This window comes from Telopea speciosissima, chromosome 6 (genome assembly GCF_018873765.1).
Source record: "Telopea speciosissima isolate NSW1024214 ecotype Mountain lineage chromosome 6, Tspe_v1, whole genome shotgun sequence".
In the NCBI taxonomy this organism is placed as follows: domain Eukaryota; kingdom Viridiplantae; phylum Streptophyta; class Magnoliopsida; order Proteales; family Proteaceae; genus Telopea; species Telopea speciosissima.
In genome coordinates this window covers 35,150,360-35,211,307 of record NC_057921.1, presented here as the reverse complement: position 1 = coordinate 35,211,307, position 60,948 = coordinate 35,150,360, and the positions used below count along the sequence as shown (strand labels likewise).

Genomic DNA, 60,948 nt, shown 5'->3' with positions numbered 1-60,948 from the left:
ACACATGGCACATAGAACTAGAAGATATATGCCTAGAAAAAAATAAGATGTTTAATAGCTAATGAATTAAAACAATATTTCCAAAAAAAAAAAATTTAAGTTTAGGTAATAGTTTAATCTTCCATAAGGAATTTCAAAAGGGATGTCGAGTTGAACTAGAACTTGAAGAATCAGTTTGTCTTTGATGATGTAAAACTAAAAAATAGATAGATTTAATACAGAATAATCCAGTTAAAGATGCAGCCCAAAACCAAGAATCAACCTTTGGGATAGTTCGTAGAGGAGTGTTTAATATAGCTGAAGCCTCAATGATAGGGAAAATGCTCTTAACCAGACTATCCTTCCAACAATTACTCCCAGTCATCCGAATAGACCTTTGTAGAGGTTCCATCCCCAATTCTCCTGCAAATACCCTTCAACAATAGATCATTACCTTTCACTAAACTATACCAAACCCAAGAGCCAGATTTTTTTTCAAAGGCGCCTCAAGAAAACTAGAGTTTGGAAGGTATTTCCCTTATAAGACCCTAACCCAAAGAGCCTCCAGATCTCTTAAATACGCCAACACTTCCGGGCAATCAAAGCAATATTGAAACATCGAAAATCATGAAACCCAAGATCACCATCGTTTTTTACTTTGACATAAATGAGACCATCTTGTCCAAAAAACTCCTTTACATTCACTATCTTTTCACCAAAAGCATTGAACTGCCTTAGTCAAACTATGGCAAATGGATATAGAAAGAGCAAAAATAGGCATGGCATTGGAGGGCAAACTAGAAACTACAACTTTAATCAACACCTCTTTACCAGCCGGAGATAAAAGGTTGTTTTTCCAACTGGTTAATTTGTTATGAACTCGTTCCACAATGGAAGAAAAAGGCATTTTCCTAGATCTACCAAATTCGGAAGGCAATTCTAAGTACTTGCCTTGAGTATATACTTTTTGAACTCCTAGAAGACTAGAGATGGCTGAATAGCAGTCTAGAGAAGTGAGGGGATTGAAGTTAACACTAGATTTTCTCAAATTTAATTCTTGCCCAGAGATTGAACAGCAATCTTGAATGGACTTAGCAATCTCATGACATTCTCTTATATTCACCAAAGAGAAAATGAAACAAACATCTGCAAGGAACAAATGAGACACTCTAGGCCCACATTTACTAGTTTTTACACCTGAAATGAAGCGAGAATGCTCAACATGGATAAGTCTACAAAAAAAGGCTTCTTGACAAAGAATGAACAAATAAGGGCTAAGGGGACATCCTTACCGAAGACCCTAATGGGGTCTCACAGTACCAATAACACCACCATTAAATTTCACATGATATTCAATAGTGGAAACATGTTGCATGACCCAATTAATCCAAATATCATTTAAGCCTTATTTGAACTAAGAGTCTTTTAAGAAAACTCCATTCTACTATATCATATGCTTTGCTAAGGTCCAACTTAAGAGCCATATAGCCCTTTTTTACTTTTATTATAGCGCATTTGGTGTAAGACCTCATGCGACACATATATATTATCAAAGATAGCATGGGTAGGAACAAATGCACTCTGATAAGAGCTAATGAGACTTAAGTAAAGGTTTACGGCTATTTACCATGCACTTAGAAATAATTTTGTAGATAACAATGTTTAATTTTATACATATGTATTCGTTATATGTGAGGCCTATAATTCGTACGAGTGAATTGTTGTTTGAGCTAGATGTTATTGTTATGTTCTCAATTCATCAAGACTAAGGATTCTGGCAGTAGATTATGATTTATGAGCTCTATTGGAGTCGATCATAACATGAGCACCAACTTCTACTTCAGGCATATGATTTTTATATAAAGTTGTCATCTTGGACATGATCTTAAACCTTAAAAAAAATAAAAGGCTTAAAGTTGGATCATGTGTAATCAATCTGGGATCACATGAATCTATTGTCTTCCCATGATCAATAGGAAATCAAACCTTCCCTAAAATGGTTAAATTTGAACCCTAAGAGACAGGGGAGTCTGTTATGGTTGGGAATCTAATTTGATAGATCCATATGAGTTCTATCTAAGTGCAACTTTGACCGAACTTTTAAACAGACCAAACAAAGCATTATCATTTGCGGAGTATTTCCAACTAAACTATTTTAGGCAACAATCACCGCCTCTTGATCGAGTCGATTCTTTAATAGACACTGAATAACATGGGGAAAAAAAGCTTTCCTTTTAGGCTCATCTATGAATTGTGGTGTAATCAGGTACATAAAATGGCTCCTCATCGATTCTTGGTTCACATTGCAATTAGCATATTATTTAGTTTTTAGATTCTTAACATTCTTTTTTTTTATAAAAAGATTCTTAACATTCAAATCTAGAAAAATAACTCACGTAGTTCTTGTTGCTTTAAGACAGTATAATGGATGACTATTGAGAGTGATGATACTTATCTATTAAAAGGAAAGTGCTTTTCCTCCATAATATTAAATGAACTGAATCAAGTCTCTTGCATATATTGTAAACCATATAAAACCAAATTGAACCAGATTATCATACTAAACCCTACAATCATGTGTTTGTTGATATGTGTGAAATTACTTACTATTTGTTTCTTTATTGAGTTGTATGAAAAGGGTTCAATGGTCCCATATTTAACATGGTGGGACTATATCTTCAAAAGATTGTAATTTTATTTCCAACTTTAGTTGTTTAGTAGGTTATTGTTACTTAAATTGAATTTGAACCGATGTATGGTTGGGAAGGAATAGGTGACCTTTCTTTTTTGGCTTCATGCCAGATGAGATGATAATTAGTGGGTTAGGGGAGGTGTGTGTGTGTGTGTTCTTTATCACTATCACTATAGGGGTGTGGGCTGGTTGTGCTGCCTTTTCAATCAATCTCTGGCCGCTCAATGCCTCTATTGGTATGAGTTGTAAGGAGTCAGGGTCTCGAGTCGAGCTAGGGTGATCTGTCTTTTCAGTTAAGTCATTACCTAAGATGGCTCCTCTTATTCTACGATAATCTAATTTCATTACCATAAATCTGCTCGGACCCAGTTGATTCTTGAGCCATTCATTCTCCCCTTTTGGTTGGCATTTGCCAGCCACTAGAGCAAGTGAAAGAACCTACAATGAATAAACTTAAAGGACGGAAGATTTTAAATTGTACACCTGTGTTTTGTACATCTAGCCTTACCCATCCCCCTTGGTAGCACTTTGACTGTAAATATTTCCTCTCCCTGTTTGCAATAACCTGCTACTTCATTTGGAACGAGAGGAGTAGATGTTGGTTTAATCAAACTTCTCCAAAACCTTTGACAGTAACATATAATATTAATAAATGGATTCAAGACCTTCAGCTCTTTTCATCACCTATGACCGATGCCACCCCTAGCCCATCCCCTGTTCACCTCAGTAATTTAGACCTCACCCGTTTACTCCCGCATGACTCACTTACTATTATTTGTGATGGTAGTTTTCGAGCAAAAACTAAAGAAGCAGGTTGGGCTGCCATATTGTTCCGCAATAACTCATTCATTAGTGCATATTCTAATTTTGGTTCTATAGGAACAGCATAAGAAGCAGAAGCCCAAGGGCTGCTACTTGGGCTGCAGCACGTAAGGGAGTCCCTAGACGTACCTATCAACATCTGGACTGATTGCAAGGAACTAGTTCACTGGCTGCAACCTCCTACAAGACAATGGCCATGGGAGATATACACCATTCTATGGGATAGTACACATATTTTGGAAGACCTTCGTACCTTTTTGATTTAAAAAAAAGACAGATTTGTTGTGTATCTAGCACATAAGCTAGCAAATCAAGCAAGATGTACTAAAACTGCTGTCTGTATTTCAAATTTTAACTTAATCTAATTAGTTTTCTTTCCATAAAAATAAAGAACAAAAGAGAAGGGCAAGATATCTCTATTTGATCGTATAGTCTAAATACATGAGTTTGGGCCAATGGGTGAGCACACCTGGATATCTACCCAAGGGGTAGAGGCGTCCATCATCTCACGGTGCCCTGTGAGAGAGGGCGTAGGAAACACCACCTAAAACAAATTCGAAACTAAAGGAAAAAACCCTCGCCCCTTCCTATTCGAACAATCGAACTCTAGCCGACACCCGACGGTGAGATAACCCCTGCCTCTTCCTAGTCTACGTCTCCGTTCACAGTTGCCGGCGAGATACCCCCTCCCCCTTCCCCTTCCTATTCTGTACTCTGTAGCTTCCGTAGTGGTTGCAAGCCGTATTCCTCACTCCTCAACGATCAACTAATCAACTATACGTTCTGCAGTGGTGAGATCCGTATTCCTCTGTTCCTCTTCTTCTTCGTCTCCGGTAGCCGACGCCCGACGGTGAGATACCCCCTGCTCTATTCATCTTCTTCATTGCGATTCCCCTGCCCCTTCCTTTTCAGTGGGTTTTTTTTTTCTCTGTTTGCTGTAGTTCTTTTAACTCTTCTCATATTCAGTGGATGTTTTATATCATCCAGCACGAACTGTGGCTATTCATTCTTCAGCCCTGCCTTTTGTTGTTTAGTTTCTTAATATGAATTTGAATTATTTATTGTAATAATTTATGTAAAAGCTTTGTCTTTTGATTCTGGAATACATCTTCCAATACTTCCAGAATCAAATAAAGTATTAAGCAAGATCATTTTTCAAGATTCCATTCTTGCACCCAACTTGATGATATACCTCGACCTCCTCAGCACTATAACCATGAAGAAGATGACTGCCATTCTGTAAAATAAGAGAGAGATAAAGCAAAGCTTAGCAATAGAAAACAGGTTCTCACTTTTAAGCGAATACATCCATAGTTGACCATCCTGACCAATCTGAACGCATATGCAGTTTGTTGAATACATCCATAGCTACATCCATTTGCTGTCATTTCTTGAAAACCAGAAATAAATTTGCAATTGAACATGTTACATCGATCACAAATAGGGGATATTATATTGTGTTTATTTTAGGTTTGAGGTTTCTTTTTGATAAAATCATTGTCTATATGCTATCATTGTCAATAATCTCCAGCAGTGTTGCTTCAAGTGTACCGAATAATCTCCGTGTAAAGCATTAATAGGAGATTATTGCTCATTGAAGTCCTGATACCGTCATCTACCTGGGTTTTAGGCACAATCTGTTTTATGATTTTCATGCTCTGTATCTGGTACGAGGTTTCATAGGAAGTATTCAGTTTATATTTCGTTCTTACATTAAAGATGTAGAGATCGTCCCCTGTTTGAATGGTTTTCTTCTCTTCTGCTTCCATATCTATATTTTTGGTTAATTTTTGGGGTTTATTTCTATTGATTATTTGGGGTGTTTAGAGGGATGGGGTTCATTAGCAGTTATCTTCTTCTGTTCATCTACTTCGAGCCCAATGATGTCAAGGTGATTACTGTTCATTCTCAGTGGGTCTCTCTATATGCAATTTCTAATAGTATTTGATGATGCAGTTGATGAGGGTCTGTTTTCTTTGATCCAATATTGTTGTTGTTGTTATGCGTCTGAGGAAACAAGCTTGGGATGAAATCCAAGTCCCACAAGCCATCCCAGAAGGTATCCTCTCCGATGGTGTCACCTTTACAGGTTCCCTCTTGAAACATGACAGGCAAGCATTGTTCCACATCCAAGGCTGGGCGAAAGAAAACGATCTCTTGCTTATTTTGTTTCTGACTCTGAGACAATCTATAATCACCTTCGGTGAGTTGAGATAGAATCCCCCTCTCAATGCAATCACCAAATTAGACTTAAACAAGAGTGAAGATTGATGGCATTCATATGTTTCAAATATACTATGGAAAACTGTGTTTATTGAGGTTTTAAACTACTGTTGTTCTTGACAGCAAATGATATTTTTGCTTTTGGTTTAAATTTAGTGTGAGATGGTATTGACATTGTTGTCCTTAATATTGGTGTGCCATACATGATCATGGTGGGAATCACATGTTAAATTTATGTAAGTTAGTCAATTAATGTTATTTCTGTAATAACTGATTATTTTGGCAAAAAATGTTCCAGAACAGGTTTTACCAAACGGCTCAGCAGATGTTTTTCTGTTCTGAAAACATTTTTTGGACAAGTTTACCAAACACTATTTAGAGGCCAAAAACGCGTTTTCAGAACAGGAACGGAAAAAAATGGTGAAGGTAAAAAACGACGTTTCTGGAACAGAAGCGTTACCTAACGCAGCCCTAGTCGATGAAGATTTCCCTCTGTTCTCCAAGAACTTCGCCACAAAGCCCTCTAAGAAACCTTCATTAAACTCCGAAAACCCTCAACTCCACCCCAAAACACTAGAAAAATCAACAGATCCCGAATCCAATTCGAGCAGTTTCTCTGATCTCGGCCTCTCAGAATGGGCGATTCAGACTTGTAAAGAGCTTGGTATTAAGAGGCCAACTCCAGTTCAACAACAGTGTATTCCTCGAATTCTTGCTGGAAATGATGTTCTTGGGATAGCTCAAACTGGTAGTGGAAAGACAGCTGCTTTTGCGCTGCCGATTCTGCATCGTCTTGCTGAGAATCCATTTGGTGTGTTTGCGTTGGTGATAACACCGACTAGAGAGCTGGCTTACCAGTTGGCAGAGCAGTTCAGGGCGCTTGGGTCTTCCTTGCATCTACGTTGTGCTGTTATTGTTGGTGGTATGGATATGATTAACCAGGCGCAGACGCTGATGCGACGACCTCATGTCGTGATTGCTACCCCGGGAAGGGTAAAGGTTCTACTTGAGAATAATCCGGACATTCCTTCAGTGTTTTCCAAGACTAAGGTATATAGTAATGGAGATTTCATGCATTTTTATGGTTATTTTCTTATGTAAATTTCATTCCTTTGACTTGCTTTTTAACCCTTTTTTTTTCGTGGGCCTGACATTATCTTTTGGTTTCTGGGATATGGACTCTGAAAATATGAAATGGGTGTTCTATGTCTATCATAAATTGAGGGTATTTTGTAAAGATGAATTAAGCTGCACCTGCAATTAAAAAAAGGCTTCGCAGGTTGCAATGATCAACTTCTATAATGAGGAGAGAAAGATTTCCTTGTGTTTCAACTAAAGAAAGCATAAATTGCTTTGCATTTAAATTAAGGAAAGTTTAAATATGATTGTTGACAAATTGACATCGAATGCCTGCTAACTTGGTTATTAGTATTAATTAGGTTATAGTGAAGAGTGAAGACCTCTTTATCCGAATTACAATGGGAACTTTCTTTGGATGCTGATGTTTCTGGGACGATTTCTAGAGAAAATTGATGAGAGAAAACAGATGGGAGAACCAGAGTTCACAGTGGTCCCAGCTCCCCACACCCCATTGTTTTCTTTCACCATTCCTCTGCAGTCACTGGAGAGGATCCTGGGTCAAAGTCTTTTTGGATTTTTTTTATGGGCCATATCATGCTTTAACAAACACTGGAGTCATTTTCATAGTTTATTATATTATACTTCAAGATTTAATGATATTGACTACAAATGCAGTGCAAATTATTGTCCTTCCATTAGGTATAAGTAATAACTTCTGCCTTCTCATATTTTATGAAACCCCTGGCAATACCGCAATAGCTTATGTAATTGTCCTCGATGTAGAGACAATTGCAAATCCTGGCATCAATGTTCTCTGTTCAAATGTACTGCAGAAGAATGCCCTTTCATTAGGTAGAATTTATGAATTTGGGGTTCTGATATCTCGTAATTTATAAAAATGATTGGGAATACAATGGAAGAAGGTGATAGATTATGAAAAGTGATGTTGATTTTCTTGAGTAAAGACAATTGAAGTTCTGGTTGCTTATGGTTCTGTCTAGTCCTGACTTTACAAGTTATTTAACAACAGTGGAACATCAATAATGTAGCGTTGAGCCATCAACCAAAAAAAGTAAAAAGGTTATAAATTAGAATATAACTAGTCCAACTGCTTCTGTTGTTACATTTTGATTTTTGACTTCCCATTGTTTGCATACATATTAATGTTGTTTCTTTCTCTCTCAGTTTCTTGTTTTGGACGAGGCAGATAGGGTATTGGATGTTGGTTTTGAAGAGGAATTGAGAGTTGTATTTCAGTGCTTGCCCAAAGAGCGACAAACTCTTCTGTTTTCTGCAACGATGACGGACAATCTTCAAACATTACTTGAGCTTTCTGCAAATAAAGCCTACTTTTATGAGGCATATGAGGGCTTTAAGACAGTTGAATCCCTCAAACAACAGTATTTTTTAGTTCCCAAGAATGTGAAGGATGTTTATCTCCTATACATTTTGTCAAAAATGGATGAGATGGGAATTCGTTCTGCCATCATCTTTGTTTCTACCTGCAGGTATGATTTCTTACAAAGAATAACCTATGAATTGATTTTCTGATAGATTTTTGGCCATTCATATATATTTATATTAGTGTCTGTTATGATGCTTCACTTGCGTTTGTGATATGATCAGCTGGTTATGGATCTTTTCCGTAACATTTGCCCATACCTATTTCCTTTGTAGATACTAATGACGGCTTATTAATTATGAACCTGTCATCTTGTGTTCACGACATTGGTGACATCGTCATTGTTTATAAGTAACCAATTATGTGATAGATGCTTTATGTATTGACTTCAAATTTCATCTGTATAATGTGGAACCAGGAGTTGTCACCTATTGAGTCTATTATTGGAAGAACTTGATCAGACCGTTTCAGCATTGCATTCATTCAAGTCACAGTCTTTGAGGTTAGCTGCACTACATAAATTCAAATCTGGTCAGGTTCCTATTTTGCTGGCAACAGATGTAGCCAGTCGTGGCTTGGACATTCCAACAGTCGATCTTGTTATCAACTATGATATTCCGAGGTTATTTTCATTGACATCTTCAAATAATGGGAATGTATTTGTAGTTTTTATGTATTTATTTATATTGAGGAACTCAATTTTCTGCTTTCCACAGGTATCCTAGAGACTATGTTCATCGGGTTGGCCGTACTGCTAGAGCTGGCAGAGGAGGACTAGCTGTGAGCTTTGTTACAGAGGTTAGTACTACAAAATCGCATTGATCAGATATTAAATCTGTAAGTATAAAAGAGAAGATCAAAGTAGGACACATCATTTTGGTTGAGAACTTTACAATTCACACATAAAGCTAATCCATGCAGGGGATCAATAGATCCTACATTTAGCCTGTGGATAATGGACCCTTGCCCCAAATCATAACCACAATAAGAGGAAAATGTGAACTGTCTAGGAATAGGATCAGATTAGAGGAAGTCAAACCAGACTTGAAATTCAGCAGAAAATATTTGATGCAGGTGCACTGCCTTGGACCGACCCAAACCCATTTGGGTATCCATGTGAAGATGAACCGGGTGCATGGGATTTTTTAGGTCCAGTAGGATATTTAATTTCTTGGGGATTTTTTATTAGTTGAGATTTTATCTTGTAGTCTTTTATTTTAATGGGCTACGTAGTGGTATAGTCCTTGCCCTACTTTAGTTTTAATAGGTTAATTTATAGTAGAGTTAATTTAGGAATTTATTTTTTCAGTTTTAGATTATTATTAGGAGTCTTTTATTTTATTTTTAAATACTCTTGTAATCTGTCTTTTATTTTTCAGATTGATTGAATTGTTTGTTACCGTATGGTATGAATGAATCAGGTTGTGTGACCTCTCTCCTTTATTCTTCTCCTTCTGTCTCTCATCCTTTCTTCTTTCTTTACTGTTTTTCGTTTTCTCAGTGGTGTGATTCTGTTTCTCCGAAAAGGGTTCACTGGAACTCCATCTCTTTAACCTGTGTCAGTTTAGACTTTAGAAATCAGGGAACGTTCTATTGCTTGAGTTAGCTTCTAGGTATTTGAGGGTATGGGAATCTGCCAGTAGAGAGAACCAACTCAAGTTGCAGAGTTGATCTGTTTTCATCATCATAGTCAGTTTCAGGAGCTGGTCTTTCGATTGATGCTTGATTGATGTCGCTCCTTTGGCTCGTATAGTGAGGGATTGCGAACCTGATTGTAGTTCTTTCGTGTTGTTTGGAGCCCTCGCTGACCGGCTGGATTGATCGCAAGGATTTCTGATGCAGATTCGTCACCGAAATGGGCTTATTTCTTTAGAAATAAGTCTAGGGTTGGGTTATATGTATGTTGGGCCTTTGATCCCATGGGTTTTCTATATAATAGGTCACTTTTATGGGCCTAAAAGAGGGGTACATAGGTTGCATACGGGATTAGCCCAATATTTAGTCTATTTTTATGTTTTTAATTGAACCGGTTTAAATTGGTTGCATCCAATTGGTTCAATTGGTCTAATTTAAGTGAAGTGGTCCTATTGGCTAAGAGGTTCTTATATCCTATTGGTTAGTAGGGAATCTTCGTTTAAGTTGTTTTTAAGTCATTAGGACTCTATTTTGAGTCTATTTTAGTTTCCTAGTCAGTTTAAGTTACCTAATAGGTTAGGAATTGGGTTAGGGCTTTCCTTTTTAGAGTAAAAGTCTATTTTTGAGTCTTTTATATGAGGTTGCAAGGGGGCAAAGCTTTGAACACGAATTTGATTAATGAAAAGCTTTTTGTTTGCTGCCATAGTTGCTGCCCTGCTCTGTTGAGTGTTGCTCTATTGAGTGTGCATCCTTGTGGTTCTATCAAGGTGGAAAAGAGACTGGTGGAATCCGGTTGACTCTTTACGCCGTGACGGCTGGGAGGATCTTCTTCAATTTGAAGGTGGTTCTATCCTTCACATTTGTTCAAGCTGCTGCCAGTGGAATCTCCAGTAAGTTTGACACCCAATTTCTTTTTCTAACCCTCTAATCCTTTCCCCCAATTGATCCCCTTTATTTTTTGTTTGAATCCCATAAACCCTAACTCCATTAAACCCTAGATCTTGCTGTCCAGTTTTACAGAATTTTCAAAACACTTAAAACTCTATAATACCTACATTATTAGAGTCCTATAAACCTGCCTAGCCATACCCCCTAAGCCCCCTTTCCATTATCCTAACCTAAGCCCTAGATTTGACCTAAAATTGCAATTCTGTCCTACTGAAACTGCAGAACCAGCAGCCCCTTTGTTTCTTGTTATTGGTCCTGGTTTAATTGGCTTCTAGTAGGGCTTTACCCTATCTAGAACTACATTAATTTCCTTACTGCTGGATTATGGTTCCTTCTTTGGCTGGGGAGCGTGAGGTTGAAGAAGACTGAATTCCTTTGTTTTTTTGTTTCTTGATTTCTTATCTATTAAACCCATTTTCCTTAGTTTCCAACATTACCCTTTTCTTTTACTTTTATTCCCACTATCTATTAATTTTCATTTTGTTCCAAGTTTACTCTTTACCCATCAAATGTGCTATCCCACTTCCTGGTTTCTTTTCTTTATTAATAGATTTCCATTATTTACAGTTCTGCCACTCCTTTACAACTTCAGATTAATTAAAAGTTTATGGCAGAAATCTTAGATCTTGGAATCTAACTGTAATGAACGTCTAAACTTGATGAAACAATTCAGAGCTGAGAAAGTAAACATTACATACTCTCAGAACAAGAGAAGATCAGAATTTGCTGCAAACTAAGTTTCAAATTTGGGTTTATATAGCTGCAGCAATTCAGCAAAGAGTCAAGGATAGAACAGCAAGATGAAGCTATGAAGTTAATTTTAGATCGGTTAACTGGTCTCATAGATGTCTGAATTGATTCTATGGCAGCAGCAGAAACCTGTAACAGTGATAAAGAGCAAAGAAGGAGAGAATAACTTACCATCTCAAAAAGGGAGAAAAAAGGGAGAGACTAACAGAGAGGTTGGAGAGAAAGTAAAGAAGAAATATTGAGAGATCTCCATTAGAAATGTCCAGCCACCGCTGTATAATTGTGGGAAGAGTGGCACCACTTAAAAAAACAATACTTATTCCATTCAATTCAGCAATCATGGAGTACAATCTGATATATGTATGAAGACTCAAACATTCTAACTAAATTCAAACTTCATCTAACATAAAACATATTCTAACTTGGCAACTAATTGGAGACCCATACAGTTTCTGAAAACAACTCTATAAAGACCTTAAAAAAACCCATGACTAGCTGAATATAAGAATTAACAACAAACAAGTACTTAATCCAATGAGTGCTTTTTGTCATTTTATAAATACTCCTCCACCACCTTTGTTCCCTTTCCTCTTGTGATCCTCACATCTGTGAGAAATAAAATCAGTAAAACACAGAAAGGGTAAGAATTTTCTGGTGAAACAATGCACACCCCCCCTCCCCTGATGCAGATTCATCACCAAATAGGGCTTGTTTCATTGGGAATAAGTCTAGGGTTGGGTTACATACATGTTGGGCCTTTGATCCCATGGGTTTCTAATGTAATAGGCCACTTTTATGGGCCTAAAATATGGGTAAATAGGTTGCATACGGGATTAGCTCCCATACTTAGTTTTATTTCTATACTTAGCCTTTTATTTGGTGTTTTAAATTGAACCGGTTCAACCAATGGTTCAATTTAAGTGATTTTATTAGTTTTTCTTTTAATTGTTTAGTTAGGCTGGGTTAGGACTCTATTTTGAGTCTATTTCATTTTCCTAGTCAGTTTAAGTTAGCTAATAGGTTAAGGATTGAGTTAGGCATTTCCTTTTTAGTGCCTAAGTTTATTTTTGAGTCTTCTATATAAGTTTGTAAGGGAGGCCAGGATTGAATTCGAATTTTGATTAAGAAAAACTCCGGCTTTATGCTTGCTGCCTTTGTTGCTGCTATTCTCTCCTATGAGATCCAGTCTTGTGAGTCATATCAAGACCCCCCCTTGTGAGTCATATCAAGGATTGAAGGACTGGAATCCCCAGTGACTCCTTGCATCTTGAAGATCGGGAGGTTTCTTGTAGTTTCAAGCTGCTGCCATTGTTCTCTGCAATCCAGTGAGTTTGAAGTTGCAATTTTTATTTTAACCTTCTTCTTCTAATCCTCGAACCCTAGACTACCTATACTGTTCAGCATTTCCCTCCATTAAACTTACTCCGATTCCCCCCCATCCATTAAACCTAGCCCTCCATTATACCTACAACTTCCACCTTCGAATCATAGCTTAGTTTCTAAGCAACCATCATCCCACCATCAGATCTGTCCCAAACTTTCGGCAGACACCTCTCCCTCTCTCTCCTACACTCGATCCAACTTTGAACCCAATCTGACCATCTAAACCCTAATTCCCCTCATCTCCCACAAAACCCAAAAACCCTAAAAACATTCTAAATTCTGTCCATACCTATTTAACCATCAGAACACCTCTAAATTCTGATCGAACCATTCCCCCACTGCCAGCTACACTCGACCAGAAACCCAGCCTCAAAACCCCACTCTAAACCCTAGTTTACAGCCTAGAACCTAAACCCAAAACCCAAACCCTAACCCTAAAACTGCAGAACTTCTAAACCTATCCAAACCCTACTTTCTTTATACCATAATAATCCCCTACACCTGCATACTAAAACCATATGTAAATCATACCTGAATTCTTAGACCTAACCCTAGTTTTACTCTAAACAGCCCCAAATCTGCCTAATTAGCAAACAGTTTCAGAACTCTGATGTTACCTGGCTTATTAGGCCTTGCCTATATAGGACTACATTACCCCCCCGCCTGGGGAGATCCTTCCAAAGAAGGAAAAAAAAGTTATAACCATGGCTGGCAGTTGTTTGGCCCATAAGCTGCACAAAGTTAACACTGTGGTGCCTGTCAAAGAAGAAAAGGAAAGCGACAACCATTACTGCCACTGATGCCTATGAGCTGCAAAAGCTGTGGTCCAGTGGTACAATTGCAATTTCAAGGAAACAGCCTCCACACTAAAAGTGCGAGTAAGCTGCGTACATATGCCCCTCCCCAAACCCTGCAGTAGGGAGAGCCACGTGCACTGGGTATGCCCTTTTTGTATAATTACAATTTCAAGGAAACAGCCTCCCCACAAAAAGTGCGGGTAAGCTGCGCACATATGGCCCTCCACAGACCCTGCAGTAGGGGGAGCCACGTGCACTGGGTACGCCCTTTTTGTATAATTACAATTTCAATACAAGTGGTGTGCAAAGTTAAAAAGAATTATTAAACTTTATGCTTTGAATTGTACCAATGTCTACCAATGTCTCAGATGGTTTCCTGGAGAAAATGGCATCTGAGGTCATGAATTTCAATGAAAAAGAATGTTGGGATCATGATATAGGTGGTTATAGTGGTGGTAGAGGACTCCCACCGAGACAGGCATCAGTACAGGTTATGGAACTCTGCATACCCAACTTTTCACCATTCCTGCTCATTAGCTTGAGAAGTGACACAGGAGTGTTAATAGTAAGGATGTAAACGGATAGTCAAAAATTCGAATTCGATTCGCATCCGTATTCGTATTTGAAAAATCAATATCCAAAAAGTATTCGTATCCGTCCGGAAACTAATCGGTTACGGATACGTATATCCCAATCTCTGACCGAATATTATCCGATTCGTTTAACATCCGAAATGTATATGCGCATCTCATTATAAAATAAAGTAAATATTAATTCATAAGTTATAATACCAATGATTTTTTTTGAAAATCAAAACAACCCGGGGGGTAAGTTGTAATATGCAATACTTACATAGTGTTAAACTTTTAATGGACGCACTAAGGTAAATTTTTTATTTTATTGCAACACACTAAGGTAATTTAAAATTTAGAAAAGCCTAGTGGAATGGAGATAGTGGAGGACAGCACTAGGGTTTGTATTTAATTCGTTTGTTTTGGTCTTTGTTATTCAATATTCTCTATTCAGTACTCTTTGCCTCTTTGGTGTTCCTTCTTTTCTCCGTCGCATATTTGAGATAAACACAGGTTAGGATTGACAATCGAGAGGGAGAAGGAAAGGAGGAAGAGGGAGCAAGAGAGGAATCTCTCGCAGGCCGGGAATGAGGTTTCAGATTTATACTCTTTCTCTTTCTCTCTCTCTCTCTCTCTCTCTCTCTCGTGTGTTGTCGGTGACGACCACCAGAGTTCACCAGAAACAAAAAGGAGCCGGCCAGCAGAGACATCCAGCGGCTACATCCCCTTCTCTCTCTCTCTCTTGTGTTGTCGGAGACAACCAACAGAGTTTACCGGAAAAAAGGAGCCGGCCAGCAGAGATGCTGCGGCTGCATCTGCTTTTTTCAATTTCTCTGCAACTGCATTTTTCGAAGCGGATATTCGAATATTTCAAATATCCGTTACAGAAACGAATTTGAATTCGGAAATTATATTTACTTCTCCGGCGGATACGGATAGTGGCATATCCGTCCCAAATTCAATCTGTTTACATCTCTAGGTAAGAGGCATGGGTTTGAAATGGGAATAGTGGTTAATTGTGATTTACTTAATGTCAAGTTGTCAACACTATATTTCAATCAATCTCACAATAATGTCAGTTCATTTTGATATGTTTTGCATGTGGGAGTGCTTTATGTAATTTATTTTACATATTCTGAACAGAGTACTTTATTAGAAATGTTCATACATGGACTCATTTAATCATTTTACTGACTTCACCTACCTCAACTCATGAATTATGCAGAACGATATAGATCTTGTTCATGAGATAGAGGCTGTCATTGGAAAAGAAATGGAGGCTACCCAATACAAGGACACTGAGGTTCTTGCTGAAATCACTAAGGTAAGAGGTTCACTGTATTGTCGCTAAATATTTATTGTATAATTTTTACATGATTGTGATGAATTTTTTAGTAACCAAGTTGTCAAGGCAGTGCCCACATGGTGAATGGGTGTTAGGCAAGGTTGAACTGTGTGTCCAACTAGACTTTCAGGTTGCTTGGGAACCAGACACTCCTATTTTTGGGTATAGACAAAAACCGCCTACTGAGCTGTATTGAATTGAACTCTTAGAGACAGTATTAGGGTTCACTTGATATGAAGATTAGTCATTCTCCTTTTTTTGGCTAGGTAAAAACCACCTACTGAGCTGTATTGAATTCAACTCTTACAGACAGAATTATCCACTTGAAATGATTATTGAGGACATCTAGTTTATTTTCTTGCACATATAATGATGCAATCCCAGGGGTTGGAAACCCAATATGGGTTCGCTATGGGCCCGCCCAAGTGTTAGATAACCCAAATCACAATCACTAGTGGCAAAATAGTAAATAGTTTGAAGATTTATAAGAACAGTGCCAGAATTGTAAATAGGCAGAATCTTAATAGTGTATTCGGGTAGGCAAAAGTGAAAAGATAAAGAAGGGACTTTAACTAATGAGAAGGGACAGACTTGGACAAACCAAATTAGAAGGATAAGAGAGAAGAAGGAATAAAAGGTAGGGGTGTTAGAGGAAATGAATTAAAAAAAAAGGGATTTTAAAGCAACCCACGATGAGGGTTATCTTCAACCTTCAGACGCAACTATGGAAGGAGCTATGGAAAGGCTGAATCGATGAGCATTGTTTCCCCTCTGCATCTTAAGCTATCCCAGCATTTTAGGAGGTGATTCGCAACTAGGAGATCTTCCAGACGCAACTCACAGGAATCTCAAACACTGGCTGAAGAAATTATGCCAATCGAGAAACTCAATACCTGGCGGAAAACCGAGGTTTCAGGTGAGTCTGACTCCTTTGTTGGAGCTCTGTTGGTTCTGAAACTTCTGGTCAGCCCCACGCCTTCTGGATTCAAAGTAATGCCCAGTTGAAACAACAACCAATGAATCAAAGAAAACTTCTGCAACTCAGGCTTGACGGTGAACAGAGAACAAATCCTTGCTTTGATATGACCCTCACAACAGGGGGTTGATTTGGGTGAAGAAACCCTTGGATCTGGATAGCCTACGAGAGAAAGTCTTCGATTAGGATCTCAGGTCAGATCCAAAGAGTAGCAGAGAGAGTCGGTCACGTCCTTCTCAGCTTGGTAATGTCAATGGTAACACGATCAGCAACTGGGTAGATAAGGAAGAAGAAGAAGAAGAAGTAAATTAGAGGAGGGAAGAAAGGCACACACGGCTCATGGCTGCCATCGATTGAAACCAAATAAACTTTCATTCAAAACTCTCAAATCCCAATCGTTGGGTACATCCAAGTATTTAAGGGGAAAATCAAATCCTAAACCTACCTTGAAACTGAAATAGAGTTCGACTCTATATGAGACTTAAACTGAAACAAACTCTACCTCTAACCATACTTGTGATTCTTATCAATAATAAAATAATAAAAAAAATTACAATTTTTAATTCAAACGATAAATCGTAAGTCCTACGTATAACTGCATGACTGCATCAACTCTCCCGGTCTTAAAAGAACTCGACGCGCAAACCCAAGATGCCTCTGTGATTATTTCAACGTTGAGGTGGCACATATCTTGAGGTAGACAATCAAATTGCCATTCCATGAATAGGGAGGAGAGAGTGGTCCATAACTGAAGGAGGAGAAAACTGTTGTCGTCGTGACATATCCTTCAATGAATGAGGCAGCATTAAAAACATACGTCCTCCTTGCTTTAGTTTGATGGTGTTCTTTGCACCATTGTAGAGAATACTAGCATGTCGTTGCCAAGTCGCCCTAAAAGAATGTCGCAGTGCGCCAATGAGGTGACTAAGCAAGGCACATGGTACTGTAATGGCCCAAATTGTAGGTCCAAAACGTCACACATGAATTTTCTTGAAGAGTTGCTTATGTGGAAGGTTATGTGCTTGAACAAAATCAGCAGAGATGAAATTGGCTTTTGCCCCGGTGTCAACAACTGCATGAACATTTGTAAAACCAGTACCGTATAGAAGAATACCCTTTTGTTTGAAGAGAGGAACTTTATCAACTGGTCCATTTGAGAATGATGTAAGGTTAACAGTGTGAGCTTCAACTTCATCATCATAATCATTAGGATCATTATCATCGAAAGGTAAGGGTTTAAATTTTCACCATCGTCATCATCCTTCTCTATTGGTTGTTTCTTTGCTGCATTTATGGGGCGAGACTTATTGGGACATTTATTGCCATAATGACCCTGTTCGCCACAATTACAGCATACAATGTTCTTCAACCAATCATTGCCTCTGTTAAATTCCGTCTTCTTTTCTTCCACTCTACGGGGTTTGGGCTTCTTTTCTTCATTCCGTGGTGGAGGCCTATAAACTGAAGGAGTCTTGAGCATATTCTTTAGATAACTATACTTTTCTTCAGCTGTCTTGGCATAAGCTGCTGTCAAATCAATGGACCTGAAATCAGTGTTAGCCAACTCTATTTGAATCACAGTATTTAACCCGTTGTTGGTTTGTCTCTTGAAGTCGGCACCTTGAAGATAATTTGTGGAACTCTAGTGTGTAGGAATCCACATCCTTACTGCCTTGTTGAAAATTGAGCAATTTGTGAAACAATACCTTCTCATAATTAGGAGGATCGGACCATGACCTTCCAATTAGTAATGGGTCCAAGTCGTTTGATAAGCCTCGAGGTAATACATCATCCCACCATGAACATGCATACCCAATAAACTTGGTGAGGATAAGTTCACACTTTTTCTCGTCTGGAAAGGATTTATAAGCAAAGATCCTTTCAACCTTGGTAAGCCAATCAAGAAATTCTTCTAGCCCGTTTTCACCACTGAACTCTAGAACCTCAACTTTGATGCCATAGTCCCTATAAGAAATTACCGGGTGATGTCCTGGGGTATAACTGAATCAGATTGATTCCTTTGAGGTGTACCTTCGATCCGTAAGCTATGAACCTGAGGCAGTGGTGTAGACGTTCCTGCTTCAACTTGTTTGTCGGTTTTCTTCATAAAAGCAAGAATCTCTTCCATAAATTTGTCAAGTTTAGCCTCATTCCTCTCAAACATGGCCTCAAGCTTGGCCTCACTTTTTTGTTGATTCTCAACCAATGCCCGTTGATTCTCAGCTAGCTCACGATATAACTTTTGCAACTCATTCTTGGTGATGTGACCTCCTGTCACGGTTAGTAACTGCCAGAAACATGGCTTTGATACCAATTTTATACAATCCTAGGGCTTGGAAACCCTATATGGGTTCGCTATGGGCCCGTCCAAGTATTAGATAACCCAAATCACAATCACTAGTGGCAAAATAGTAAATAGTTTGAAGATTTATATGAACAGTGGCAGAATTGTAATAGTGTATTTGGGTAGGCAAAAGTGAAAAGATAAAAAAGGGATTTTAATAGAGGAAATGAATTAAAAAAAGGGATTTTAATGCAACCCACGATGAGGGTCACCTTAACCTTCAGACGCAACCATGGAAGGAGCTACAGACAGGCCTGATTCGATGAGCAGTGTTTCCTTTCTGCATCTTAAGCTATCCCAGCGATTTAGGAGGTGATTCACAACTAGGAGATCTTCCAGACGCAACTCACAGGAACCTCAAACACTGGCTGAAGAAATTCTGCCCAATCGAGAAACTCAATACCGGGTGGAAAACCCAGATTTCAGGTGAGTCTGACTCCTTTGTTGGAGCTCTGTTGGTTCTGAAACTTCTGGTCAGCCCCATGCCTTCTGAATTCAAAGTAATGCCCAGTTGAAACAACAACCAATGAATCGAAGAAAACTTCTGCAACTCAGGCTTGACGGTGAACAGAGAACAAATCCTTGCTTTGATATGACCCTCACAACAGGAGGTGATTTGGGTGAAGAAACCCTTGGATCAGGATAGCCTACAAGGGATTAGGATCTCAGGTCAGAACCAAAGAGTAGCAGAGAGAGTTGGTCACGTCCTTCTCAGTCTGGTAATGTCAATGGTAACACGAGCAGTAACTTGGTAGATACGGAAGAAGAAGAAGTAAATCAGAGGAGGGAAGAAAGGCACGCACAACTCATGGTAGCCATCAGTTTAAACCAAATAAAGTTTCATTGAAAATTCTCCAATCCCAATCCCTGGGTACAACCAAGTATTTAAAGGGAAAATCAAATCCTAAACCCACCTTGAAACTGAAATAGAGTTCGACTCTATATGGGACTCAAACTGAAACAAACACTACCTCTAAGGCTCTAAGTCTACGTGCGACTCTTATCAATAATAAAATAATAAAAAGAAAATTACAATTTTTAATTCAAAAGATAAATCCTAAATCCTACGTATAACTGCATCATATAGTGCTTCAATATATTATGTACTCAAATGGCACAATGTTGACAACTTGACTTCTTATGTGAGCATGGTGGAATATTTTTTGGATGGATTTAATGTTAAAAAATAGACAACATATGATTAAGATTTTAGAATCCAGATTTGCATATATTTTGTGAATGTGAGTTATAATTTGTGAGTTTACTTGTGGCTTTATATGTTGGTTAAATTTTACTGTCTGTATGACTTCAACCCACATCATGTGGTACACAAGCCACATACTAACCTACTGAGCTAAGATGATCAAATGGCCACACTTTTTTCCCCCTCTTCCTGAGTACAGACTGTCTTTGTGTCTCATGTCATATTTTGATATGAACTTAGATACAGTAGCAATCATGAAGAATTGGGCCAAAATGTGGGCTATCCAGTTTCTGGGCAATGTGGTGACGCCAGGCAAACAGAAGATCTTTCATCTAACCAATTTGACTACCTTTGCTTGCTGCAAATTTATAGATTAGGGGTGGACTGTGGACATGGCCTGGCCATAGTCTTAATATTCAAACCCCCCTCCACGTAAGTATAGGCTTAACATATGTTGATCATGGGCATGTGACCTGGCCCATTGTGAATCATTAATCAGCTGAATTTCTAATGGAGTGATCTGGTTTTCTGTGCTCTCAGTAGTTTCCATGTGCAACTTTTTTTCTGAGCTAACAACACTCCTTCAAATACGACTGAGTTATTCTTATAAAAAAAAGCTGAGTTATCTTGCCTTGCAAATGAAGGCTTTTCACTCATAGTTGTCAAGGTGTCTCCTAGGCATCACCTAGGTGCTACCTAGCATGGAACAAGGTCTCTCCGAGATCTCCGAGATATCTCATTTTTTTGAAGGTCCGAGACGAGACAGAGGACGAGGTAAGGAAACAGCATTGACTTGAGATCGCAATATTATCTCAGTATAATCTCAGTATTTTACATTAATTGTATGCTTCCCACCGAAACTTGGCTTCAAGTTCTAAAAAAAAATGCACCAAGTCGCTGAGATCTCGGCCCAACCCAATTTTTTGCCTGGCTGAATCCAGGTCCGAAACCGAAACCTTGAACCATGATGCCTAGGCTCCAAAATGGCTTTTGAGGTACTATGCAACTGGTCGTCAAGTTGTCCAGGGCACCCAGGTCCCAAAATCCATGGAAAAAGGGGAGAAGAGGGGGGGGGGGGGGGGAAGGAAGAATATGACGAAATCTTTGGGAGAGAATGATAACTTGTGTCAATGTGACACAAGCCAGCTTTATTTATAATAGAGAATAGAAAGATCTAGAACGGGAACAATTACAATATTATCCCTAGGACAATTCTACCCTTGAATCCCGTATTACAATACTCCTCCTCAAGTTGGTGCATGGATGTCACACATGCCCAACTTGGATATAATAGACTGGAAAACTTTACTACTGAGACCTTTGGTAAAAACATTTGCCAATTGATCTGCAGATTTAACAAAGGGTATACAAATAAGTCCTTGGTCAATTTTCTCCTTGATAAAATGCTGGTCGATCGTGCTGTACCGGATTATGGGCAATGCTAATGGCTGACTTGCTATCACAATACAACATCATAGGGAGCTGTGGAGGAACACCAAGATCTTGTAGAAGGCTTTTCAGCCAAAGCAACTCACAAATACCATGTGCCATGGCTCGAAACTCAGCTTCTGCACTTGATATTGCAACCACAGTCTGCTTCTTGTCCCACCATGTCACAAGACTACCTCTAACAAAGGTGTAGTAGCTAGTAGTGGACCTTCGATTGTCCGGTGAACCAGCCCAATCAGCATCAGTGAAAGCTTCTACTTTCATATGGCCATGTGGAGGGAAAAGAACTCCTTTGCCGGGGGCTGATTTCAAATATCGCAGAATACAATATGCTGCCTCTAAGTGCATGGTACGTGGGTTGTGCATGTACTGGCTCACCAGATTCACCGCATGTGCTATATCAGGCCGAGTATGAGAAAGATAAATCAGCCGACCAACTAGTCGTTATTACTATCCCTTATCAACTGGATCTCCAGCACTGTTCTTTAAGTAAGAATTAGCCTCAATAGGGACATCACTTGGACAGCTCCCAAGCATCTAGTTTTTGACAAAAGGTCTAAAGTATATTTTCTTTGGGACAGAAAAATACCTTGACTTGAACGAGCCACCTCTATGTCCAAGAAATATCGAAGCTGACCCAAATCCTTAATTTCAAACTCCTTACCCAAGTATTTTTTAAGGTTGGAGATTTCTGTAGAATTACTTCATGTCATAGCTATATCATCAACGTACACAATGAGAACAGTGATCTGCGGGCCAGATCGTTTGATGAAAAGGGTATGATTTGCATTGCTCTATGTATAACCCACAAATATCATTGCCTTGTGGAAGCGGCCAAACCATGCTCTGGGGGACTGCTTTAACCTGTTTAATGCCCGCTTCAGCTTGCATATCTTTCCGTGAGTCTCTTTGCTAGCAAAACCATGAGGAATCTCCATGTGAACTTCCTCCTCAAGCTCACCATGAAGGAAAACATTTTTTACATCAAGCTGTTGTAGTTCCCAACCCTGATTGACTGCACAAGACAAGATTACCCAAATGGTGTTCATCTTTGCAACATGTGCAAAGGTCTCTTGATAATTTATGCCGTAGGTTTGAGTGAAGCTCTCAGCCACTAATCTGGCCTTATATCTGTCCACAGTGCCATCGGCCTTCTGTTTTACGGTAAAAACCCATTTGTAGCCCACAAGTTTCTTTCCCTGAGGAAGAGTTACAAGTTCCCAAGAATCATTCTTACCAAGTGCCTGCATTTCTTCTAGCATAGCTTCTTTCCAGCGAGAGTGTATCATAGCTTCCTGCTAACTCTTGAGGAATGGAAACAGAAGACAAGGAAAACGCAAAGGCACGATAGTAAGGGGAAAGAGAATCATAAGATATATATTTGGAAATGGGATGTTGAGTGCACGTCTTGGTTCCTTTTCGGACAACAATGGGTAATTCAAGTGAAGGATCAAGTAAGGGAAGAACATTACTAGACTTAGTAGGAGGGCTTGGATCCGAGGGCTGCAATTAAGGTGGTAGTGGTGTTATCTTGCTGTTTGGGAAAGTGACTCCAAACAAACGTCTTTAAAGTTTTGCTACCTCTATTCTCCCCCTGGATAGAAGGATCAACACCTAGTAGACTCCCAACAGGAGGATCAGCATCAGCTGAAGGAGTCCAGGAATCATCAACTGAGTTGTCAAAAGGAAAAATCAGCACATCTTTACTAGTACTAGACTCCCCCTGAAGAGGTGTTGACCGCGAGTAATAGGCCTTGTTCTCCTGAAAGACCACATCCATTGTGACCAGCAGGCGGCGAGACGGAGGATGATAACATTTGTAACCCTTATGAGTGGGCGAATAGCCAAGAAAAATTCAATGAAGCCTATGGGGATCAAATTTCTCTTTTTGATGGTGATTGATGGTGGCGAAACATACACAGCCACACACTTTAGGTGGGACAATGAAAGTAGTATTGCCTTGAAGAGCCTCTAAAGGAGAGGGACCACCCAAAACACGAGATGGCATTCGATTGAGTGTATAGGCGGTTGTGAAAATGGCATCACTCCAGTACTGTGAGGGTACATTCATTCAAACATCATTGACTGAGCCACTTCCAACAGATGATAGTTTTTCCTTTCGGCAAACCCCATTCTGGGCAGGCGTGTCAACACAGCTTGTTTGATGAATGATACATTGATCTATCAAATAAGACTGAAATGTACCATCCTTGTACTCCGTGCCATTATCACTTCGAAGAAAGGCATCAAACTCATTCCTGATCATACTATGAAAAGTTCTACAGCAAGAGAACACTTCACTCTTGGAATGAAGCAGGTAGACCCATGTAGTACGAGTATTACAACCAATAAAAGTAACGAACCAGCGGTAACCCGTCACAGACACATCGGGCAGGACCCAAAACATTAGTGTATTAAAATAAAAGCTTAGTACTAATATTTTCGGAAGGTAAATAAACACTTCTGGTTTGCTTGGCAAAAACACAAGCATCACAAAAGAAATTATTCGGATTACATTGTTTAAATTTAGGGTGTCAATTTGGGACCGGAATCGGGAACCATCCCAATACCGTCCCGTTAAAACCCAGTACTGGACCGTCCCATTAGTAAATGGGACGGTACTGGTATTTGATTTTGGTACCGAATGATAAATGGGACAGGACGGTTCTGGGATGGGATTCCCAACGGTACCAGTACCGAAATACCAATTAGGTACCGGATGGTACCGAAACTACTAGTACCGTTTAAAAAGAAAGAGTATATAAGATCTTTTTTTTAAAAAAAAGAAAAAAGAAAGGGTATAAGAATTACGACTCATTAGGGTTTCACTAATTGCCTTTTGAATATGTAGAGGAACAACAGGTCAACAGTCGTAGCTTGAAGTCTCTCCTCACAGAACCTACTGCAGTGCTACTCCCTCCTCCCTCCTCCCTCCTCCCTCGACCAACTACATCTACCAGGTTCTTCCTTTTTGCATTTCATACTTCGTACCATACTACCATGTGACATGTGTGATAAATAGAGTTTTGTTTGGGAAAATCAAATAGGAAATTTGTAGGACGTCTCTAGCTTTAAAAAAATGAGAAGCTTATTACATATGATCTTAGGGAGTTTGAAGAAGTAAAACTATGATTTCATAATTTAAGTTGTTTTATAAAAGCAGTAGATAACTTAAATTTCATGATAGTGAAAAAATTCCACAACACTAATAAACCCGCCTTGTTAGAAACAATTAAACTTCTTCTCCCTTTTTCTATAGTGCCTAGAACCGTTTAAGAACCGGTACCGTCCCGTCCTGCTAATAATTGGGACTGGGATCTAGGTTTGGTCCCGTTAACTAAATGGGACGGTACTGGGATTGGCACTTTTAGTACCGGTATCGGTACCGTCCTGTCCCAAATACCGGGAACCGTCCCAATTGACACCCTTAGTTTAAATAAACTGGGAAAGAACTAGGGGTGTAAATGAATAGCCGAAATCCGTTTCCGTATCCGTTTAGCACTATCCCAATCTGTCCGAAAGCTAAACGGATGCGGATATGGATAGGCTATAGCTATTCGAAAAGCTATATTTACATGTAAACGGATAAAATATCCGATCCGTATCCATGTTCGTATCCGTTTAGCACTATCCGAATCCGTCCGATAGCTAGTTAGATGCGGATGCAGATCTAGCACTATCCGAGCCGAATCTGATCCGTTTACAGCCCTAGAAAGAACTGAGCTAAAGTTCTAAGAGGGGGATGTCTCAAACGCCTATGCCACTGAGATAATTCCAATAGGGCTTTTGAAGCAGAATCCAATTGATGCACTTGAGAAGAATGTGTAGAAGCAGGAACCAAACTAGGAGAGTCATCAAGCAAGTACAAACCACCACTAAGTCTACCATAGTAAGGCTGCTAATAGAGAGGAGATTGGTGGTAAGTTTAGTGACATGAAGAACTGAGGCTAGAGTAATTGTGGAGGAGCATTGAACAGACCCCTTTCCAGAGACGGTGGAAAGGGAACCATCAACAATCCGCACACGTTCGTTACCTGAGCAGGGAGAATACTTGAAAAAATTACTAGACAGTCCATTCACGTGATCAGTAGCTCCTGAATCAATAATCAAAGGAACAAGGTCTACAGATGCACTATGACCAGCAAAAGCAATACCTGAGTGGACAAAATTAGAGGAAGAAGAAGCTGAAGATGAAGATGGGACAGAGCTGGCAGCAATATATGACGTGGCTGGTGTAAGCTCAAGCTTGGTCATAAGACGCCTAAAAATGGTAAGCTCATCCTCAGAGAGTGAGGTACCGATGGGTGCAACAGGAGTTGCTTTGGTATGGTTAGCCTGTGATAAATCAGAAGAGCCACGGCCTCGACCACCTCCACCTGGACCATGGCCTCGACCATTAGCCGGTCAGCCATGTAATTTCTAGCAATAATCCTTCGTGTGACGCTCCTTCCCACAGTACTCTCATTTAACTAGTTCCCGATCAGAAGAGGAATGATCACTAGAATGAGAACACCACCTTTGGGCTGAGGACCAGCCCTTGTGAATAATGCAGACGTTTCTTGAGTAATGGGCTGCAGCATTGTAGCAGGCCTGCTTTCTTCCAACTGAACAAGGGAATACAATTGCTCTAGAGTAGGGAATGGGTCGCGACCAAGCACCTCAGCGCAAACCTGGTCATATTCAATATTGAGACTAGCCAAACAATCATAAACACGCAACATGTCTTCGCGCTTCTTGAAATTGGAAGCATCAGTGGTGTAAGTGGCCTGGAAGGTCTCATAAAAATCCAGCTCTTGCCGGAGACTGCACAGTTCAAAGTAGTAATGTGAAAGGGAAAGCTCCTTCTGCTTAATCTCATGAACCCATTTTCGTAACTCATATACTTGGGCAGCATTCCCAACCTGGGAGTATGTCTCCTTGGCGGCCTTCCAAAATTTTTCAGCAGAATCAAACGAGTAGCCACGAGCAATATTGGGTTGCATTGAATTGATAAAAAAGGACATTACCAGAGAGTTGTCAGAACTCCACTTCTTCAACAACGGACCAACATCAAAGGGTTTCGCAACTTCACTCTTGAGATATCCAGTATACCCACGGGAGTCGATTGAAAGGAATCACAAACGCAACCACATGAGATAATTATTCCCATCAAGCTTTATGGGACTCATCGGGAAGGAGGGAAAAATATTTTGGGTACCCTAACCCATTCCCTTAGTTCCGGTTGAAGTAACACTGCCGTCTGACATTGTGAAGAAGGAGACCACACCTTGATCAAAGAAAATCACCAAAAGGACAGGCGCAACTCATCGAATATAACGAACACACGCTACGGTAGCAAATGTTGATTAAAAGAACATCCAACAATCATGTCAAGGGCTGGATTAATTCATAGAGGAACCATCAACAGCAAGGGGGCCCTCGGTTGAGAGAAAACAACCATCGAGGGCTGTTTTAATGGAGGCCCTTGAGAGAGACCACCACGTGCTTCCGCCATGGGCATCGTGCTGCAAGTCTGCAACTTCTCCTTTTCCAGTGGTTTTGTGAGTTTCATTCGTTAAAATTAAAGCTGAAAAAAGATATTTTTAAATTTATACCTTGCTTCTCATAAATAATGAAAATTTCATTTTACATGTAAGCCCCCTCAAAATTACATCTTAAAAGGAAAGAAATTCTATATTTTACATCTAAACCCCTTTTGTATATTCACACCTTAGACTTTCCTTAAATGCATTGTTATTTTAAGAATGAAAGGCAATGTGATTCACTGCAGAAAATTATTTTGTTTCAAGAGCAGATGCTCTCTGATCTGTTTTCATTAGCTGCTCATTTTAGCATTAGTTTACTTGCAACAGGAACTGAGAACAGAAATTCCTCTTTCCTTCATGAAGTCTGTACATGTTACACACATCTGTTGGGGCAGTAGCAGGACTATCAATTGTTGGGTCTTGCTTTAGGTCAAAGAGCTCACACAGTTTTCTGGTCCTAATTATCTGATCTCAAAATTATTGCATTATCCAGAAAAAGCTTAGGAGCATCTGAGCTGTCAGCTTTTGGCATGAGAAATTATTCTAGGTTGGATCCATCATCCATTGACTGCCGGATAGCAGCACTTTGCATGCATTTCCTATTTACAACCATGTGGGTTGCATTGCTTTTCTGTACAACTACTAGTGCCTTTTTTTTTACTTTCCCAAAGCTTGTAAAGATGTAGTTTGAGTAAAATAAAAAGGCGTCAGGTGTATATTGCATTATATTGCAGTATGTAGTTCAAAAACCCATCTTACCTACTAACAACTAACCATTGACTTGTCTGTTGGATAAGTAGTTGAAGGACCTTTTCATTATTATGACTTCAATATTTTAATTTAATCATTGCATGTCAAGTCACCAGGAAAAATTGCGATGTAAGGAACCAAAGCTGAAGTTGTTTCTGCATGGAGGGATTAGAGAGGTTGGTGTGATCATGTTGAAGGGGTTCCAACTTAGCTGATAGCTAAAAGGAAGATTGCAGATAAATAGAAACTTTTGGTATCTCAGATGTATTAAGCCCAAAATAAATAGAAAGCTGCTCTACTGCCTAGAGTATGTGTGAAGAGCTTGAATATAAACCTGCACCTTCAATTTTACTTACTCATTTCCTTGACATTTGATATTATTAGTATCCATGGAGCTTTAGACTAAAGTGTTAAATTCAATTTTTGGTGATGCTAAACCTACTATTATTACCCATCTGATTATGGATACATGCTGCTGATAATTAATATGCCAGTGAGTTAGTTGCTTCTTGTTAATTTTGTTCTCAAGTGACACTAGCTGCAAATACCAAAGATAATAATATTATTGATTAACATATTCTTGATGAATTTTACAGGTGTACAAGGCCAGGCGTGTCGCAACAATGAAGATGATGGATGACGGCTTTGAAGAAAAAGCAAAAGAGAGGAAAGCCCAGAAGCTGAAAACATTAGCAGAGAAAGGTTTATTGAAGAAACGTAACAAGAAAAGGAAAAGGCAAAGATCTGCTAAGGAGTAAGAAGTTGAAATTGGTATACGGAAGCAAGGGACTATATTACATTTCCAGAGATTTAATCTTTAGTGGGGTAAGTTACTTTGTGGCAGCTGCCAGTTTCAACTTTCAAGTCAATTGGACTTCGCGAAATATCAGGTGTCTTTTTTTTTTTTGGTGATCAGTCTTTGAAATTTAATCAAAAAGCTTATTTCTTTGAAAAATTTTAGACCAATAAATATACAAAGGGACCTGCGTTCTGTTAATTTCTCTGGTCATAGTTCGGTTAATCCATCTCTGATCTTTTCATCTTTGGGTCCTACCCTGATCGAGGATCATGCTTTGTTAATGGTTGATGGAGATTTTAATCGGAGTGCTGGTGAAGCTGGGTGGGCCTCTCTTTTTCTGTCTCATAATCGATTTGCCTTTATGGGTATAAATTTTGGTGGTGCAGGAGGCAGGTTGGAGGCTAATGCCGGGGGACTTCTCCAAGGCCTTGAAGGAGTAAGGTTATCCATGGAGATGAAATCAGACTCCAGGGAGCTGGTGCTGTTTTTCTCAGAGGAGGCAACCAAGCAAATGGCCGTGGGACTTTTTTCATATTTTGTTTAATATTAATTGCTTATTAAAATGTTTTAAGTTGGTTATTAGGAAGGAACTTTCAGATGATTGTATATGTTTTGTTAATACTATGGCTATGAAGGTCAGAGAAGATAGAATTAGGGTTTTTGCTGTTTTGATTATGTAAGGGATACTATCTCAAGTTTGTTTTCTTCCATAGAAATTAATATATCTATACGAAAGGAAGATTCCAATACATGATGAGCCATCTGGTGCTTACTAATTTGGACTAATATCAAATCCAATGGCAAGAATGATGAAATCGATCTTCCATGTGACAGAGATAGTTGCAAAACAAGGAAACGGTTACCAGTAGTGTAGTGCCTACATCAGCACGGGTCAATAAGAGTGCACACATGGGCATCAACATAGATGTGATTTTTGATTTCATGAAACGTTTGGGGGGGGGGGGGGGGAGGGGGGAGGAAGCAGAGATACTTTCGTGTGCTACTGTGTCTAGGTGTTGGAGCCACATGACCAACTAGCTTTTTTTTCTTTCATTTTTTTAAATGTCACAATGTATTTATTTAGGCACGTGGATAGATATGTCTATTATGATCATTTGATAGAGAAGATATGATCTAGATTAGCCATGTGTCAAATTTAATCAAATATCTTCTTTTGTATTGACATACATCTTATATATGTTCATACATGTGTATTCTCTTAACCGTGTGGGAATAGAGTTCAGATTATCCCGAAAAGAAAAAAGAAGCTCAAATTTGCCTTTTGATTTATGGAAACATCACCTTATGTCGTTACATGGATACCATTGTAATTATTTATTATTAGTGAAAAACCCATTATGGTTTGGTCTTGATAAGCTTATCAAGGCAACACATAACATTGTGCCATGTGAAAGGGTGTGGCAATTAGGATCATTGTATAGCTTGTATGTTCCTTGGATTGACCATGTGGAAAATAGCAATCTAATGGATTGAGCTCTTCTCCAGGGAGCCCAGCACGCCAGGGGGGCATCCAGCCGTTGGGCTGTGCAGCATCCAGGCATGCGCTGTGCGCACACATCTCGATGCACTCCTTGGGTGCCGAGCTCCTCGAGAGGAGCCGATCTTATTGAGCTTCAGCTCCCGACAATGCAAGACAATCAGCTACTGAGTTTGCTTCCTTAATTCTTTAAGAGCATGAATGAAGTGTATTTCTTCAAAGAGAGGTGTAATGGGAAGCAATCATAGATGATTGGAGCAATCCTCCAAGGACTAGCTTGAGAGTTGCCACTTGAGATTCGAATTTCCAGAAGGTTGTCGCTTTCTACAATCAGCTTTTTGAAGTTGAGAGAGTCGGCAATTAGTATAGCCTGCCACGCCGCTGTCAATGCTTAAGCAACTAGAGCATAGTTCCAGCCAATATCTTTCGAGAAACAACAGATGAAAGATGAATTGGAATTGCAGCATACACCTCTAATACCAGCATTACCTGGGTTCCCAAGACTCACACCATCCAAGTTAAATTTCATAAATGGTTGAATTCGTGGACTCCATTTGACAATTCTAGTCAACCTTCTCCTTGGGAATTGGAAATGGGAAACCACGTCCCTTGCCCCTGAAGTTGCTCTTAATATGATCTCCTAGCTTGGATCGAAGTTATGTTGTCTAAATATCATCAGGTTTAGTATCAGATCCAAATGTTCCAAATGATGCTGCAACATATAGCAATCATGAATATGTTGTCTCTGTTGGAGTTATTTTGATTATTGATTAGGTCAATGATTGCTATCGAAATGGAGAAGTTCCTGAACTGCGAAAACAACCATACTTGATGCCATAGCTACTGAATCCGGGTACATCCCAAAAACAAATGCTTTGCTGATTGAAGTTGATGATGACAACAAGGACAGAATGGGTTCAAATTAACACCTCTACTGTTGAGAAGATCTGGGAGAGATACCTTATGATGAAGTATTTTTCAAAAGAGATGTTGAGTCTAAGGGATCGTCAGCAGATGCCAAACTTTGAGCCAGAAAGGTTGAGTTGTATGGGTATAACCATTGATTGCAATACTATAAGCTGATGCCACTATGAAATTACCATTTGATGTTGCAGCCCATATGGATTTGTCTTTGCTAGGAAAAAAGGAATGGTGATGGATATGATTCTGAATGCAATGTCCAGTGGCCACCAATGAAAAATCAAATCCCGCTTCCATGATTGGAATGAGAATTGATTAGATCTGCCACTTTCTGAGGGGTGTCTCCAAGAAGGAGAAAAGGAGTAGTCGAGGGAGGATGATTTGGGATCCAATAATCATGCCGAGGATATGGACGGTCCTGTCCATAGAGTACTTTGGATGGCCCAACTATTTGTAGCACATATCATGTCTGGTCTCACATGTCATGTTTATTCAATCGAAATTTGACTAGTGGCATAAATTTTTTTTTTTAATCCAGGAATATCAAAACAGTGTGTGAAAATGGATAGATTAAATTTGGCCAATGGAATCAATCTAGACGACCATTCTGTAGATATCCAAATAAAAGAAAAAAAAGATGGTCTGAATTATCACATAACAAATTGTTGGTTCTCATTTTCGCTAAAGAGGGGCTAGGAGATGAAGCCACGTGGCGTAACATGATGAGATGAGATTGCACCAAGATCAAGGACATGTGGCGCATTGACTCGAGAATCTCATGGGTGCAACGGTTCAAGGTTGTAGGCACCTATTTCTCGGCCAAGAGGTGGGCCAGAAAGGTGGCCACGTGGAGAAAAGGAGGAAGAACTCCGGATGAGTCACGAGCTTTCTAAAAGCACACATTAGGGCTGGGACCCACCATGCTAAGGATTTGTGCAATCAAGAAACGTGCTTTGTGTTAAGATGCTCCACTAAGGGCCATGTAGGACATGTGGTGACAGAGAAGTGGATCAAGGATTGTGGGAAGAGATGACGATTATGACAACCACCTATAGGAGTCCTTCGTGGGCTCCATCTATAAAAGGGAAAGAGCTTTCACAAGAAAAAAAGGACGTCAATCAACAACACAACACTCTATTATCTTTATTTCTTTTTTTTACTTTTCAAGATGTAGTCTTTCATCTTTCCCAAGAACTTTTTTGGAGTTGGCTTCACCACCAATGCCTCATTGGCTTGTGTTTCAAGGGGCATTCATGTAGGTCTTGCTTAGAGAATAACTCCAGCAATCATGTCTTTTGGCCCGTGTTTGAAAGGCAACCATCATCATCAAGTTGCAAACTTCATCAATCCGTGTGGCGTAATTGTGGAAGCTTCATCAAACTGCTTTTTAGGAGATGCTTGGAGAACAACTCCGTAATTTTGTCTTTTGGCCCGTGTTTGAAGACGACCATCAACATCAAGTTGCAAACTCCATCAATCCATGGTTTGGCGGTGTTGTGGAAGGTTTATCGGATCCGTTTTTGGGAGGTTATGCGATTTGGTAGTAGAATAGTTATAGTGTAAATACCAAGTTATAAATCTCATCAATGTCGAATTTCACAAGTTGTACCGACTCAATCGGATATAGATCGCAAGTAAGCAACTTTGATTTTCAATCTTCTTCCCATACTTTGTCCATCGCAATTTTCTTTCACCCAAAAGATCTTAGAGTTACTCGGCACGGAAAGATCCCCTTTTATCCTGGTTAGAAGTCCGAACAGGCCGTTTTGGCATCTTAGAACAGGTCATTTTGCCGATTAGAGCAGGCCGTTTTGGCCTAGTTGGAAGTTAGAACAGCCATTTCATCTTAGAACATGTGTTTAGTCATTTAGAACAGGCCGTTTCGTCACTGGTCGAAAGTTGAACAGCCGTTTTCGTTCCGTTTAAGCCTACGTCAAAGGCTCGACACGCCGTGTTACCTCCACCACGTACATTGTACCCCTATGTGTAAGTGTTGGATTTTCCACCAACACAAATTTACATGGCACTACATAGGTCATCTATAGATATTCTATGGACAGACTAGACTATCCACAAAACCTTTTGCCAAAACTCAATGTTGGTTTCTTAGTTTGGAGTCTTTGACCTCATTTATTGCCACAATGTAAGCAATGTTATGAAAATCAGAACCAAGGATCAAATTGTGCCAATCCTGATCTGATTCTGATTTTTATGGAAAACATGATGGTACACTTTGATCCAAGATTTTGGAACAAAGCTTCCAAAAGATTTCAATTGACTAAAATATGATTATTGAGTTTGATCTGAACTTCGCATTGTACCATTATGTTTGCCATTAATTAAAATGCTAAATGAACGATCCTAATTTAAATCAAAGTTTTAATAAATAATAAAACAACATGATTTTTTAAATGTGTTTTACGGATTGAAATTTTGGAAAATAAAGGCTAGAATATTTAGGTCATCATAAAAATCGGAACCACTGAGACTTCATGGCTTGTGTCATTCGGAACCTCAGGCGAAACTCCTAGTCTTCCAAGCCCCAGTTGGTGAGTGCCTACTGGCCCCTCACTTTCAGTAGGGCGGGAACTCAGTCCAATCAGTTGGAAGCTGGGGTTCCTTCTGATGCAACAAAAACGCCAATCTTGGATCCCTAACCTAATAAATCGGTGGTGGCCGTCAAATATCGAGATGATCTTACATAACCTCATATTAAGAGTTTTTTTTTTGGATAGGTAGGGGGGGGGAGAGGTAGGATGTGAACCAGGAGACTTGAACTCAAGACCTCCTGGTAGCAATGGGTCTTTACGCACCACTAGCTACCAAGTGTTCTAGGCACTTAACCTCATTTTAAGAGTTAGAGCAAGGAGAAGTGATGCCAAACAAATCATGTTTGCTATTCATCTCTTATGGGGTTTGTGGATTATTGCTCATTTGGAGTTGGTGTTTTGCCAGATTGAAATATCACCAAGCAACTTTATATAATTGCCAAAGCCTAGTCATTTACAAATGATTATTTTCTTCAAGTCCAGAGAAGGGTTTGCAACACTAGAGAACCGTGGCTCATTTATTGGCACCCTCTAAGCCCAGATATGGTTCAATTTAATGTTGATGGGGCAAGTCAAAGAAACCCTGGCCTGGCTGGTATTGGTGCATGGTGTTTGCAGAACTCATCTTTATCAAGTTCGCTTAATTTTGTTTTTTCAGAAGGAATTGGGCATAACTATGCTTACGTGGTGGAAGCAATGGCTATAAGAAAAGCTCTTCAGGTTGCGCAGATTAGACAGATTGTGTATAGAGAGTGACAACCCCATGACTGTGAATATTATGAATGGCTGCTCCTCTACTATACCGTGGAGGATTTCCCACATCATATGGTTGTCAACAACTAGTTAGAGCTTTTTCCGTGGTCAGATTTTGACATACATACAGGGAGGGTAATTTTGTAACCAATGCTCTTGCAGTTTTAGGGCAACTTCTTGGCAGTCCTTCTGTTCGGAAGGATGTTTTCCCTCTTTTATTCCCCCTTGATTATTTTTTTGACTCATGTAACTTATCTTTCCCTAGGGGATTTAGTTAATAAAGTCTAGGGGCGATGTTCTCTATGCTGCATCACGCCCAGGCACATGGGAGTGGGCGCATGACCACCGCCCCATGGTGGCGGCCTATGTACTCAAGTGCACAATCGCTACGACACAAAGAACATCTCCTAAAGTCTATTACAAAAAAAAAAAATGAGGTGCCTACAAGACTCCTGAGTGAGAGAGGAATTTTTATCACCTCCAATTCGCTGCCCCCTCCAATTCCCTCCAATCCCTCACATAGGAGCAGAAATGACCACCCTACCCCACCTTGGGCAGTGGGTAAGGTGGTCATTTCCCGCTCCTATGTGAGGGATTGTAGGGAATTGGAGCGGGCAGGAATTGGAGGTGATAACGATGAGAGAGAGAGAGAGAGAGAGAGAGAGAGAGAGAGAGAGAGAGAGAGAAGGTTACTCTTTTGGGTAGTCTTGTAATACTATTCTGTATTTTGTGTACTTTTACTAAATAAAAGATTAGGTGAATAATTTGATAAACTTAAACCCATTTTTATGTAATCCTGTTATTTCTTGTAGTTTCTTTCCAAGTCAAAGTTATAAGGTATGAAAAAGTCATTTAAAAAAATAGCTAGATAAATGGATGAATTCAAAATTTAAATTACTTTATTTAATATTTATGAATAATTAAAATTAGCACCATATCCATTAATTAAATAAAAAACCAATTAAATTAGTAAATTTCAAATAACTCCCTATACGGATCAGGCAATTCTACCAATCCGATACCGATCCCTAAAACCATGGCCCATATGGCTAATGAAGGGTGAGAATGCCAGGGAAAGTGCCTCAGATGTGAGAGATCATGGTTAAATATCCCCACACCGGTGGGTGTCGAGTACAAGAGACTCAAGTTATTAAATGAGAGGAGGAAAACAGAAATTTTGAGGGGGGCATGTATCGTGAGGTCACGTGCTCACCTTTTGACATTTAAACAAATGGAAAAATTTGTAATATTATGGTGTAAAATTACAAATTATTTGACATCTCATATATTGATTCCGGAGTATGATTGAGGATGATTGGAGACTCAAATCCATGCTCCAGAAAGGAGTTCAGTTTATACTAACCTATAATTTTTACCAAAAAATTTTGAAAAAGTAGTTTTCTGTCCAAGAGTGTGACCTATGGCAGCACTCCTATGTGTCTATGTCTCTCCTCTTCAAAACAAGGGGCTCAGGTGTTTTTTCATATGGGGAGGAGAGAGATAGACTCATGCGAGTGCTGGCGTAGATCAGACTCCCGGACAAAGTTCTTTTTTCCCCTTATTATTATTATGAGTTATGACACAATTTTTGTGGATGGTCATGTATCGTACATGGTTGTGTCTTCAACTGTTGGATGGGCATAATCGTGTATAATGCATGGCCCCCACCCCTTCCAATGATTGAAGGCACAATCATGTACGTACACAACTCTGCACAAAACCTTTTGCTTTATTAGTATTATTAGAATAAATTAATTAGACCTCCCCTAATCTTTCTGATGATTCAACGAACCTCCTTTGCATTTCTGACAATCCTCCCCTACTTTTTAAATTTGGTTTCACTTGGCCCCAGTCTGTTAGTATTTTAAGGTTAGTTAACGGTAAAATTTTAAAAACAAAGGAAACCTGATCATAGTACCTATTTTTCCTTTAGAAAGTTACCCTATTGATCTTAATGAATCGCTAACTCAATCCCAATCCCATCGTCATTTTCTACCTTCCAAAACCTCTCAATTCAGCCCTAACCTGCAAACAGAAAGGATTTGTCTAAAAAAAAAAATTCTTGAATCACACAAAGTTTGTAAATGTAACTTACCTTTGAAATCAATCTCCCAAACGTTTTAGAATCAGATCGGATTCACAAGAGGGGGGTGTTACTCACCGACTAGAACCTTAAGTGGCCTTGAAATCAAATAAATGAAGATCAACACGTATTCGAGAGCTAGGTCAATTCAAAGAAGAGTTTGGGAATCCTTAATAATTAGAATCTCCAATTCCAATCCAATTCTTTGAACTATGATTTCTTCTCTGCTCTGTCTCATGTAAGTTCTTGCCATTCTTTTGGGATTGTGCTCTATCAACGTATATTGGTTTACACACAAGAGAGTTCTAGTACAGGTGTTTCTATTTACCAAAGTTCAACTGAAGCAATAACAAGAGGCAAACAACAAGCTTTCATTGGTTAGGGTTTTTAAACCATTGGCTGGTGGCTCTTGTATACTTGGAGACAATAACAAGATACATGAAGTTTATTGCCAATGGCTTTGGCTGCTTTTTTGGATGAGAGGGGCATACACCATCTAAACCTAGACGTGAGTCGAAGAGCTAGTTATCTCTTCATGAGAGTTGTGAAAATGCTGAAAGCAAAGCTTGTTCCTTTCATAGAGACGATTGTACAAGTATTCACCCTCCCTTCTGTTGCTTCTTTTTGATTTTCATCTTGGGCATTCTTTTGTAACTCATGTATCTAATGTCACCATTCTTCTATTTTAATTTTCATGGGTCTTCAGAGTCTACAAGATACAATTGCTAGGTTTACACAATTAGGTTGGACATCAAAAGACTTGAAGTTTTCAGGATCTGAAGATGGGAGTCACATATTTGAGGTATAGCTCATTTTGATATATTTGAGTTATGCTTCTAAGCTTTGGTCTTTGCTACGTTGGTTTGATTTGATGTGCATCAACGTTTTTGTAAATTGTTTACAAAACTATTTTATATTATAAAAAATAATTATTTATATGATCGTGTCATAAATATGCATGAATAATGTTGTTTAATGCATGATGTTAATTTAATATTTATGATTAATTTAATGTTTCTTTGTAAATTTTTTTTGTGATTGTTGGTTATTGATGGTAACCCATATATTTGAGGCATTGGCGTGCCGACAATTGGGCTCAAGAAGTTGCGGCATCAATGTTGCTCGGAGATGGGCAAGTTTCAATTTCAACATTGAGATTTTGGGTTTGATGCGGTTGATTTGGGTTAGAGGATATGAAGGAAAAAATTAGAAGATAGAGGGCAAAAATGGATTTAAAGAGCTAGAAAAGAGCCACATGTGCTGCCCACTTCTCTCTCCCATCTCTCCTAAATCTCCTTTCTTTACCCTAAAATCTCTTTTCGGTTCTCTCCATCTCTCTCTCTTCCCTATTTTTTTCTCTCCAATACCTAATTCCTTCCACGTGCCACTCACGGTTCTCACAAGTCTCCCTAAAATCCATCTCTCCCTAAAAATCCTCTCTTAAAACCTCTACATTCCCATTTTTCCTCAAATCTTTCTAAAATCTCTCTCCCCAAAACACCACCTAAGGGTGTCAACATGGAACCGAAACCGATTATCGAAACCAGAACCGACCGTTTATGATTGAACCAAACAATACCGTATAAAAATGATGCGATGCTGATTTCATAGGTTCTATTACTGGTTCGGTTCGATCAAAATAAAAAAACCATCGATTAATCAAATAGAAAACCGAGATTAAGAATATTCTTATTTGTTTAGGAATGAGTTTAAACACTTTAAAATATTATGACTCCTTACTGAAATTTTTTTGAATTTTAGTTTGAGTGCCAAATTCATGAAGGAACGGAAGGTTTTAGTACGAGCATGCCTTAGTGGACATTGTGAATGAATTGAGTGGGATATGGATTGGTGATGTCCTTAGGTTGGTTTCCCTTGCAGTACTTTGCGGCCTTCAATAATCATTTAAAATTATCAATGCAACTAGCATGTCTAAGTGAACTTTGCCTAGAGTTAGATTTGTATGAAACAATATAATTTCTCCCACATAACAAGAATATGAAAAATAAAATTAAAGGATACAAAGGTGAAACCGGTATTCCAAATCGCATGAAAATCGGAAAACGAAAACGAATAGAAACCACTAAAATCGCACTGCATATAAAACGATTCTGAATTTAGGTGATTCTTATTCGGTGCGGTTTTGATTTCTACCTTGCAAAATGTGCACCGAACCAGAACCACATCGTATAATAAAAATTGCACTGTTTGACACCCTTAACCCCACCAATGATATCACTCTCTTAGCTTTTTCTCTCTCACACGGTTTTCTTCCATCTTATTTTTCTCACATGGTTCCCTCTCTTTCTCGATTTTCTCTCCATCTCTCACGCTCTCTTTTCTCTTTCCCTTATTGTTCTTTTTAAGAACGGCTTCCTCCCACCCAAAAGCGTCCTCCAGTACTCTTCTAAATCCTTTTTTTCTCCATGTTTTATCTTGGGAACTAGTGCACGGATTAGCCTTGCTCTCATAATTTCAGCAGTCATTATCGTTTCAGTAGTCTCGTCGTCACCATTGCAACCGTTCCAGCTCTCCACTTGCGTTTCATCACCATGAAGAATAGTTGTCTCCTATCAATTAGTCCTATGAGTGACTAAATATCTTCTGTCTGTAGGTGTAGATGAAGCATTGAACTTTGTTAATTAAATTCTAGTTTTTAGTATACTTAATTGCTTGATGTGTAGATCATTCCATGTGAATGGTTTTAATTTATTAATTTAGTTTAGAAGATTTGTTTCTGTAATTCATATTTTCTATTCAAGCATTGGTTTTTATTGTAATTGTGGTTGTATCGATGATAGCCTATATATCGACAAGATATATTATAACTAGGATGAATTGTAATTATCATTGTGTGGCTTCATTAGGCTTGTAGCTGTAATGAACAGAAGTGCGAACCAATAGTTAATTAATAAAGATTAATGTGGATTTAAAATCTGAAGACAGTCTTCTTTCATCGATTTTGATTTGCTCATTAGTTCATAGTTTATTTTTAATTGCATTCTAGATAATTGTTTTCGAAATCACTTTACATCATCTTAAGTAACTTAGCCTTCCAATTCCCCGTGGATTCGATCTCTTCTTTCCACTGTCCTAGCAGTAATTTAGAGTTTATTTTTTATTTCTTAACGATACGGTCATTATGTATTTAAATTTATTTGAAATATTTTTTGGACATCCGATCACGATCACAGAATCTCTGAAATGAACTTGTACAATGAGTTGGATGTTGACAGTATTTAATTACATGTCCTATAACTCATTATATGATATTGGATTAGTGGAAGATCTTATATGTAAATTAAAGAGTTTAATTGTACATGACAGTTTTTTTGGGAATATTAAATTAGTTAATTATCTTTTTACTTATGATAATAAATAAAATAAAATTTGATTATATAGTTGAACATAATTAAAGAGATAGTAATCTTTTTTAGTTTCTACCTCTTCCCTCTTTAGAAGCAAAGTAGGTTTCCTATTTTAGAAAAAAAGGTTTTTTCACCAAATTAGGTCATAATCAGTTTAGGAAACTAAATATGACCAAGAGAATATTTTCCTATAGAAATTAATATATAAAAGAAACTATGGGAGAGAGAGCTCAACGTTTTTTGGAGCTCTCCCCCTTTAGTCAATTTTCTCTTCTTCTTTCCTCTTCTCTTGAGGTGTGAGGATTTTGAGAAACCCAAGAAATTGGTGATTGATGCTCTATTTTGTTTTGAGAACGATTGGCGATGATAAGGCGTCAATCAAGCCAATCCATCTCTTGCTTTAGTGTGAAAGAGCTATTATCTAGATGAGGAGCTTTATTTACGGTTCTAAAGTAACCAAAGCTTTCATGTATAATTTTTGGTTGACTATGTTTATCCGAATTTAAATGCAAAAACAATGTTCTAGGATCCGTTTCTGCTACGCTATACTTTCCTCCCTAGAGGTTTTCTTCAATAAAATTTCTTCTTATCAAAAAAAGAAAAAAAGAAAAAAAGAATAGCTTAATATGAACTTTTCAAACCCCCTTTTTTGTTCTTAAAGTTGTCGTTACTTAATTCAACTATTTCTAAGTGTGTCAATTTAGGACCAAAATTAGGAATCGAATTGAAACTGATCCATTAAGAACTGGAACCGACTCACCTACTAAGTTATTGATCCAGTCCTGGATCTAAATTTTGGAACTAATTAGTAAACGAGATGGTTGATTCTAGGACGGGTCTTCTAACGATTCTAGAACCGAAATACCAGTTTCAAATTGACTAAAATTGGAACCACCAATTTCCGTTTCAAACTTGCATTTAATCATATATTTAACATTGGTGATGTAGATTTTGAATTTTGGATTTATTGATATACTTAGTATTCTTTTAAGTATTATAGTTCATATTTTTAGTTGTATGCTTGTGATTTCTTTTTGGATAACTCATCTTTATGGATTTCTACGTACAAAAGAAAAAAAAAAAATGTTTATGGATGGATATTTGATTATTTTTGTGCATATAGATAGATATTGGATAATTTTTATACTTATGAATGAATATTTGATTATTTATATACTTAAGAATGGATATTTGGTTATTTGAATGCTTAGGTAATTTTTTTAGAATTTTGGACGCTGTAATAGTGCTTAGAACCAATTAGGAACCAGGAATGGCCAACCCATTATTAAACAGTTCTGTATTGCAAGTTTAGAACTGATTAGATAAACGAGTCAGTTCGAATCCTGACTTTTTAGGACCGGATTCGATTAGAAACCGAACAAATTATCAAAAACTGGACCAATTGACACCCTCACCTATTTCATAAACTTCTTGACAATACACTTATTTTTTCATTAATATCTATTGTTAGTTTCAACAATCTTGGATTTTTATTCTTGGAGAATCAATGAACCAAATCATGTTATATCTTGAAGGAGAATAATGTTTTTTTTTTTATATGCCTTTTTTTATTTGAAAAAACAAAATTAAGAACATGACCAAGATTAGTAGAAAAAAAGGTGACCGTTCGATTGGGATCATATCTTGGGGTAGTATGGGCTGAAAGTGCACCCGCTTGTTATCCTTCCACCGTTAGGAGCGGGAGGTTCTCGTTGCTCTGTGAAGCCAGCCTGGCGCAATACCCTCCGCTCTAGGAACCATGAAGCCTTAACCTTCGCCCAAACCACATTGGTCAACTCCCAACTTGGACCGGGCAAACCAGTTGTTGCACCAACTAACCCGACCCAACAAGAACTGAACCAACGTCCGATCACCTTGATGCCCTGCTTGGTTACAAGCACACGCTACTGAGCTCGGTGATTAATGATTGTAAACCTTAAATCTATAAAGAGGTACATAATTTGAAAGTTTTCCGATGTGGGACTAAATAGCAAAGCATAAGAATAAAAAGTTACTTTTCAAACGATGACTTTAGGACATGAATATTTTATTATGGGAAAGAGAACGCTACCTAGGTGTGTATAATACACTGCCCCTGCGCCCAGACACAGGAGATGGGTGAAATGACCGCCGCACCCCTGGGAAATTCCGCCTTTCCAAGGCGGTGCAGTGGTCATTTTGCTTGCTCATCCTGTGCCTAGCCGTAGGGGCAGCGCATTGTACGCACCCAGATAGTATTCTTTCTCCTTTTATTATTTACCAAAATATGAATACTCCTTTTGGTAAAAAAAAAAGGATATTTTATTCTTTACAACATTAGACTTGGTTTATTTAAGTAAACAATAACTATTTGGTTTTTTCTATCCGTTTATAGTCTTTTTGTTCCTAAGGTTTATATTTTTTTACCTTTGCATTCTACTTGCCATTATTTTTTCATTTAAGGTGTAGTTTTTGTGTTCTAATCATTTGCCATCTTTGATTACATGGGGTAAAGGCAATGGACAAAGAAGGTCATAAGAGGAAATTATCCTTCCTACTGTGGTTTAATATAAATCGCTTGAATAGAATTGAGCTTCCTGGATATTCAATGGTTGGAATTTACTATATCAACCTTCTAAAAGCCGAACTAGGAATTGCAACTTTTTTTTAAATCATTTAAATTTCTTGTTATAGTTTCTATTTAGATATTGAAGTTTGTTGTCAGGAGGGATATTCAAGTTGGTTTCAGCGTAGGAACCAATTTCAAGGAGAAATTGAAATAGATTTGACAATAGAACCGGGTTTGATTAATTGAGGTTGGGGTAAAAATTCCAACTTGTAGACGTGGTGGTGGTGGTGCTAGGCAGTCAGAGCCTTCGTGGAAAGTCCAAAGCTAAATTCTGGTCCTTGATAAGCAGAAAATGTTCATTGGGAGAGGGGGGGGGGGTTTGCGTAGGTCAGGCTCAGACATAGTGGGGGTAAAATGACCCCTGCCCCTGTTAAAGACTAAAATTCTGCTCCCAAGATGTCATCGCAGGCTCTCATTGGTTGCCGCATGCGTGACCCCTGCGCTCCCCCACAGAGAACACTCTCCCTGTAAAGTAATACAATTTTTGTGATATTAATTAATAGTATCCGTTTAGAAGATTTGTTTTAGTGATTCATATTTTCTATTCAAGTAATGATTTTTATTGTAATTGTGGTTGTACCGATGATAGCCTATATCTGACTGAACTATGTGTGCTAAGTATGTGCGAAAGACGATAGTGATCGACAAGATATGTTATAACTAGGATGAATTGTAATTATCATTGTGTGATTTCATTAGGTTTGTAGTTATAATGAACCGAAGTGCACACCAATAGTTAATTAATACAAATCACTGTGGATTCGAAACCTAAAGATAGTCTTCTTTCATCGTTTTTTTTTTCTTCATCGATTTTGATTTGCTCATTAGTTCATAGTTTATTTTTAATTTCATTCTAGATAATTGTTTTCGAAATCACTTTACATCATCTTAAGTAATTTAGCCTTCCAATTTCTCATGGATTTGATCCTTTCTTACCACTGTCCTAACAATAATTTAGGGTTTATTTTTTATCTTTTAATAATACGATCATTATGTATTTAAATTTATATGAATATTTTTCGGACGTCCGATCACGATCACAAAATCTCTGAAATGTACTTGTACAATGAGTTAGAGGTTGACAGTATTTAATTATATGCCAATAGCTCATTATGCAATATTGGATTAGTGGAAGATCTTATATATAAATTAAAGAGTTTAATTGTACATGATTTTTTTTGGGAATTAAAATTTAGTTAATTATCTTTTTTGCTTATGGTAATAAATAAAATAAAATTTGATTATATAGCTGGTCATAATTAAAGAGATAACAATCCCTTTTAGATTCTACCTCTTCCTTCCTTAAAAGCAAAGTAGGTTTCTTATTTTGAAAAAGAAAGTTTTTTCACCAAATTAGGTCATAATCAGTTTAAGAAACTAAATATGACCAAGAGAATATTTCCCTATGGGAATTAATATATAAAAGAAACAAAGAGAGAGAGAGAGTTAACGTTTTTTGGAGCTCTCCCCCTTTAATCAATTTTCTCTTCTTCTCTCCTCTTCTCTTGAGGTGTGAATAATTAAAGAGATAACAATCCTTTTTAGATTCTACCTCTTCCTTCCTTAAAAGCAAAGTAGGTTTCCTATTTTGAAAAAGAAAGTTTTTTCACCAAATTAGGTCATAATCAATTTAAGAAACTAAATATGACCAAGAGAATATTTCCCTACGGGAATTAATATATAAAAGAAACAAAGAGAGAGAGAGAGCTCAACGTTTTTTGGAGCTCTCCCCCTTTAGTCAATTTTCTCTTCTTCTCTCCTCTTCTCTTGAGGTGTGAATGAATGTGTGTGAGGGTTTTGAGAAACCCAAGAAATTGGTGATTGGTGTTCTACTTTATTTTGCGGATGATTGACGATGACAATGCGTCAATTAAGCCAACCCATCTCTTGCTTTAGTGTGGAAGAACTATTAATTTTTTTTTTTTTGGTAAATAAAGAACTATTAATTAACTAGAGCAGAAGCTTCACTTGCGACTCTATAGTAACCAAAGCTTTCATGTATAATTTTTGGTTGACTATGTTTGTCCGAATTTAAATGCAAAAACGATGTTCTACGATCCGTTTCCGCTATGCTATACTTTCTTCCCTAGAGGTTTTCTTCAATAAATTTTCTTCTTATCAAACCCACAAAAAAAAAAAAAAAAAAAAGAAGAAGAAGAAAATGATAGCTTAATATGAGTTTTTCAAACCCCTTTTTTGTTCTTAAAGTTGCCGTTACTTAATTCAACTATTTCTAAGTGTGTCAATTTAGGACCAGAATTAGGAACTGAATTGAAACTGATCCATTAAGAACCGGAACCGACTCACCTATTATTGAACTAGTCTTGGATCTAAATTTTGGAACTAATTAGTAAATGAGATGGTTGATTCTAGGATGGGTCTCCTAACTATTCTAGAACCGAAATACTAGTTTCAAATTGACTAAAATTGGAACCGCCAATTCCCGTTTCAAACTTGCATTTAATCATATATTTAACATTGGTGATGTAGATTTGGAATTTTGGATTTATTGATATACTTAGTATTCTTTTAAGTATTATAGTTCATATTTTTATTTGTATGCTTATGATTTTTTTTTTGGGTAACTTATGTTTATGGATGGATATTTGATTATTTTTGTGCTTATAGATAGATATTGGATAATTTTTATACTTTTGAATGAATATTTGATTATTTATATACTTAAGAATGGATATTTGGTTATTTGAATGCTTAGGTAATTTTTTTAGAATTTTGGATGTTGTAACAATGCTTAGAACCAATTAGGAACCAGGATCGACCAACCCATTATTAAACGGTTTTGGATCGCAAGTTTAGAACTGACTGAACTGATTAGATAAACGAGTCAGTTCTAGTCCTGACCCTTTAGGACTAGAATCGATAAGAATTCGAACAAATTATCAAAACCTGGACCAATTGACACCCTCACCTATTTCATAAACTTCTTGATAATACACTTATTTTTTCATTAATATCTATTGTTAGTTTCAACAATCTTGGATTTTTATTGTTGAACAATCAATGAACCAAATCATGTTATATCTTGAAAGAGAATAATGTTTTTTTTTATGCCTTTTTTTATTTAAAAAAAAAAAATTAAGAACATGACCAAGATTAGTAGAAAAAAGGTGACCGTTCGATTGGGATCATCTCTTGGGGCAATATGGGCTGAAAGTGCACCGGCTTGTTATCCTTCCACCATTAGGAGCGGGAGGTTCTCGCTGCTCTGTGAAGCCAGCCTGGCGCAATACCCTCCACTCTAGGAACCATGAAGCCTTAACCTTCGCCCAAGCCACATTGGTCAACTCCCAACTTGGACCGGGCAAACCAGTTGTTGCACCAACTAACTCGACCCAACAAGAACTAAACCAACGTCCAATCACCTTGATGCCCCGCTTGGTTACAAGCTCATGCTACGGAGCTCGGCGATTAATGATTGTAAACCTTAAATCTATAAAGAGGCACATCTTTTGAAAGTTTTTCGATGTGGGACTAAATAGCAAAGCATGAGAATAAAAGGTTACTTTTCAAACGATGACTTTAGGACATGAATATTTTATTAATTATGGGAAAGAGAACGCTACCTAGGTGTATACAGTACACTACCCTTGTGCCCAGACACAGGAGGCGGGCGAAATGACCACCACACCCCTGGGAAATTCTACCTTTCCATGGTGGTGCAGCTGTCATTTTGCCTGCCCCTGTGTCTAGGTGTACGGGAAGCACATTGTACGCTGCCAGGTAGTATTCTTTCTCCTTTTATTATTTACCAAAATAGGAATACTTTTTTTGGTACAAAAAATGAATATTTTAGTTTTTACAACATTAGACTTGACTTATTTAAGTAAACAATAGCTATTTGTTTTTTTATATCCGTTTATAGTCCTTTTGTTCTTAAGGTTTATATTTTTTTACCTTTGCATTCAACTTGCCATTTTTTTTTTCATTAACTGTGATTTAATATAAATCGCTTGAATATAATCGAGCTTCCTAGATATTCAATGGTTGGAATTTACTATATCAAGCTTCTAAAAATCGAACTAGGAATTGCAACTTCTTTTTTTTTTAATTATTTATTTCAATTTCTTGTTAGAGTTTCTATTTAGATATTGAAGTTTGTCGTCAGGAGAGATATTGGAGTTAGTTTCAGCGTAGGAACCGGGTTTGATTAATTGGGGTTGGGGTAAAAATTCCAACATGTGGATGTGGTGGTGGTGGTGGTACTAGGCAGTTAGAGCCTTCGTAGAAAGTCCAAGGCAAAATTCTGGTCATTGATAAACAGAAAATGTTCACTGTGGGGGTGCAGGCCACGCCCAGATATAGTGGGGGTAAAATGATCACCCTGCCCCTATTAAAGACTGAAATCTGTTCCCAAGATGTCATCGCAGGTTCTCATTGGCTGCCGCATGCGTGACACCCTGCACTCCCCCCATAGAGAACACTCTCCCTATAAAGTAATACAATTTTTGTGAGGTTGAGGTTGATTAGAATCGCAGCATATAAACATGAAAATTCACAGAAGCATAATAATGACACCGTGCATGTTTATTATTTCTTGTGCTGAAGCAGAGTTGATCGATCATACAAAAGAAATGACTGGTTGAACCTCCAATAACTCGTACCAAAACAAGTTGTACAACTGTAATCTTAACTGCCATACGCTAGATGATAGTACGTATGGTGGCTATAGACTTTTTGTTCTGCCCCTTCTTTTGTACAAATCATTTAGGATTGAATCTTATCATTTTTTACCTTGACCTAGTCAATATAACTCTTAACTAGATTTTCCAAAATTTAATTTGACTCGACTCGGGTGATTCAGCTCAGTCAAAATCTGGTTTTTCAATTATGATTCAAACTTTTTGCTATGAACTGAATTTTATGTTTTTTTTTTTTATCAAAAATTCCTGCAAAGTCATCCCATTGTAGTTCAATTCAAGACAATAAATTAATAAAGAAGCTACTGTTGATACATTAGAAGCCATCTGATCAAAGTTCAAGATTTAAGGAGAAGCTAAGAAGTAAGAAAATACTACAACAACTGGTAATCGGCTCGAACAAACTGATTTATAATGATGTTAATGGAAAATGGTAATCATATTTAAAGACTAGACTCAGAATTAGGAAGCACTACAAAGTTTAATTATCAGATCAATTAGCTTCTAAAATTTTATAACTCGACTCATGGACTACCAATTCAATCACAATATAAAACCGAATAAAACTGGAATGGATTTACAAGTTTGAGAGGAGTGATCCTTTTTTCCTTGGGGTTGGTGATCAAGCCTAAAACACTGTTCATGGTGACTCATGTCATGTTTTCCTTCATGGAAGTTGGGGAACGACCATCGATCATGGAAGTTGTAGAAAGAAGAAATGTCTATTATATATTATAGTCTGCAAGTCTCTTGTGTGTATTCTGTACTTAAAGACAAGAAAGCTTCGGTCCCACGCCCCTTCCTAGCAAGCTTAGTTGGATTTTATTTGCTTCCTTCTTGCTTGGTGATAAACCTAAAATTACACCGGTTAATCGTGAGCCGCCATGTGTCCTGGCTTAAGTGGAAAGACCCTCTCAAGCTCAGCCACCTTACGCCTCATTTGGTTAGCCCGGAAGGTCAAGACCTACAAGGAAGTCCAAGAATCAAGTCCAAGTACTACACGCAAACTACTACCGTCATCGACAAGATATGCATCACCTCATCAGTTGAGGGTACCACCTACCAGAGGCACAGTTTCAGATGGATTTATGTACCAAGGACCTTATCCAACATACAAAGATGCATGAATGTCTATCTACCAGGAACATCCTCCCTACTGGGACTCTATCTCCCGTAGGAGAGCAACCAACCAAGAGAGGAATCCTACTACCTAGGAACGTCTATCTACTACGAGGACTACTCGTCACCAACTGGGACTCTCCACACCACCACACTCCACTATAAATACGAAGGTACTCTACCCCATTAACCCATCTTGAATTCTAACTATTCATCTGTTTGCTCAGAGAGATCTAACTTAGGCATCGGAAAGTCCTGGGCCGAAACCAAGCCGGTTCTCCTTTGTCACCCAGATCCTTTTGCAGGCTACGACACTCGAAGGATCCGTCAGGCAATTTCTTGATGCAACACTTGCTAACTTGGAGTTGATGAACCTGAATCATATCATATCCTTTGCTTTCAAAGGTTCAAGTTTCCAATCATGCTTGGACTATATACTCCTCCTCCTCCATATTGTCAAGCAAGCTTAAGGCCTCCTCAATCTCACACCACGCGTCATACTCACGTCGGTCCTAATTCCCTTTCCTCAATCAAACCCAACCTAACCATCTATCTATTTATATTCTGTATTGCTTAATTAGTTTCCTTATTTAGAAAGACTGAATGCCACACTTCCACTATCAATCTTCCATTAAAATCCCACCACTCACACCATCTTATCTCATCTCATCTCATCTCATCTCAATACTAAGGTTCTTTTCATATAATATCCTTCATGATATTTCCAAGAGCCCTTCATCTTATGGTATGTATGTTACTAGATAAAAAAGATTGCTACACTGTCCTTGTATAGAATTTTTTTATGGCATCTTCAATAATAAATAGGGTTCATGTTCTCTATGCCGCAGCACAAGCTGCGCCCAGACACATGAGCCTGCCACTGCCACTCAAGGGGGCAAGGTGATCATTGCGCCCACTCCAATGTGTCTGGGCCCAGCTTATGCCCCCAGCACAGAGAACATTCTCCCTAATAAATATGTGGGAAAAAGATTGCCACACTGCCCTTATTTACCATTTACCATTTACCAATAATAAATAATGGGACCCACACTTATACTTCTCTCTCGTATTCTAACTATGTGACCCATATATATGGGTATGGATATGATAACTATTTTCTACCCCTCATTGGTTTTAATGCGTAGATTCCTTCTTAACACTATCTTGTTAGAGGAAACCTAACCTCCCCTCTTAAGTTATCTTCCTAATCTATACTAACATATCTTAGAATTTTGTATTATTTCTTTTGGGGTGAAAGTCTATTTATGTACAAAGATTCCATGTTTCTAAGACTTATGCCTTACATCTTGAGGCATAAAGCCAAGGGTGTGTCCATCAATATTAATTATTTCATTTACTACCCCAACCCAACCCCAACCCAAACCACCCCCCCCCCCCAATAAAATCAAATATGCCATCCATGTTGACACCCCTGTAAGCGTTCTAATTGCAACCCCCCTTGTGATGGTGCAGGGGCTACACGAATAGGCAACAATCACTTGCCCTGTTTTTAATATCTTCCATCTTCCTTCTTCGAGTGAAGAGGGAGTGAGGCTATGGTTGCTTTGCACATGATAAAAAAAGGGTTAACATTGAAGACAATAAACAAAAATTATAGTGTTTTGTGTACGTAGTTATAGACCAAGCTCATGATCTATATATGAATAGTACATTGCCCAATAAAAAAAAAAAAAAAAGAAAGACTTGGTAATTTTCACATGATTCGAACAAAAAAACATTGACCATCAATGAAAACCTGAACCGGCTCAAACCTAAGCTGTTCATTTCTTATAAATGGATAGTCTTCATGACTCATGACTGTGTTTAATGATTTATTGACTTGACTCGAGTGATTCACCCGATTCAAAACTTGATTTTCTAAATATATATAGTAATAAGCATCATTACTAAATATGATAAGAAATTTATATAATTTATACAATCATGTTAAATAATTAAACACTTTTCCTCCCCTCTCTTTTAATTTCTTTTCCAACCAAACAAAGCTAAAGTCTACTTTGACTAATTCAAAGCAATTGGAACTCCATCACCTTCATCTTCTCCTTGCAAATGACTTCAAAAAGATGTAAAGCTTTATCCCATTGTTGTAACTTTATGTTAATCCTAACTATTGAACCAACAACCTCACAGGCTTCTTCATCCATAGGATTTTTTTATCCAAAGTGGTTTAATTTAAATTTATCAGTAGTTTTAAGAACTGCCACTTACCCTCAGATAATCAAAACATCTCCAATCTTAAGTTTGGTTGAAAATTGAAATAAGCCAACAAAGCTGTCTTTGCAAAAAGCTATAATTAAACAAATCCTATAAAGCAAAACATATCCAATTAAGCTTAGCCAAAATTACTAAAACACTGCACCAAAATAATTAATTAAGTCTACTGATACGATCATAGGTAGATGGGTCATTGTGTTGGGTTTAGTCTATTAGGGGTAGATGGGTAATTTGTGTTGTGTTAGTCTGTTAGGGATAGATGGGTAATTTGTTAAAATTTGATTCTTGGATAGTGAGATAAGGCAGAGTTCGTCGACCATGGTTGGTTGCCGATTTCTCTCAACGAAAGCACCAGTGAAATGACCTTTGTTGTGAGTAAACAGAATTGAAGGAGAAACGGTGTATCCGGCAGGTTGGACCAATGATAGAGTCAAGTAGAGTGAGGGAGGAAGGAAGACAGAGAGGGGAAGGAAGCGAGAAAGAAGAATGACAGAGAGAAAGAGAGAAAGCAGAGTTGATTCTTCATTGCCTTTCACAATCTCAGTTTTACATTGTATAACCAAATTTTAACAAATTACCCATCTACTCCTAATAAACTAACACAACACAAATTACCCATCTATCCCTAATAGACTAAACCCAACACAATGACCCATCTACCTATGATCGTATCATCTACATTGACTGGTTCAAAGGAATTGGAACTCCATCACCTGAGTCTTATCCTTCCAAACGACTTCAAAAGTGCAGGTATCTCCTTCCTTCAAGCCATTTACAGAGAAAAACTTAACCCAATGGCTTTTTATGTAGATGTGGCCCTTATTTTTGTTCTTCATGTGCATCAGTTTCATCTCCCACGGCCTTCCTTTTTTATCTCACAGAGTCACATCGCAGTTTCTCCCACTAAGATTATTTGATCTTACGAATTCGATAGGACTATGCTGTCAAAAAAAAAAAAAAAAAAAAAAAAAAAATACCACTCATTGTCCATGATAATAGATATGGGCCTCGGCCCCAGTTCAAACCGCACACAAGGGGCAAACCGGTCCAACCCAAGACTGTGGAGAGAGCCGACCACTTAAGTCCCAAGTGTGAATCTAAAAGGGGGCAGGGCCTCAGGGTTGTTGGCTTTATATAGAACACCTTTAACCTTAAGGCCATATGTAACCAAATTCTTCCTCTCTCTCTCTCTGAGTGTTCAAGATAGAAGAAGGATCGCAGGTTATTGATCTCTCTCGCTGCATTCCCAGATCCGTTCAGGTATGGTTCGAAACTTTGGGAATACCTTTATATTACAGTCCATCAACCATATATTAAAAAAAATGGATTATAAACAAAGAACTGTAGCACCATACCAAAGACGATCCCTTAAAGTAGGATGGACAGAGAGTAGACTCAAAGCATGACGGATCTGTGGGCTTAAATTGTTCATCCTCCTTCACAAAACCCCTTTTGTCAATGTTGGAGCGAATTATAGTAACATCAAACACCATTGCATTTCCTTTTTGTCTGAAACATGTAAAGAATTTTTAGTTGTAAGCTAATTGCAGAGAAACCAAGTAACACTGAGAGAGAAACAGAGAGCGAGAGAGAGTCCATTAATTACTCACAGAATCCCTGAACTAATGAGCTTAAAAACGCATGTGTCTCCTATTGTCAAGTGATGTGCAACAATGAAATCTCCCCAACCTCTTCTCGCATAAACCTGACCATTTCTAAGATGATTCAGTATAACTGACCATGATCTTCCCTTTCCATCTTTAACAATCAATTCAAAGATTTTCCCTTTAAGACCAGATGATCTCACGAAGGCCCAAGGAATTTCCTGAATTAAACATTAAAACACTCTCACATTGAGATCGTGTGAAAAAAAAAACAAAAACAAAAACAAAAACAAATACAGAGAGATAAAAGAGTATATGATAAACTCACTATAAAAGAATCCCTAAGATTAGTTGCCGTCATTGAAACCTTAAAAGTGTTGTCTACTCTGCATTTGGTAGAGGAATCGTCATTTGCTTTAATATGAATAAAATTTTGATAAAATTGTTTCTCACATGTAGTGTGATCCAACACCAGAACATCAAAGACAAGTCCACCTTCATGTTTGAACACTAAGAAATCCCCAATTCGAATATTAAGGTCTCGAACGAAATCCTTCCAACCCTCATGAAAATTGAAACCCTTCATCTTCACAATCCAGGATTTCTGTTGGTGATGATGATTCTTCAATATGGCTACTCCTCCTGTCTCACAATTTTCGTCTATTAGTTGACCTAAAAATGCTTTTGGAATAGCCTGCAACGAAATAGAGCAGTCCAATTAAGAAAAAAAATATCTAGATGGATCTGTAAAAGCCTAAAAGAGAGATAGAGAGAGGGAATTCTGATTACAAGTTGTTCAAATGTATCATGTAAGACTGGCTTGAAGAAAGATTTCTTCCTCTGTCTGCTCTTACCAATTTCCATTTTGATCGAGGAATTGATATGGTATACTGTGTTTTTTTTGTATAAACTGTAAATTATAGCTCTCTTTCACAGAGCAGAGAAGAGAAGAATGCGATAAGTCTTCGCAGTCTATAACAATGAAGAAAGGTGAAACGGTTGAAATTTCGAGTTCCGACCCTTCTCTTGGATTAATGGAGCTTTAATTGCGTTGGAAGCAGAAACGCCATTTATATCAACCATTAACATGCATGCATGGAGGTCCTAGACTAGAGGAGAGGTGATGGTTCCATCACCCATAATTGGCCTCTCTTCTGAATGTTTATCCTCTCAATTACACTGCCCGTAATTGACCTCAATTACATCTAATAGAGGGAGGTGGATTCCATGTGGATCTCACCTCGGGTCGTATGTTTGGGCAGTGGGTAGGATAGTCATTTCTGCCTCCTTTGTTAGATGTACTTGATGTCAAGTACGGGCAATGTAATTGAGAGGATAAAGACCCCCTCTCTTCCCAGCAAATTTAATTAATCTTTTTTTTCTTTTTTCCACTGAAATAATATTTCAGCTTAGCCGGGTAAAATCTATGTTTGTAAATAACTGGATTTTTTTTTTTTTTGGGGTGTGATGAGGCATAAAACACCCCACCTATCAGAGGCTACCACGTGGCCGACCAGACCTCAGTCCGAGAATCGAGTTGGGCCGAGCACTAAAGCCGAGGCCGAGCACTGAAGCCGAGGCCGAGCACTGAAGCCGAGGCCGAGGCCGAGCTCGCACAAGTCACCGGGGCTAAGGCCGAGCTCACACAAGTCGACCATAAACTCCCGACCGAGCATACACAGGACATCCTAGGCCGAGCCGATGCCGAGACCGACCTAACAGCCGACCTCCCAGCCGACCTCTCAAACCGACCTCCCAGCCGAGGTGACGCCAAGACCGACCCTACCAGCCGACCTCCTAGGCCGAGCCCTCCTCCACGAGGCTACCATAGCGCCCACCGGGATCGAGGGCCACGTCGACATCCCGAGAATCACGGGATAAGGATCGAGCCACAATCCCAGGCAATACGAAATCACAATTTACATGGACTCTTACCTTAATAAGAGTCCGAGGCCAAAATAGCTCTCCACTCCGCTCTACGCGAGAGAGCCTTCCAAAAGAAGGACTCCTACCATACTAGGACTCTCCCAACCGCCTCATCTCATCCTCACTCTATAAATACCTGCAGGTATGGAGCACCATTCATCATCTTGCTTTCTACTACACGATTCTGCTGCGCGTTGGAGACCGACTTGAGCATCGGAGAGTCCTAGGCCCGAGCCACACCGGCCCTCTTGCGCTCATTGCTTGGTTTTTGGAGTTCATCCACGGCGAACCAAGCACCTGGAGGTTTTCACACGCAATGCATTTGGCGCTGCGTCAGGAACGACATCGCAAGCATCGTCGTTTCCGCCAATTCCCGAGCAATAATAATGGTGCACACGAGGTTAGGACAGCATGGCTCTACTTCCCGTGCGGAGGAGCCGCAACCCGTTGTGCAACGGCAGGCGATCACCGCCCGAAGCCTCTCGCGAGGATAATGAAGACCCCTAGGGCGGGTGGTGCGTAGCCCATCACGGGCACCATTCCCCCTCCGAGAGCGGGAATGGGGAGGTGCGCTAACCACGGCCGCTAGCCGGCACAGCCGAGCCAAGTTTGGACGGGAATGGCCTACCAAGCCGCCACCCTTGCGGAGAGTTTGGACCCGTGCCCGCAAATAATCGGCAGTTATGGATTTGCGGCGCGATGCTCCACACCAACGAGATGCTACGCGCCTTCATGAACCGGATGGCCCGAGGCGGGCTGATGGGCCAGCCGCCGGCGCGCTCCTCCGGCTCCGGTCCGCGCCGAAAGAAACTTGCAAGAAAATGGTGGCGGCGTAGGGCCGAGCCGAGTCGGGCTGCGTCCTCGCACCCGTCTCGTCGAAAGACTCCACCTCCGAGCCCCGAGAGGCGCTCGGCGGGTGAACAAGAACATCGCCAAAGCCCGCGAACAGGCAGGGAAATTGAACCGGCCGCTCGTAGCAAGGAGGTCGGTATTTTCCGGACGGATCGGAGAGGACGAACCGCCGAGGAGATTTCGAGAACAAAGGAAAGACCCGGTTGAAAGGCGCGCGCCGAGACACGGAGAAGGATCGCGTCCATACTCCCCGGCGTCGAGCTCACCTCCCGAGAAGAACAACAGGGAGCCCCGAGGGTCCAACTTCCAAGAAGAAAAAGAACAAGGAAGGATGGTGAGGACCGGCGACCGGAATGGCCGACTACAGGGGACGATGACCCTATCGACCTCGGGCCGAGGAGCCGGTTGGCCGAGCACCTGAAACCGAGCTGGAGAAGCGGCTACGAGATTTGGCCGAGCAAGTGGAGAGGTTGAAGAAACAAGCGACCCGGATGCCTACTCTTTGGTCGGGCGTCACCGTATCCTCCCGAGATCATGACCGCGCCACTACCCAACGGTTTCAAACCTCCCCGTTCAACCGATCGACGGGACGACCGACCGCGCAGATCACATCAACTACTTTAATGCGATGATGACCATGTACGGGGAACCGAGATCGTCTCTTGCCGAGCCTTCCTGCATCCCTCAAGGGCACGGCGACCTCATGGTTCTCCTGGTTGCCGTCGACTTCCATAAAAGCTTCGTTCAACTCTGCCGAGCCTTTGTCACGCGCTTCGAGTAGTATGAAACATAAGAAGACCACGGTCAACCTCCTCGGCGTGAAGCAAAGGCCCGACGAGTCGATCCAAGCATTCGTCTCCCGCTTCAACAAGGAATCCTTGGACATCAAGGATTTGGATGAGGCCACGGCCCATACGGCTATGAGCAACGGATTGGCCGACATGGACCTTATCAAGGACTTGGCCCGGAAGCCGACAAAAAACCTGGCAGAGCTCTTGGAGAGGTGCAACGTGTCACGCCCCCATCCCAACAAGGGATAAAATACATTATAAGGGGTGACTAGGACAACGCTTGTCATCCTACTAAGCTGCCAGGATCACTGACACAGTGTTCCAACGCACAGTCATAACTAATATTAAAATAATATAATATCGAGTGCGGAAAGGGAAATATTACATTCCAAATGATCGAGTAGTTTTGCGAAGCGTATAAAATCAATAGTTACAAGATGATCAAAGCCTAGATGATAAATACTAGTTAATCCATTTTTCATTACCATCTAATAATGATTAAGAAGGGTATAACAAGTAATGTTTTTACATGGGCCTACGCCCTAAAATAAACAAAAGGGGAACAAGTCCCAAGAATTCTCACGGCCCGTAGGCGCAATCGTCACAAGGACACCCGTTGCCATGTTCCTCTAACACGACTTCCTCCTCCTCACTGCATCATAATCTAAAAATTGTGTACACGAGGGGTTAGGTCTCCAGAGCAGTGAGGGGATGGGGATGCACAAACACACAATTCACATAGTCCAATGATGCATGCATATGTTAAGTAAATTTTCCACCTAACATCACAACTAAGTCAATGGCATATGCTCTGTGACAACTCGGGACAACTGGTGGGTCACTTAACTTATCGCCACAATGAAACCTCAATTGTCACGTGGGACCTACGCCGATCGAAGCCTCCAAGACCACTCGGTGGCGGACCCCCGATAACCAATACTACCATGATGGCCTCTCCCACCTCCACAGAATCCGTTGTGCGATTACCCAACACCTAAACCCCCGTTGGTAAGGGTCGTAGCATAAGGGTGTAAAATCCTAGCCACATGCTACATGCAAGTCCTATCGTCCCGAGAGGTAATCCGGCGCATCAACTTTTCATCTGGTTTAGTGCCCGGTTACCAGCACGGCACGGCGCATACAGTTCAACATGACATTCAACATAATTTCTTCATAAATGTATATAGTGTTCGGGGTTCCGGCACCGGCACCGGCACCCACTGGCATCGAGACCCATCAAAGTAAAGCATCTCCAATTAACATCATAACATTCATATATAAAAGTATGCACCATGCGTAAGCATGCTTAATAATTTATAATGATGACATATATACAATGCAATAATAATATCAAGCCCAAACAACCAAACCCACTCACTATTTGTGTTACGTCCCGATGTTATGAGTTGTCGCCGCAATCAAGTAACACGTCACAAGATGAAAACTTTAAACCTAAATAAAGAGTGCAAACAGGATTAATTAAGTAAAGGGACGGATCCCCAAAAGGTCTCCCATTAATCATTTAAGTATAAGGTTTCAGTGAAGTGGTTGCAGGTGTGGTTTCATGCCCAAATTCTGCAACCACATGTAAATCCTAGGAAACCCGGGGCCCAGGACAGTTTTAGTCAAGGTCGGATGCAGATGTGGTTTCAGAAAACTGAATCCGAGTGTAAATCCTAGGAAACCAGGGCCAGGACGTTTTAGTCAAGGTCGGATGCGGATGTGGTTTGAAAATCGAATGAGTGTAAATCCGAGCTTCACGGGGGCCTTTTCGGGAGGTAATTTCGGGGTGGTTTCTTGCGGTCCGAAACCACATGTAAATCCTAGCTAACCAGGGGCTTAGGATAGTTTTAGTCAAGGTCGGATGCAGATGTGGTTTCAGAAAACTGAATCCGAGTGTAAAACCACATACCTGCAGAACCGAAAATTGAAGGGTTTCTCACTAGGGATTCATTTTCCAAGGGGTTTAAAGGTAGGGAGGCTTCAAGAAAGCTTCCTCCTAGGTCCATTAGGGTTCTAAGACCTCATTAGGTCCATGTAATCCCATGGATTTAAGAGAAAACAAAGAGAACCTAAATTAGGACATAATATGGTAGAAACCTTAAATTTCTTAAATGGAAAGAGATTACTTAGGCTTAGGGCTTGTAATGGAGTGAAATAACTCCACCATAGTCTAGCTTTAGAGGTTCCATCGATTCCTTAGGTTCCAAGAGAACCCTAGGTCGAATTTCTCCCATTTCCCAAACCCCAAAACCCAAAATAGAAGAAAAGAGATGGGATTGAATGGCTTACCCACCCCAAGGTAGAAGGCTCCATGTTGAGGCTCCAAGAAGTGATCTTCAAACCTCCAACCAAGATTCTCCACCCTTCTTCCTCCTTTTCTCCTTCCTTCTTTCTTCTTTCCTTCTTTCTTCTTTCTTCTTTCTCCTTTCTCTCCTCTTTCTCTCTTCCACGATTTAGGCTAGATGGGAGAAGAAATGAAAATGAATCCTTCTCCCCCCCCTTTGTCTTATTTATAGAAAATGGGCTTGGGTCCTTTAAGTTAAATGGGTCAAATAGTTAAATGGGTGGATCCAAGATAAATGGGTCATTAGGCCAAATGGATAGTTTAAGTTAAATGGGTCAAGAGGGCTTAATGGGTTGACCCATGGTCTTATTTAGGGTACAGGAATGGGTTAACCCATCTTTGGGTCAAATAGAGTCAAATGGGCCCTCAAGTTGAATGGGCCTCTTAACTAAATGGGCCTGCCCATAGGTTTCAAATAGAAAAGAACCCACTTGGGGATGGGTCCATCCACCATGGGATTATAAGCCCATCACACGCTCCCTTAAATAAGGGGGACCCACAAATAGAATATTCCCAACTCAACTAAAATAGCCCGGGCGGTCTAAATCTTGACCCGCACTTCGAGGGCATCGAGGAAAAAGATAAATAAATAAGCCAAGGGCTAAAACTTACTTCTCCATTGCCATGGTGTGTCAATGGTAAGCCCGTATCATGGTCAATAATTTGTAAGCCGGGTTTGACCACTGGTGAGAACAGCTCACCACGGCAAGACGCGGGCGATGATAACCACACGTCACGGGAAAAAATAAAAATTAATTATGATCCGGGGTGCGGGTATAACACAACGAGTTCGCAAATATGGCCGAGGTCCTCCAAGCCCGGAAGGGCAACGAAGGTCGTATCGACAAGAAAAGGCCGACAACAGGCGATAGAAGGGAAGACAAAAGGCCAAGGACGGATCTCGGCGACATCGGATCGAGCACGAGCCCCGACTACACGCCACCGAATGCGTCTCGCAAGGAGATCCTGATGCAAATACAAGATGGGGGTACATCCGCCGACCCCGACCGATGCAAGTGGGGTCATCTCGAAATCCCAACAAATATTGCCAATTCCACAAGGACACCGGTCACGACACCAAGATTGTTATCAATGAAAAGAGAAATCGAAGAGTGATAAAAGCGGGCCACTTGAAGCGATATGTCAAAGGAGGCCGAGAAGATCGTGGAGGTCGGCGGCCTGATGACCGAGATCAAAGAAGAGCCGAGCCTAAGGCCGAAAATAGGCGAGTTGAAAGAGACGATGACAAGGTCCGAGCCGAGAAGAAGGAGGACGGATCCGGGCTGAGCAATGACAAGGAGCCCCCATATACACTATCCCTCGGAGGGCCCGGCAAGAGAGTACTCGAAGGCTAAGGCAAACGCTCACTTCATCGGAGTAGCCGAGATGCCCGCCAAGAAACTCAAGCCGGCGGTGACGATCTCCTTCACCAAGCCGACCTCGAAGGTATAAGTTTACCTCATGACGATGCTTTAGTGGTGCGGTAGAAATTGCGAGTGCCCGTCCACCGTATTGGTCGATACCAGGCATCCGTGGACCTTATGTCACTAGAAGCGCATCGGCAATTCGGCCGGCAACGATGCGCTCAAGCCCGAAGGCACCTCGCTTCACGGGTTCTCGGGAGCGGCCACGACCATCAAGGGCTCGATCGATCTACTAGTCACAATTGGGCAAGCTCCATGCCAGGCGACGATCCAAGTCAAATTCATGGTGGTACGATCGGTAGTGGCTTTCAATGCCATACTCGGCCGTCCTTCATTGACCGCCCTCCAAGCCATCATCTCCCGACTCACTTGAAAATGAAGTTCCCCACCGAGAACGGTGTCGGCGAGGTCCGAGGCGATCGAGAGAAGGCACGAGAGTGCTACGCTACTTTCGTCAAGCAAAACAAGGGTAATGTTCGAGGAATGGCCATGTCGTCGAGCATCTCCCAAAAGATCAGCGGGATGAGCTTATCGAGAGAAGAGGACGACCCGTGGAAGACCTGACCCCACTTCATCTCAGCGAAGATGACCCGGCAAAGGTGGTCCAGCTCGGATCACTACTAAATGAAGATCAAAGGAGGCGGCTCGGAGTTTTCTTAAAAGCGAACGCCGATGTCTTCGCCTGGTCGCCACGACATGTCGGCATACCGGACATATAGCCGAGCACCGACTCCATGTGGATCCGGGTCGAAAACCAATCCGGCGAAGAGAAGGAACTACGCACTTGATCGACAAACCGCAATCAAAGAAGAGGTGGAGAAGCTTCGCATCAGGATTCATCCGAGAGGAGAAATTCCGAACCGGTTGGCTAACGTCGTCATGGTCCCTAAACCGAACGGGAAGTGGAGAATGTGTGTTGACTACACCGACCTCAACAAGGCTTGCCCAAAAGATGAATACCCATTACCTCGGATCGACCTCTTGATCGACGCCACGGCAGGTCACGAGATGCTGAGCTTCATGGACACGTACTCCGGCTACAACCAAATCATGATGCATGAGGAGGACGAGTCGTACACGGCCTTCCAAAGCTGACCAAGAGAATTTCGCTACAAGGTCATGCCGTTCGGATCAAGAACGCCGGAGCGACATACCAGCGCCTCGTCAACTATATATTCCGCGGCAGATCGAAAGAACATGGAAGTCTACGTGGGCGACATGTTGGTGAAAAGTTTGAAGGCCGAGCACCACTTGGCCGACTGGAAGAAGCCTTCGGCGTATTGAGGAAGAACCGGATGAAGCTGAATCCCGCTAAGTGTGCATTCGGCGTAACCTCGGAAAATTCCTCGGCTTCATGGTCTCTATCGAGGCATCGAAGCCAATCCGCAAAAATCGAGCCATCCAAGAGATGAGTCCTCCAAGGACGATCCGAGAAGTACTGAGCCTAAACGGACGTGTGGCGGCGTTGCGCGATTCATGTCGAGATCGGGCGACAAGTGCCTACCGTTCTTTAAGGCCCTAAAGAATATCCGGAACC

At 39.8% G+C, this 60,948-nt stretch overlaps 1 protein-coding gene across 1 annotated transcript; it reads left to right on the top strand.

Annotated features, from left to right (window-relative positions):
• The first annotated feature begins 6,133 nt into the window (after nucleotides 1–6,133).
• Nucleotides 6,134–28,675, top strand: LOC122665672 (DEAD-box ATP-dependent RNA helicase 36). Its single transcript, XM_043861821.1, has 6 exons — nucleotides 6,134–6,766; nucleotides 7,982–8,304; nucleotides 8,617–8,820; nucleotides 8,915–8,996; nucleotides 15,509–15,607; nucleotides 28,473–28,675. The coding sequence occupies exons 1-6, from the start codon at nucleotides 6,134–6,136 to the stop codon at nucleotides 28,632–28,634; spliced, it is 1,503 nt and encodes a 500-aa protein (XP_043717756.1). The 3' UTR covers nucleotides 28,635–28,675.
• The last annotated feature ends 32,273 nt before the right edge of the window (nucleotides 28,676–60,948 follow it).

Excerpts from the sequence above, each read along its gene's own strand:
- LOC122665672 (XM_043861821.1), top strand. The coding sequence starts at position 6,134 with ATGGTGAAGGTAAAAAACGACGTTTCTGGAACAGAAGCGTTACCTAAC. Across the intron at positions 8,997-15,508 it reads CTGTGAGCTTTGTTACAGAG|AACGATATAGATCTTGTTCA; the intron begins GTTAGTACTACA and ends TGAATTATGCAG. Across the intron at positions 15,608-28,472 it reads TTCTTGCTGAAATCACTAAG|GTGTACAAGGCCAGGCGTGT; the intron begins GTAAGAGGTTCA and ends TGAATTTTACAG.